Source organism: Xiphophorus maculatus, chromosome 11, assembly GCF_002775205.1.
Source record: "Xiphophorus maculatus strain JP 163 A chromosome 11, X_maculatus-5.0-male, whole genome shotgun sequence".
Lineage (NCBI taxonomy): Eukaryota > Metazoa > Chordata > Actinopteri > Cyprinodontiformes > Poeciliidae > Xiphophorus > Xiphophorus maculatus.
In genome coordinates this window covers 14,763,655-14,835,743 of record NC_036453.1, presented here as the reverse complement: position 1 = coordinate 14,835,743, position 72,089 = coordinate 14,763,655, and the positions used below count along the sequence as shown (strand labels likewise).

Sequence of the window (72,089 nt, the reverse complement as noted above, 5' to 3'; positions counted from 1 at the left end):
ACATGCCTGACAACGGATGTCGAGGTCAGTCTGGCATTCGTTAGAAAAAGACTGGACGTTATTATTTCACAACAAAATAAAAGACCTACGGTGAAATCTGGAGTACGGACACAACCACAACGGAAAAAACAAAAATATCCCAACAGTCCACTGCAAGACCCTGTTAACACTGAAGAAAAACCTTGGTTGTTAAAGAAAGTCTCAATGTTTACTATTGCATAGGTCTGTCACAACCAGTGGCTCAAAAGCGGGTATGCAGTGTGTGCAACGCATAGGGGGCGCTGCACTAGACGGGGCGCACAAATGTGGGGAATTTTTTTTTTTCTAGTCAGCATTTTATGTACTTAACAGCTGTTTGTGTATGAAATGATCAATAACAGAGGAACAGCACTGATCAGGCGGCCCTCCCCTCCTGCCAGCCGCTCTCCCCTCCCATGTAGCTCGAGCAGCGGCCCTTGGAGAATGAGCTGAGGCGCGTTTTTTTTTTTTTCTTTTAAATTTGAATTGTAGTAATGCGCTCGACTACAGGGAGCTAAAGATGGGGCGGCAGAAAAAAACACCAGGGCACAAAACAGAAAACGGAAGAGGGGGAGGAATAAAGATGTTAGAGAGACGAAGAAAAGCTTTTCAAAGTGGTTGAAAGACAGAAGGTAAGTAATGTCCTTGTATCAACAAGAGAGTTGTAAATATTCAGGTTAGCTTAAGCTAGGCTAAAATGACAGGCGGTTGTTGTTGTCCAATACGGGACGCGATTTATTCCGTATTGCTATAAATGTCTGATAGACACACCTATCACACACATCTCGACAATAAGTGTAATAATAATGACCAAAACAAAACAGAGGAAATATTAGGGTCAGCTAAATTGTCGTTTCGGGACCTAAATACGAACCTCCTCCTCGCCTCCCCACGAACTGACGCTGTTGTCATGGTTACCTAGAGACGGTTGCTACGCAGGCGCGGTGAGCTGCTACCAACCCGCGTCATTTTAAAATGTCCACCCGATAAAAACACCGTCCTTAGAAGCAAAACCTCTGACAAAAACACAGACGGTAGTAGGAAGACACACATTCCAGGCTAAACAACCAGAGTGAAGTTTAATAGGGGCATTAAAAAATGTGTCGGCGATATTCAGTGGCGCACAGTGGGTTGTTTGATATCAGACAGAATGGGTCAGGAGAGGAACCGCAGACCCGTCAGAACCTAAAGAACCAGACATCAGTCTCTTCATCCCTCAGTCATTTCCTGAGACCTAAAAATAATATAAATGGCGATTTAAAGAACAAATCATACAAATAGATTAATAGTAAATAAATAAATATTGTGAAGAGAAACCGTTTATTTTTTTCAACATTAAAAACGTTTGTTAGGATTGTGTAGGAACATTTTTTGATATCTTTTATAAATACAGTGTTTTGTGGTTAATATTATTTCACCATTTTATTAATGTGGGTTGCCAGTTTGGATCAGGCTTCCTATCAAGCTATAAGAATGATAGAAAACATGCTAACAAAAAGCCTCAGACCTGCAGCCCACAGGCGGTTCTAGACACAGGCTAACAGAAGTGGCTCTTTGGCTCAAATATATATTAAATTATGACATGCGATGACATGTTCGCATACACCTCAGAAAGTATGTAGTTGTGCCCCTGGTCACAACAACAAATGTTACAGGACAATAAATTGTCCCAGAAGTTATTGTGATAAACGGTAATATTGTTGTACAATGGCAATGGTATAACAATGCAAGAACAGATTCTCATTTGTCAATAAACTTTAAATTCTAATGAAGATTCAACACTGGAACTGGAAGACCTTTAAAATAACCAAAATAAATAAAACAACAGAAACAACAAATAAAAAGGATTATTAAGTCTCTATAAACTAAATTATCCTTCAAAAAAAGATCTGGTTGAGACCAAAACTCCAGACTGAAAACTTTCATCATCCATATTTAGGCAGAAATAGAAAGAATTTGTTACTTTTATTTAGTATTTTTTCACTGTGTGCCATATGTATTTGTTCTTTCTCAGTAATACAAGTGTTGATTTTTAGACTTCTAGAGTATTCTCAGGAATATTACCGTTATCTTGATACCTGAACCAGTCAAATACACCTTGTAGTGTAGTGTAGTGTCCGGCTCCAGTCGGCCAGCTGCACGTCCAACAGCTGGCGGCAGAACCGCAAGCCGGAGGCCTGTGACAGCAGCAGGGCCAGGCGGTGGTCGCCTAAACACACACATCACCATGGTTACACACACTCATTTGCCAAACACTGTTTATAGCTCCAGTTTAAATTCACTATCAGGTTCTGCTGGTCTCCATCAGAACCCGAGGTTCTGTCCGCTCCTCTCACCTTCCCTCTGGGCGAGTTGGCACGCCTCGCTGACGCGGCGGCCCGTCAGGTAGCTGAACAGTTTAAATTATAGGTTTAAATGATTTTATCACCAGATTAAATGAGAAAATCTGATCCATGTGTGAGTGAGGAAGAGGAGGAATGTGGAGCGGCGCAGGCTGCTCTACCTTGGCCTGCACCAAGAACTACCTTGTTGCTGAAATGTGCCATAAAACAGGGTTTATACAGGAATCCTAGACTTGAATTTACTACTTATTTTTACTATAGCTACAATATTTTTACTCCATCCATCCATTTTCTTCCACTTTATCCAGGGTTGGGTCGTGGGGGTAGCAGTTTAAAAAGGGTGGCCCAGACTTCCCTCTCCCCAGCCACTTGTTCCAACTCCTCCAGGGGGGAATCCCAACTGTAACCCAGTGTTAAAAACACAAGTAAATAATTAATAGATGTTGATTTAATGTCTTCTTCTACAAGATTAAAAAGTATAAATAGATTTCATGTCTTATTATACAGTAAGAGTTAAAAAGTAATAAAGTTAAAAAAATAAGTTAATAAATATGTTCATAAATATAGATAAAAAGTTCTAAAAATCTTTAAAAACTTTGACATAATGCTTTTAGTGGTTGCTTTTAGTGACGGATTAAACAACCAATAGCTGGCACAGTGTGATTTCACATCAGCCAATAAGGTTGATTGTCCCGCCTCTTTAACTGATGTGCTGAGATTTTGCTCAGACTGCGTCAGACACGCTTGAGAACTCAGCGCTAACGGTTGTTTCCGCTAATAGCCTGGAGATCTTGTCAAATTTGACAGACTCTTGGAAATCGGTAAGAAAAAACAACGTTAAAATAGATTCGCAAAATATATCATTCAAAATAGTAAATCCGTTTTTATTAAATCTCAGAAAGCTTCCCTTGTGAGCGGCTGAAGCCCGGAAAAATCCCCTTGTAGCGTCGTGTAGCATCGGTGAGCCAACTGCCAAGCACGCGCTTGGCAGTTGGCTCAGTAAATTCGCTGAAATTTGGATAAAATACCGAGTAACTGATCAAATGTAATAAAAATAAAATTGTATTGTAATATTTTTTATTATTATTATTGTGTATGTTGTATTTTATCTATGTAGTTGCACTTATTTTTCTATTAGCACATGTTCTAATATTTCAACGGTGCTAATTCATGGTTCATGGTGCTGTAATGTGCTTTTCTGTTAGCATTGCTTGGGAACTTTCGGTTCTGAGTAGGTCAGAGCTAATGTGAGCTTCTAATCCACATTCTGATGTTAAATATAGTGTTATAGATGCACTTCATTGGCCCATATATATATATATATATATGTGTGTGTGTGTATATATATATATATATATCTGTGTGTGTCTGTGTATTACCACATATAAGCTAATTTCTTTAGTTTTACTGATGTGTTGGTAATATTGAACTCTAATAACTTGAATATTGTTGTACAACATGGAAAAAACTTGAGAAATGATTAAATATATCTTTGAATTGTAGCTTAAGCTTTATTGATATTAGCATCCTGTATTTTAAGATGCTTTACTTTGGCCTTGTTCCAGGTCAAGATCATCCTCTCCAGAACTTGGATGGCGAGCCCCAGCCCAGAGGACCGAGTGAACTGGTAGATGGTGACCCGACTGGTCACTAGCCGTGAGACATTGAATGAACATTTGACAGACACATAGAAAAGACCAAACAATCATTGAAAGAACATTTGACAGACACATAGAAAAGAATGGGTTATTTCTTTTATTTTATTTTTTCATGTTGGTGGGATTGAGGAGGTCTTCGACGTATTCTGCACACCGGCCCACAACGTCCCAAGTTGAGGTCAGCAGCACACCATCCCCACTATAAACAGTGATGGTGCTGTACTGCTTGCCCCTCCTTAGATGCCAGATGGTGCACCAGAATCGCCTCGAAGCTGTGCGGAAGTCTTTCTCCATGGCCTCTCCAAAGTCCTCTCACACCCAGATTTTTGCCTCAGTAACCACCTGAGCCGCATGCCACTTCACCCACTGGTACCCATCAGCTGCTTCCGGAGTCCCACAGGCCACAAAGGCTTGATAGGACTTCTTCTTCAGCCTGACAGCATCCCTCACCGAAGGTGTCCACCAACGGGTTAGAGGGTTGCCACCGCGACAGGCACTGACAACCTTGTGGCCAAAGCTCCGATAAGCCGCCTTGACAATGGAGGCATGGAACATGGCCCACTCAGACTCAATGTCCGGCTTCCTCCCCCACCACCGGAGCTGACTTATCACCAGGTAGTGGTCAGTGGACAGCTCTGCACCTCTCTTCACCCGAGTGTCCAAGACATACGGCCGCAGGTCCAATGAAACGACAACAAAGTCGATCATCAAACTGGGGCCTAGGGCGTCCTGGTGCCAAGTGCACATATGGACACCCTTAAGGCTGAACATGGTGTTCGTTATGGACAATCCGTGACGAGCACAGAAGTCCAACAACAGAACACCACTCGAGTTCAGATCGGGAGGCGGGGGTGAGCGTTCCTCTCAACCACGCCCCTCCAGGTCTCACTGTCATTGCCCACGTGAGCGTTGAAGTCCCCCAGCAGAACAAGAGAGTCCCCAGGAGGGCCACTCCATCAGTTGAAACACCTTTCCAAAACCAGTCGCTCTCATCATCCTGAGGGAATTGAGAGACAACTATGTCCGACTTCTTCCCAGGAAAGTAATAGTCCAATTATCTTCTCCATACCCGCTCACTCTCCGGAAGGTTGAAAGCCTCGTGAAAAGCTCCTCTTTTTGTGCTGTGGTATCAGCCGCCACTTTCTTCTCGTCTGGCTCAGGAAGGTGTTTCTGAGCTCCCTCAGCTGCAGGTCAGTGGGTAAATTAGTCCAGAAGTTGTAGGGGGCGTCAAACCGTTGCTGCAGCTTCGAGCACCTTTCAAAGATCAAGTCAATGATGAAAAACTTGATCCCTACAGAAACACCTATGATAAAGCCCAGCAGCTGGTATGGAAACACGCATGAGAAGATAAAAACCAGCCAAAGTCCCACGTAGATCTTTACAGTGAGCTCTGGCCGGACCCACATGCACAGATTTTTTATCTTCTCAAGGATGTCGGCCATGTTTCTAAAAAGCTTCTGAGTTTTCTGAGCAGAATCGAAAGCCAAGTGGAACATCTGTAAGATATTTGGGTTGCCTTTTAGATGTTCCCCGGCTCACACACGTCGGGTATGATGCTCCTCCAGCCTTTGGAAGTTAGATAATTTATGGAAAGGTGGAGAATCATGAGGAGCACGATGGAGGGAACGGTCCAGCTATACCACACTGTGCACATGTAGATACAGAAAAAACAGAAAGTCATGTGCACAGAGCGTCAGCTGGATAAAGCAGACAAGTTTCTAAAAAAGTGTGCCACAGGTCTGAAGTCTCGTTCAAGGCGTCTCATGTTCTTTGTCATCTTTATGGGGCTTAGTGGGTCCTCCCTCTCCACAATCGCCTTTGGGTGGAAATGGAGTTTTTCCTTAAAAGCTCTAAGGCAATCGCGGATCTTCATTTTTTCTGCTGTTGCTCCTGGTCTCTATGAAAAGTGTGTGGGCTCAATGTTGGAGCGCAACACATTAAATCTTTAGAACTTCTTTGATCTATTGTGATTGGGTGGAAACGGAAGTTTTCCATGAAAACTCCGAAATGATTGTGAAGCCAATTCAGGAAGTTCTGGGACACACTTTGGTCCGCTATCTTCTCCTTAGCCGACATCACCACTTTTGCAAGGTCCCAATGAAACGAGAGCGTTGAGGGAAAAAGCGCCTCTCTCTGGCACAGAGAAGAGCATTAGAAATGCTCCTTCGGGCCGTGCTCCATCGGGCCCTTGCCGTGGCAATCCATCTGCTCCACCAGGTGTTTCTGGGCTCCCTCAGCTGCAGGTCGATGGGTAAATTAGCCCAGAAGTTGTAGGGGGTGTTAAACCGCTGCCGCAGCTTCGGGAACCTTTCAAAGATCAAGTCAATGATGAAAAACTTGATCCCTACAGAAACACCTATGATAAAGCCCAGCAGCTGGTATGGAAACACGCATGAGAAGATAAAAACCAGCCAAAGTCCCACGTAGCTCTTTACAGTGAGCTCTGGCCGGACCCACATGCACAGATTTTTTATCTTCTCAAGGATGTCGGCCATGTTTCCAAAAAGCTTCTGAGTTTTCTGAGCAGAATCGAAAGCCAAGTGGAACATCTGTAAGATATTTGGGTTGCCTTTTAGATGTTCCCCGGCTCACACACGTCGGGTATGATGCTCCTCGGGATCCTCCAGCCTTTGGAAGTTAGATAATTTATGGAAAGGTGGAGAATCATGAGGAGCACGATGGAGGGAATGGTCCAGCTATACCACACTGTGCACATGTAGATACAGAAAAAACAGAAAGTCATGTGCACAGAGCGCCAGCTGGATAAAGCAGACAAGTTTCTAAAAAAGTGTGCCACAGGTCTGAAGTCTCGTTCAAGGCGTCTCATGTTCTTTGTCATCTTTATGGGGCTTAGTGGGTCCTCCCTCTCCACAATCGCCTTTGGGTGGAAATGGAGTTTTTCCTTAAAAGCTCTAAGGCGATCGCGGATCTTCATTTTTTCTGCTGTTGCTCCTGGTCTCTATGAAAAGTGTGTGGGCTCAATGTTGGAGCGCAACACATTAAATCTTTAGAACTTCTTTGATCTATTGTGATTGGGTGGAAACGGAAGTTTTCCATGAAAACTCCGAAATGATTGTGAAGCCAATTCAGGAAGTTCTGGGACACACTTTGGTCCGCTATCTTCTCCTTAGCTGACATCACCACTTTTGCAAGGTCCCAATGAAACGAGAGCGTTGAGGGAAAAAGCGCCTCTCTCTGGCACAGAGAAGAGCATTAGAAATGCTCCTTCGGGCCGTGCTCCATCGGGCCCTTGCCGTGGCAATCCATCTGCTCCACCAGGTGTTTCTTGGCTCCCTAAGCTGCAGGTCGGTGGGTAAACTAGCCCAGAAGTTGTAGGGGGTGTTAAACCGCTGCCGCAGCTTCGGGAACCTTTCAAAGATCAAGTCAATGATGAAAAACTTGATCCCTACAGAAACACCTATGATAAAGCCCAGCAGCTGGTATGGAAACACGCATGAGAAGATCAAAACCAGCCAAAGTCCCACGTAGATCTTTACAGTGAGCTCTGGCCGGACCCACATGCACAGATTTTTTATCTTCTCAAGGATGTCGGCCATGTTTCCAAAAAGCTTCTGAGTTTTCTGAGCAGAATCGAAAGCCAAGTGGAACATCTGTAAGACCCTTGTGCCTTTTAGATGTTCCCCTGGCTCACACGTCGGGTATCTCTGGTCCAGAAATGTGAGCAGTGGGTCCAGGCAGAGGTTGAAAAGCAGAGGGGACATTGGGTCTCCCTGTTTCACTCCGACCTTTAGTGTAATTGACCGAGTACGCCCCCCGTGGGTGAGTACCCTGGAGCTGGCGTGCTTGTATGAGTTGCTGATCAGGTCGCAGATGCCAGCGTCAACCTTCCTCAGCTCCAGCACCTCACGAATGTGCTGGTGTGAGACTGAGTCAAACGCGCACGCCAGATTAATAAACACCACAGCGAGGGTCTCCTTGTGGCGAACCGCCCTCCGCACCACACCGTCAAGTAGCATCAGGTTACTACAGCCCTCACCCCTAGTAAAGCCCTTCTGTGACGAGTGGGCAGGGCAGGCTTCGCTCAGTCTGTCACAGAGAATTTTAGACAGGAGCCTCAGGATGGTGGAGCTAAGAGAGATGGGCCTCCAGTTTTCTACTCTACTCAGCTCCACCAGATCCGAGCTCTTAGGGACCAGAGTTGTACGGCTCCTCTTGAGGAGACACCTGGGTTGCCTTTTAGATGTTCCCCGGCTCACACACGTCGGGTATGATGCTCCTCGGGATCCTCCAGCCTTTGGAAGTTAGATAATTTATGGAAAGTTGGAGAATCAAGAGGAGCAGGATGGAGGAAATGGTCCAGCTATACCACACTGTGCACATGTAGACACAGAAAAAACAGAAAGTCATGTGCACAGAGCGCCAGCTGGATAAAGCAGACAGGTTTTTTAAAAAGTGTGCCACAGGTCTGAAGTCTCGTTCAAGGCGTCTCATGTTTTTTGTCATCTTCATGGGGCTTAGTGGGTCCTCCCTCTCCACAATCGCCTTCTGGTGGAAACGGAGTTTTTCCCTAAAAATTCTAAAGCGATTGTTAATCCTCATTTTGGCTGCTGTTGATCCTGGTCTCTATGAAAACTGTGTGGGCTTATGTTGCATAAGTGTTGCTTATGCTCAGGGTGCTTGGTCTCTACATGGCGAAGCAGTTTGAAGCTTCATTGCCTCATTAACGAGCTGGTCACCACATTATGCAGAGCGGGCTTGGAATGTGGGAATAACCTACCAGGGTAAATCTATTTTCCTGTCTCTTCTCTGGGTCTTTTCCACTTCGCAAAGAAACTTTCCAAAGACATCTGATCTGTTTCTTACTCATTTTGCTGCTTGTGGGCTCAATGTTGGCGCTCAAGACGTAACCGAGAGAATCCGGTTAAATGATTTTCAAAACAATAGATCCTCCAGACTCAAGTAATACATAAAACGGAAATATTTAATTATTTCTTGCCCGGGGGTTGGGCATCACTGTATTAAAGGATCTCTATTCCCCTTTCACGCTGGGGAATAGAGATTGGCAGTATTAAGAGGAAAAGTTGGGTTAAAGTCCCAGAGGAAATAAAAATTTAAAAATATATAAAATAAATAAATAAAAGAGGGGTGGGGTAGAGTCCCTCCCAGATGTTTGGGTTCGAGTCCCAAGCCGGGTTAAGAGAAACTAGAAAATTTCGGAAGAAATTTAGCCGGGGCCTGCCGAGGCGCGCCCGTGGGGTTTGGGCACGGCGTCGTCGCTACAAATCGGCATCGACGCTAAAGAACGCCGCGACGTAATCAGTGGCACGCGGAGAACCGCAAGAACGTTAAGCGAGGTGGACGTGCACCATTCGGTACGATTTAAAATGTTGTCAAGGCTTTTATTTTGGAAGTTTTGTTAAACTTCATTTCAAAGGGACAAACTAATCCCATGCGTAATAGTCCTTGGGTGAAAATAGTTATATAATGCTCAAAACACAAGTAGCTGATGTAAAAATATTCAAGGCTTTTATTTTGAAATTTTCAGTATGCTTCATTTTAAAGTTCCGAACTAATACCACGTGTAAGAGTGCTTTGGATGAAAAAGTCAAATAAAGCCAAAAAGAGCAATTACGTCATGTAAAAATATTCAAGGCTTTTATTTTGAAATTGATGAAAAAGTCAAATAAAGCCAAAAAGAGCAATTACATGATGTAAAAATATTCAAGGCTTTTATTTTTGGAAGTTTTGTTAAACTTCATTTCAAAGGGCCAAACTAATCCCATGTGTAATAGTCCTTGGGTTAAAATAGTTATATAATGCTCAAAACACAAGTAGCTGATGTAAAAATATTAAAGGCTTTTATTTTGAAATTTGCAGTATGCTTTATTTTAAAGTTCTGAACTAATACCACGTGTAAGAGTGCTTTGGATGAAAAAGTCAAATAAAGCCAAAAAGAGCAATTACGTCATGTAAAAATATGCAAGGCTTTTATTTTGAAATTTTCAGTATGCTTCATTACGTCATGTAAAAATATTCAAGGCTTTTATTTTGAAATTGATGAAAAAGTCAAATAAAGCCAAAAAGAGCAATTACATGATGTAAAAATATTCAAGGCTTTTATTTTGAAATTATTATGCTCCATTTTAAAGTTCCAAACTAATCCCATGTGTAACAGTGCTTTGTATGAAAAAGTCATATACGGCCAAAAAAAGCAATTACATGATGTAAAAATATGCAAGGCTTTTATTTTGAAATTTTCAGTATGCTTCATTTCAGAGGGCCAAACTAATACCACGTGTAACAGTGCTTTGGATGAAAAAGTCACATAAAGCCAAAAACAGCAATTAGCTGATGTAAAAATATTCAAGGCTTTTATTTTGAAATTATTATTATGCTCCATTTTAAAGTTCCGAACTAATCCCATGTGTAACATTGCTTTGGATGAAAAAGTCATATACGGCCAAAAAGAGCAATTACGTCATGTAAAATATTCAAGGCTTTTATTTTGAAATTTTCAATATGCTTAATTTTAAAGTTCCGAACTAATCCCATGTGTAACAGTGCTTTGGATGGAAAAGTAAAATAAAGCCAAAAAGAGCAATTACGTCATGTAAAAATATTCAGGGCTTTTATTTTGAAATTTTCAATATGCTTAATTTTAAAGTTCCAAACTAATCCCATGTGTAACAGTTACTGAGTTAAATCAGTTATATACAGCCCAAAGCAGCAAGTAGTTCTAAAGGCCAGTTCTCAGTCCTGATCTGTTTCAACTGAGGATAGATAGAACTACAGCGATGCGAATTTGTAGTCCTGACCACCAGCCAATAGCCTCTTGAGTTCCGTTGCCATGGTAAATAATGGTCTCAGCAGGTGTGAGCTGTGAGTCATACATGCTCAAACACACCATTGTGTGTTTGAGCCTACACGTTTTACTGAAAAAAAGCATTGGAAACAAATCCTTCGTGTTCGGGAACCGTAATACATATTCGAAAAGCGTTTCGAGCGTATGAGAGGTCAATGTGTCTTCTGCGATAGTCCCGAGATTCATATCTGTACCTCACTCAGAGCATTTACAGCGATGAGAGAAAGAAATGTTGTGCCCAGATCTGAAATTCTATTCAAATACATGGGAGAGAGCCTCAGACAGCCTCAGAAAATCCTGTCGCATGACTTTGCTCTGAAGCACCGTGACAGAAAACCGTACGGTCTAGATAAATTTCGAAAACATTTTACCGGAGCAGACAGGCGTATCAATGTCAGGACCGATTTTGATACTAATCGTGCGATATTTGTGGCCGTGATGGCGATTTCAAAAATGATTTGGGCTGAAAAAGTTGTCTTCATCTCTCACTCTAAGCAGCCAGAGACGCACTCTAACTTTAGGAAAAATGAGAAACTTTGGGTCGCTTAGAGGCAAATTGTGGACAAACCGTAACTGGTATCGACGAGCCGTCTTCACTTTCGAAGAGATCACAGACGTATCTACAAAATGAAATTTGAATGGCATTTCTAGGTGAAATTGTGACGACACAGAAAATCCTCAAAAATAGGGTATTTCTAGGATTTTTCCCATTGACTTATAATGGGTTTTTTTTCGTAGTTTTTTGCGAATTATGTCGCCACGTTAAGCCCAAATCCCACCAAAAGTAATAGCTGGAATGGCGTGAATTTTCTGCACGTTTTGATACCTCATTTGTAGGTGTGCACCCAGCGGTACGAGCCGCATTAACGGTTACGGAAGAAAAATAAAGAAGAAGAAAGAAACACTTTCTCCGACAATAGTAATAGGTTCCTGCCATTGCTTTGCATGGCAGGCCCCAAAAAAAGGAACCACAGGTTTCTAGGTTAGAGTCCTAGTGAAAGTCCTTATTGGTAAATAAGGCAAGTATTTTCTTGAGTTTTGGTTTTCTAAATTGAGGGAACTAAACCCTTAGAGAATCCTAAAGACCTTTATCGGAAATAAAGGCCCCTCTTAGAGCAGTAAGAGGCAGAGCGACCACAAAGCTGATTTGTTGGATTCTGCAAAGACGTTTGCAGTCTAAAGAGGATAAGCCACCCAATTCAAGAAGAATGGGTCTACGTGGTTCCAGAACACAATCTCCTCCTCTGGGTGAAATGTTTGACTGTATGATAATTAAATATGGAGAAAAAGTGTGTATGGTGTGGATGAATCGGTAAAAAGTGGTATTTTCCCTGTGGGTGGTTCATTGAAACTGACTGTTTTGAAAGGAGTACAAAGAGAAATTGAACATAAAGAAAGTACATTAAGAGAAAAAAACAGATGGAGACTAAGAGTTGTTGATCTTGAGAAAACATAAAGAATGTCTGGAATGCTGGATGAAAGAAAATGATCGTAGGGAAAGACAGAAAAATGCTAAACAAATGATTGGATGCAAGGATGATTCTGGGAAAATAGCGGGGCGACATGACAATGCTTCTGTTTCTACGATAAAATCTGAAAATGTTTTTGCTTCTGTGACTGCATCTTGTTGACATGTTTAGCAAATGGGTGGAAGCTTTACCATCAAAGCATGTGGACAGTCACACTGTAACTAAAGCTCTGCTGACTGAAATGATTCCACGATGGGGTATTCCTGACAGGATTAGCAGTGACAATGGCACACCCTTTGTTAATGCTGCATTATCTGAAGTGGGAACGTTTTAGCTAGCTAAATGCTGTGAGGAAACAGGTCTGTCATGGGTTAAAGCCCTACCAATCGTTTTGACTTATATGAGGATGCGAAGAAGAGCCAGGATTAACCTCAGTCCATTTGAAATCCTGTTTGGCCAACCTCCTAACTTGGGTTTACGGCCTCAGAGAAAGGTCCTTCCCTCCTTCCGTGATGATGCAAAGTTGTCTTACTGTCAAAACCTGTCGAATGCGATTTCTCAAGTTTTTCAGACAGTGAAAGACGCATTGCCATGTCCTGCCGAGACTCCACTACATGCCATCAAACCCGGTGATTGGGTCGTGGTGAAAGACTTTCCGAGGACGCATTGGAACTCCAAACGCTGGTAGGGACTGTTTCAAGTGCTGCTCGACACACTTACGACTGTTAAGGTTACAGAGCGGGCAACGTGGATTCACGCCAGCCAGTGTAAACGGGTACCGGAGCCTCCAGAGGACACTCATCCTGACGGGGAGGAATTTGTCCAGCAGTCGACAGAACAACAGACCAAGGAGAACGATACGCAACTTTCTGAATGAGGATAAATGACCTTACTGCTGCTGGTGTTAAGTGCTAGTAACCTCTGACACCCATCATTCGGGAAAAGAAAAGAGACGACACAAAGGAATACAGAAGGGACAAACGCATCAACGAACATTGGTTGTTTTGTACATCAAAAGGCTCCCCAACCAAAGAACTATTGCTGGTCCACTGGCGAGTGGTCGAAGTGGGGATTGAAGATTAAAATAAATATTAAAAGAGTTCCTGAGAGAAAGAAAGTTAAAGGGAGTTCATCATGACGGCGATCACACATTCATCTTGTTCCAATTGCAATTATTTGTGTTGGCTATTTTTAATTTTTTGTTGTTTGTTTGTATCACTCAGGTGGTGGGGTTTATTTCCCTCTGATAAGGTGGAAAATTTTCCTCTACATGAATTGCGAGATATTAAATGGCTGTCTACCGTTGATTTGCAACTTAAACATTCCACTCCTTACGCCTTGAATTTGTGGTACCACTATGCTAAGTATATTGCAGCACACTGGTTTCTATATTGAACAGGTCAAATTGCTATGTTTGCTCACACATGCCTTTAGCTGCCCACTCCCCATTGGTGATTCCACAGCCTTATCCAAACATCTCTGACTTGTTTCCAGACATTTTGAATTCTCCTCCACTTCCAGCTCTTAATGGTTCCACAAAGCTCTTTCAGGTCACCAACGCATTCTTTGAGGAACCTTTCATTGGCCCTGTTCACATTCCACCTGAAGTAGGATTTGACTGTTTTTTGAATTCCAAAGTTGAACTGATAGGTCACACTCCTACATTTATGGACAATATACCCCATTCATATTGCAAATCTGTACTTGTTCCTTGCGCTCCGTATGCTAACAATGCTTCTCTTAATTACTCTCGAGCTCCTCCAGGAACTATCTGTTCCCCTTATTACCAGGTGCCAGATGCCCTTGGCACTTTGCCCCGAATTGATATGGTCTGGCTCTGTGGATATTCCCTATACCTGGCTCTCCCAGCATATTGGGCTGGTAGGTGTGCCCCAGTTATAGCAAAGCATTCTTATGTTGTTGGCAGTATAGAAATTCATGAGCAACACCGACAAGTCCGCAGATCACCCATAGACCCGCATGACCCGATTTGGGGTTCAAATGTCCCAGAGGATGGCAAGTTGTGGACTCGGGGTCAGAGGCTGTTCTATCCTTCCTTCCTTAGGTATTGGTAAAGTTATGCTTCGTGTGGAGACTTTGAGTTACAGGTTTGAGTCATTTGTTAATGATGGTTGGTCTTGGAGCGGCTAAAGTCGAATTAACTGCGTTAAGCCTAATGGCTCTTCAAAATAGAATGGTTCTAGATCAACTAACAGCTTCTACAGGGGGTTGTGTGATGGTGGGTGCTTCTTCTTGTACTTTTATTCCAGCTGATGATGAAGATGGTGGTGCTGTTGCTCATGCACTGTCTAACCTGACAGCTCTAAAGAACGCTCTTAATGATGACCATGCTTCTCCATCCGATTGGTTCTCGTGATTTTCAGGTAACGGTTGTAGACAACTCCTAATAAAACTTCTCACACCTGTGTTTATTGTATTGGGGATATTAGTGATCTTATCTTGCTATGTGAGTCCCCTACTTAAAAGGATAGTAGAAAATGTCATTAACGTTCATCTCCTGAAGTACACTTTCCTTACTCACAAAACCGATCAGTTCCGTAACCCTACCTACCTGAGTGATGGTTCTGATGACTTGGACTTTTTGTCCTCCAGTGATGCGGAGGTTAATGTGTAATGTTTGGCTTTTTTGTCTTTAAATAGTTAATCATTGATATTTTCAAGCTAGTATCCTAGCTTAGCTTTCCTATCCTGCTTTGCACATTACAGAAATGTCTATGTTTCACAAAAACAAATGCCTGTCCTTTCTGCATGTTCTGAATATGCATTTTATATTTTGATTTTACATTTCATTTGATCTGGAAATATGTTAGTTTTTTTTCTTTTTAGTTTTTTCCTTTTAAGGTTTAGTTGGAGTTTCCTTGTTAAGAATTGTTGTGGCATTGGTTTTAAATTGCTCAAAGAAATATATGTGATTCAGTACAAATTGTATTTCTAGCTACTTATAGGGAAGGTTTTCTATTAAGCTTTTTGGTTCTTTTTACTACTTGACTTTATTATTTCTTGTTTGTTTTTTTAAACTTTTGGTTTTAGCTTTTGTGTAAAAAAAATTTTGTGTGTTTTTTGATTTTTTCATGTCTTCAATCATTGGTGTGATTCCTCCACAATTTTCCTGGACAAACATATACAGGATCGTCTCCCTGGCAAGGAGGGGTTGCAGGATAACTTTTCCTACCTGACAGTCATATTGTTACAGGGTTCAATAAGTGAATGCCGGTTGGTTTTTCGTATCTTGCGTTTATGTTTTTGTTTTTTTTTCTTTTTCTCACATCTTCCAGGATAGTGTTTGTTATATCTTTTAGCCAAAGAGGGAAATGATGATTAATATTAAATATTATATTTACTTATAATCAAAAGGGGGGGAAATGATGTGGAAAAATTACAATAAGGTCACACCTGCTAGTTGTATGGCTTTATGTCAGTGGTTCTTAACCTGGGTTCGATCGAACCCCAGGGGTTCGATGAGTCGGTCTCAGGGGTTCGGCGGAGCCTCTGCCGTGGAGATAAAGACTCACTTGTGTAAAGTCGTGATGATGCGCCCCGCTTGGCCATCACTTACTGCAGAGGATCATGTTATATTGCTCAGCCAATCGGTGCTGCGGGGAATTTAGTGCGCGAAGTATCAGCAGCTGTCGTAGTTGTACGTCGCGTGGTTTCTTTCTTAATATTTTAATCCATACTAAATATGTCGAGCAAAAAAAGAAGAAAATGAACAGACTTTGCTCTGAAGATGCACTTGCCAAGGTGAAGCCACGCCTCTCTGAACTGGTCTCCCAAAGACAACAGCAGAAGTCACACTGATTTGCAGGTATGTCATTTGTGCAATGCTTTATTCTGGCCCCAAAAAAGTATTTTGTGTATTCAAAATGACAAAAAACAAATTAAATTTAAAATAAAAAATAATTAAGTTATTAAAATTTTTTGAATTCTTTGAAAAAATCCAAATTTATTTTTAATTAGTAAAGTAGTGAAAAAATTATTTTGGGGGCTGAAATTCTTTTATGGGGCCGAAATATTTTTTGCGGGCCAGAATAAAGTAAGACTGTAACTTGCTGTGAGTTCATGGTTTTGTTCTTTGAGCAAAGATGACGTTCATGCACGGCTCATTTTGTGCACCAGCAAAAAAACATATACCTATGTCTTGAATTTGGAAAAAAATTATTTTATTTATCACTAAAGAAGGGTTCGGTGACTGCGCATATGAAACTGATGGGTTCGGTATCTCAAAAAAGGTTAAGAACCACTGCTTTATGTTTATTCTAAGTTCCTGAATAGTCCCACCAAGATAAAGCTATTTGGGTTACATGTACAAGGTTGGACACCGTTTTTCTCAGCTGCATGGGAACCAGTCTGTTTCCCATGCTGTGGATCCCTTTTGTATAAAACCCGTGTGTTGTCTCTGCCTGGCAGAGTTTTCCGTTCAGACTTGCTCCATTATTGACTGTCCTACAAGCTCTCTGACTTGTGCGCAATTCATGAATAAACCTGATTGAGTGATTTTACCTGACCAGTGCTTGGAAATCGATTTTTCCACAACAGTCCTAAAATACAAAGGTCTCGTTGGAGCCATGAGTTAAGTTTGGATTTATGTTCTTTAATCTTGTTTTCAATAGTTAAGGTTGATTCTTGGTTTTTGGTTATAACAGTTCCCAAGTATTTCATTTCAGATTTAATTGGAATGCTAGATATTTCTTTTAGGGGAGTGTCGTGAATGGCTATAAGCTCACATTTTTTAAAATTTAGCATTGGTCCTGAAGCCTCTGAAAAAAGTTTAATTTTATCAATTACAATTGGAACTTGCTTGTGATTTTTTAAGAAAACGGTGGTGTCGTCTGCTAACTGGCTAATGATTAATTCTGTACCGAAAACGTCTCATTTCTCAATGTCTGCACAGTTTGTAAGATAGCTTGCTAACATTTCTGCAACCAAATTAAAGAGATATGGGGAAAATGGGACACCCTGGAGGAATTCCAACATTAATGTTAAATCTAGCTGTGGTGTCCTTAGGTAGTATTACACAACTATTAATGTTTTGATATAGACCTCTAATTAAGTTAATAAAGTTTGCTCCAAAACCTAAATGTTCAAGAACTGAGAATAAGAATTGGTGTTCCACCGAGTCAAAGGCTTTATGAAAGTCAAGGAAAAGAATAAAGCCATCATCTTTGATCATGTCCCTATATTCTATCAGGTCCTTTTCCAGTCTAATATGGTTGTGGATTGATCTTCCTTTTAAGAAGCAAGACTGTGATTCTGCAATAATGTTTGAGATTCCCGATCGGAGACGCATGGTAAATATGGTTGTTAGTAATTTATAATCGAAATTTCTGAGTGTAATAGGTCTTCTATTCTCAATAAATCTAGGGTCCTTGGGGACCGGACTCTTCCACCGTGGAGGCCGAAGCGGGTCGGCTGCCGCCGGGGAACCGCGGGACAGAGGAGAGTCCACGCGCTGAGGGAAGATGCCGGAGGTGAAGCGGGCCTGAAGAAGACCCCCGACTGCAGAGAGAGGAAGGTCAGAAACCAGCAGGAAACATGTCAGAAAATAGAAACAGATATAAAACCGTGTAGCCAACTTCCTGTTTTCAAGGAGATCAGCTCCTGTAAACAACAGCACAGTTAGCTCCTTTTACAGGAATGTGGAGCCATTTTACCTATTTAGCCCTTACAGGTTTTTGCAGAAATTTAAGTCAGTAGATCCCAGGATTTTTCACACTAATAACTGGGTTTTATTATCAGCCTGGCGGGCCTCCAGGCTTTACTAAACCCCCGCCAGGCTACGCTTAGTTTACAGTGGAAACAGATTAAGCCAGATTTATTGTTGAAGTACCATCCCGTCCCTTAACTTGTCCTGCTTCATCTTAACGTTTCTACCAGGCGGGTTAAAGCTGCTGCTGACAGGATCTGGGCTGGAGGTTCACGACTGTAAATAGAAGTTATTGCAGAACCTCAAGTGTTAAAGGAAGATTCGGCCCATTTAGAGTTCATGAAATAAACATCAGAGAAAATATTGTAGCAATAATTAGAACTGCAGCAAAAAGGCAAACATGCCACAATGAAATGAATCAAAATGTCTCCTAAGCATCGGCGGACTGACAGGAGCCACAGGGGGATTCCAGGTAGATTCCAGGTAGATTCCAGGTAGACTCCAGAGATGCGCATCACAGCAGCTGTTCCTCCAGGGCCGGCCCAAGGTAATATGGGGCCTTAGACAGAACCCTCTGGAACCCGTCCTACTAAGAACCTCAGCATCACTAACATGTTTAAATATCGATCAGGTGAATCTGTGAGAAGGAGACCAGGTTTATTGGCCCAGTGTAAAATCAATCACTGATTATTGGTTATTTGCTGTGATGCATTTGTGAACAAACCCAATTCAAACACAAAGATTACACCATATTGTAGCCATGGTAACACAACAATCAAACTATCAAGATGATTCTTTAAACTTTTACAAAGTAAACGTCCTAATTAAATCCTACATGTACTATTTATTTTTCTCAGCTGAATGCATTAAATAAAATGTAATAACATTGTCATTCTCTATAAATGATGCTACAGGTTTAGATCTACAGTCTGTGTTACAATTAAACCATTTCTAGGGGCCCCTGAGTGTCTGGAGGCCCCTGAATGGCCCCTACCAGCAGCTATTGAGTTTTCTTTGCCGTGATATCCCAGTCTTATAATTCTAGATCTAGAAATCTAACATCAAACTATTATATAGAGTTAACCCCTTTGAGCTTTTTGATCTATAAATCAGTCTGCAGCCAGGTTGTTCTAGAGGTTAAATAGATATTATTAGGACTTAATTAGTAAAATGGCAGCAAATTTTCTTATTTCATAACTTCATAACCTTTGACCTTCTCTCCTCTGGTCTGTTTAACAGCTACAGTCTCAGATCAGCTCAGATCTCCAGGACTGTCAGCAGCAGAAACAGAAACTTTATACCTGTTGGGGAAAATATAGACTAGATTTGCTTTGCATTTCCCCACATGATGGCAATGATACAGTAGGAACCAATTAGATTCTTGATTAATATGGGTTGTTGCTATGTTGTTGTACGGAGTTTTTGTTCAATGTGCCCCTTTTTTAAATTTGAGCCCCGGCCCCTCCATAGGTCTCTGCACAGCCCTGACCCGGAGCAACAGAACCACCAACATTGAAACACCAAAATGATGAAACATCCATCAGTCAGACAGAAAATCCTGATTTACAATCAATCAATCAATTGAGTAATAAATCAACAAATTTATGGTTAATAACAACATTTATTCTAACATGATTGGACTGCAGTGAACATTAAACTCGTCCCAGCAGGCAGGTCAGGATTTTGTTTCTGTTTACCCAGCAGGTAAATCACCTGACTGGAATAAACCTGAAAACATCCAGATTTTTATTAATATGTCAGATAAAAAAATGCAAAAAAATCTAAATTATTACATCTTAATTATTCTGAAGCCACCTGGTGGAGAAAAGCTCCGATCAAAACAAACAATACTAGTAATAATAATAATAACAATAATAATAATAATCAATGATAAAAAATGTGAATTTGATTCTTCCGGTTTAAATTATTTTATCACCAGATTAAATGAGACAATCTGATCAATGTGTGAGTGAGGAAGAGGAGGAGTGAGGAAGGCGCAGGCTGCTCTACCTGGGCCTGCGGCGCCACGATCTGATTGGATGCTGGGAGAGACCAGTGTGTTCAAGTTGTGCTAAAAGCAGTTAGCCTATCAGAAAGCTATGCTAGCCTAAAATAGCCTCAATGCTAAACATGTAGCAGCTAATGCTAATGTTAGCATTTATAATCACATTTCTACAGAAGTTCCATGAAATTGTGAAGATAAAAGGATAGAAAAACATTTTGAACCTGAAGAACAGATTAAAAATGATAAATATCTTTGTTATTTATTTCTATGACTTGTGATGTAAAGCAACAAGAACTGCTGTTGCTGAAATGTGCCGTAAAACAGGCTTTATACAGGAATCCTAGACTTGAATTTACTACCTATGTTTACTATCACTGCAATATTTTTACTCCATCCATCCATCCATCCATCCATCCATCCATCCATCCATCCATCCATCCATCCATCCATCCATCCATCCATCGTTGGTAGGTTGGGTTGGAGGTAGGATCTTAAAAAGGGAGGACCAGACTTCCCTCTCCCCAGCCACTTGTTCCAGTTCCTCCAGGGGAATCCCGAGGCGTTCCCAGGCCAGCCGAGAGACATAGTCCCTCCAGCGTGTCCTGGGTCTTCCCCGGGGCCTCCTCCTGGTGGAACGTGCCCGGAACACCTCACCAGGGAGGCGTCCAGGAGGCATCCTGACCAGATGCCCAAGCCACCTCAACTGGCTCCTCTCGATGTGAAGGAGCAGCGGCTCTACTCTGAGTCCCTCCCGGATGACTGAGCTTCTCACCCTATCTCTAAGGGAGAGCCCAGACAACCTACGGAGAAAACCCATTTCGGCCGCTTGTATCTGTGATCTCGTTCTATCGGTCATGACCCAAAGCTCATGACCATAGATGAGGGTGGGAACGTAGATCGACCGGTAAATCGAGAGCTTCGCTTTTTCACTCAGCTCTCTCTTCACCACGACAGACCGGTACAGCGCCCGCTTGACGGCAGACGCTGTGCCAATCCGCTTGTCGATCTCCAGCTCCCTTCTTCTCCCTCAATCGTGAACAAGATCTCGAGATACTTGAACTCCTCCACTTGGGGCAGGACACTCCCTACTCCCATCCCTCCACCCCCGACCCGGAGAAGGCACTCTACCCTTTTTTGGCTGAAGACCATGGACTCGGATTTGGAGGCACTGATCCTCATCCCAGCCGCTTCACACTCGGCTGCAAACCGCTCCAGCGAGAGCTGCAGATCACGACATGATGAAGCCAACAGGACCACATCATCCACAAAAAGCAGAGACGTGATCCTAAGGCCACCAAAAAGGATCCCCTCAACACCTTGGCTGGTCCAGTGTTGCACGACCAGGACGAAAACCACATTGCTCTTCCTGAATCCGAGGTTCAACTATCCGATAGAACCTCCTCTCCAAGACCCCTGAATAGACCTTGCCAGGGAGGTTTAAGAGTGTGACACTCCTGTAATTGGAGCACACCCTCCGGTCCCCCTTTTTGAACAGGGGGACCACCACCCCAATCTGCCAATCCAGGGGACCTGGCCCCGATGTCCATGCAATATTGCAGAGTCGCGTCAGCCAACACAACCCTACAACATTCAGAGCCTTAAGGAACTCCGGACGAATCTCATCCACCCCCGGGGCCCTGCCACCGAGGAGCTTTTTAAGCACCTCGGCGACCTCGTCCCCGGAGACTGAAGAGCCCAACCCAGAGTCCCCAGGCTCAGCTTCCTCAATGGAAGGCCCTCCGATTTTCCGCCTCCTGGTGCTCCCTCGTCACCTCCAGGTGGTCCCAGGGCTCCCTCGTCGCCTCCAGGTGGTTCCAGGGCTCCCTCGACGACTCCAGGTGGTCCCAGGGCTCCCTCGACGCCTCCAGGTGGTCCCAGGGCTCCCTCGACGACTCCAGGTGGTCCCAGGGCTCCCTCGACGACTCCAGGTGGTCCCAGGGCTCCCTCGTCGCCTCCAGGTGGTCCCAGAGCTCCCTCGTCGCCTCCAGGTGGTCCCAGAGCTCCCTCGTCGCCTCCAGGTGGTCCCAGAGCTCCCTTGTCGCCTCCAGGTGGTCCCAGGGCTCCCTCGTCGCCTCCAGGTGGTCCCAGAGCTCCCTCGTCGCCTCCAGGTGGTCCCAGGGCTCCCTTGACGCCTCCAGGTGGTCCCAGGGCTCCCTCGTCGCCTCCAGGTGGTCCGGCCCCTGCGCCGACATTGTCCGCCGGACCGGCCTTCAGGGATTCGTCTCCTGCACCACCAACGTTGCCCCCTTGCTGGATGGATGGATAGTTTTGGCCCCACTTGGAGAACATTCAATCCCCATGAAGACAGAAGAGCCAAGGCTGGGTTCCCGAAGCTGCGGCAGCGGTTTGACACCCCCTATACCTTCTGGGCTAATTTACCCACCGACCTGCAGCTTAGGAAGCCCAGAAACACCATCCTGAGCAGATGGATTACCACAGCAAGGGGCAGCCATCTTGCTGTGGTAATCCACATTTTAGAAAACAAAAGAAATGTTTTAATCACTCCTTAGCAGAATATAGAGACCAATTAACTAAAGTCGTGATTTTAGACTGTGGCAGGAAGCCGGAGTACCCGGAGAGAAACCTGCAAACAGGAAACTACTTTTTGAAGAGAGGGGGCAAAGGTCAACTAGACAAGCCAAATCAACCAACAGTCATTTTGTTGGACTCTGGGATGAAGCCGGAGAGAACCCACTAATGCACTTGGGGAAAATGCAAACCCCATAAAGACAGAAGAACCCAGGCAGGAACTCAGACCCAGGCAAATGTCTTATTCAAAGAAAAGAAAAGAAAAGAAATCACACCTAAGCAAAATTTAGAAACCAATTAACTAAACAGTCTCAATTTCAGACTGTGGCAGGAAGCCGGAGCACCCGGAGAGAAACCTGCAAACAGGAAACCTGTCAAATCTTTTTACCTTTCAATCTAATAATTTAATTTAACTGAACACATCAGGATAAGTGTTCAGTCCCAGTCAGATTTCTCCAGCCTCAAATGGTCAATTATGATTTGTTCTGGGATTTTTTTATCTTCCGAATTTGTTATTTTTAGCTCCTCTCCAAAAGATCCTTGATCATGTTGAAGAGGAGGGGCTGGAGAAACTGTAACGTCAGGTGTGATTTCATTTCTTACCTTTTCCCAAAGACATCCGCCGGTTCTTCCTTGCCGTTGAAACGCCTTTCCAAAACTAGTTGCTGCCGTCGTCCAGACAGACCCGGGACACACTTTTGTCCGCTACCTTCTCCTAACCCGACATCGCCACTTTTGGAAGGTCCCAATGAATCGAGAGGGTTTCCTCCAGCGTTGAGGGAGAAAACGCCTCTCTCTGGCACCGAGAAGAGCATTAGAAATGCTCCTTCGGGCCGTGCTCCATCGGGCCCTTGCCGTGGCAATCCATCTGCTCCACCAGGTGTTTCTGGGCTCCCTCAGCTGCAGGTCGGTGGGTAAACTAGCCCAGAAGTTGTAGGGGGTGTTAAACCGCTGCCGCAGCTTCGGGAACCTTTCAAAGATAAAGTCAATGATGAAAATCTTGATCCCTACAGAAACACCTAGGATAAAACCCAGCAGCTGGTATGGCAACACGCATGAGAAGATCAAAACCAGCCAGAGTCCCACGTAGATCTTTACTGTGAGCTCTGGCCGGACCCAAATGCACAGATTTTTGATCTTCTCAAGCGTGTCGGCCATGTTTCCAAAAAGCTCCTGGGTTTTCTGAGCAGAATTGAAAGCCAAGTGAACCATCTGTAAGACATTTGTGCCTTTCAGATGTTCCCCTGGCTCACACATGTCGGGTATGATGCTCCCCGGGATCCTCCAGCCTTTGGTAATTAAATAATTTATGGAAAGTTGGAGAATCCCGAGGAGCACGATGGAGGAAAATGTCCAGCTAAACCACACTGTGCACATGTACAGACAGAAAAAACAGGCTGTCATGTACACAGAGTGCCAGCTGGACAAAGCAGACAGGTTTTTAGAAAGGTGTGCCACAGGTCTGAAGTCTCGTTCAAGGCGTCTCATGTTCTTTGTGATCTTTATGGGGCTTAGTGGGTCCTCCCTCTCCACGATCGCCTTTGGGTGGAAACTAAGTTTTTCCCTAAACGCTCTAAGGCGATCGCGGATCTTCATTTTGGCTGCCGTAGTTCCTGGTCTCTCTGAAAACTCTGTGGTCTCAATGTTGGAGGCAACACATTAAATCTTTAGAACTTCTTTGATCTATTGTGATGTACATGATGTCATCTATGACCTCATCAGTGAGCTCACTGGACTTCTGGGGCAAGGTCTTGCTTCTGATCGTTGCTATGGAAACGATCAGAACAGTTCTGAATGAGTCAAGCTGAAATAATGACTAAATACTTAAATATTAAGTAATATTTTTTATTTAACATGAAGAGATTAACAGTAGATTTCTACAAATTAGAATTTTTGCGTTTGTGGTTTTCCGTACCTGCTGTGGTATAAGTGGTTGTGTATTCCAACCCTGACTGGTTTCGATGGAGTAGGTGGGTGTGGCGGCGTGGCGAAGTGACCTGTACCACCATTGCCATATGTTTGGCTCTAGATTCCACATGTTTCGACTGAGCTGCACCAAACTTACTGGGATGGATCCTTATCCAGCCCCAGACAGGAATCCATAAGAATCCTTGGTGGGCGTGGCCTAATTTATCTACAGCGCCCTCTAGAAGCTTTTAAAACATCAGCTCCAAGCCATGCTTCAACCCAGACGTATGAAACTTGGTACACATGTGTATCTGGTCAGGACCTACAAAAACGTCTCTTGGAGCCATGGTCCAAACTCAACAGGAAGACGGTCATTTTGGATCAAAGCCGCCATTTCCTCTTTTTTATAGACGTCTCATCTGATCGAACTCGTCCTACAGCTTTTGAGATACGGACTTCAGAATCACTCAGCATAACCTTGAGGCACTGAAGGTCAAACAGTTATCACAGGATTTTTCATGTGGGCGTGGCTTAGTGTCAAAGTCTGACTATTTGCCATAAAACATCAAGGTGCAATAACTTCCACATACAAAGTCAGAGCTGCATCAGACTTTCTATGTCTCATTATAGACCAGCCCTCATCACATTCACATGGTTACCTGATGACATAACCTGCGCCCCTCCCACTTCCAACAGGAAGTCACCTGTTTTTTTCTGCTGGATTTCTTACTTTTACACTTTGATTCACATATAAGTGACATAAATGACATGATGATGAAGTCTCTCAGAAAATACTGAAATTATTGTTTGATCCCTACTTCTTCACTGTGTGTATGATCAAATGGGATCATCTAACTCTTCATAACAACACATCATGTCTATCAAACCCTACAGGAAGTTCTTGCTAATCTTTCACTACTAAACAGGAAGTGACAAAAACTCATCTCCTGGATGTCAGATATCAGCCATCACATTTTTACACAACATGTGCTCCTTTACCCAATAACAACACTTTTGATAAGCAACTATCGACTCACAGTCGACAATAAACGTTTTGATTCATATTCAATTGCCCTGATTAAATGATTTTTTCCTGTGCCAGACCACCTGTAACAAAAATGTGCAGTGGTTAAGGATTTATTCCATTAAGCTTGGCTAAACAATACTGCCTGATTTAATTAAAAACAAAAACAGAGAACTGTTTTTCATTCACAGATCTAATCAATGCAAGGCTTTCAGTTCTTCTAATTTATTTTTCTCAAATAATGAAACGTCTTTACACTGCAGACTTAAATCAGGGATTTGTTCCTGATCACTGTTTTCTATTTGTCTTCCTTTTTGTAATACCACACACTCCAAGCGTTCCAGTTCAACCTCAGAACACCATTCAGCCCATCGTCTTCCAGCATTACATCACCAGTAACATTGTCCACAGATTCCAACTCAAACTCACTCCTACTTAAATCTACAACAGACTTTACTGAATGTTTTGTTCCATCAACAAATCCAAACAAACCAGTTCTGTAAAACTCACCAAAGGTTGCACAACTTGAAGGCTTAAGTTCACTATCAAAGCGATAAGGTAGAAATAACTGCATTATGCTTTGGTAAAACTTTTCTGGCTCTTTTGTTTCAGAGAAACGCGCATATCGAACAGCTGCTGGTTTTGTCCAAATTCTTTTTGCAATAAACCCAAAGTCATTACTCAACTTTATTGCATTTCTACATTTCTCATTTTTTGTCAAAACGCTATAATCTGAAGCCAACTTAACCAGGCACATATTATTAAACACATTATCATTCGGCCTATTCTTATAGCGGTCAACTATACCAGTCATCCACATGTCTTTTGGGGTAAGACCCTGTGATGTAGCTTTTGTCTCAAAACAGAAATGGGAAAACTCATTTTCACAATATTATCACCAGTTGGAATAAAAATAACGCTCCGAGAAAACTCCTTTAAATGCATGTTGGTGAGTCTATACACTGCTTCCTGAACACAAACATCACGGTTATGCAAATAGACTCTATCAAATCTCTTTAAAGCTTCTTTAGCACAAACATTTCCTTCTTTGGCTGCTTCTCTTTTTGTCCATTTCCTAGAAGAAAACCAATTTCACGTTAAATTTTTGACATGTAAGATACAATATGAACACAACATGCATATATATCAACACGATATTGGATATCAATATTTGCATTCCAAGCTTTTAACAGCGGTCTACTATATGGATTAATCCAGATTTCTTTAATTTGCCTTTTGAACACCATTCCTACTAAATCGTTTAAATTCTGATTCAAATACATCTTGATTTATGCACAAGCCTTCAAACATTTCTTCCACCGTGCTATATGGACAGTTCTCACCCTAACCCTCCTGATTTTTATTTTATAAAGACACTAATATTTATTACAATACAGAGACATAAGAGTCGTCTTCTCTTATGAACAACACCACCAAACCAAAACAATAAGAACAGATCCAATAAAATTAATAAATTACAAACTTTAAAACGATTGTTTCCTTAAAATAAGTATCACTGCTGTAGCATTTTACACACTGCATCCCTGTTTCTTTCAAAGTTCAGCTTATTAATAACACTTCCCAATAATTTATAATCTGTTACAATTTCAACTTGAAAAGTCATGAATGATTGTGCGGGTAATGCTGTTGGATTGGGATTTACAAAAGTCAGTGAACATATTTTTAGTTTTGGATACATTAGTGTAAATGTGGATCAAGTCTGTATTTTCTGTGACTGTGAAACAGGGAAATGTTCAATCTGCACTGACTGGTTTTCATGTTTTGGTTTCTCTGCTGAATTCACCTGATACAGTAGGACCTGTTCCTGTGGCCTTAAGGAGGAAATGTTCTGTTTCTGTGTTTCTCATCAGTCGCCTGACATCAAGGTTTCCTTGTTGGTTCAGTCTGCGTTTGTTCGGCTTCATATCTACACCAGAAAGTTTCCACAGTCCCACAGTTTTACACAATCAGTTTTGGTTGCTCTTCGTTACTTTTGTTGTTTTTTTTAAATCTACACAAATACCTCACAATGATGAAACTAAAAATGATTGTAGACACATTTGTAAGTTTATGAAAATGTAAAAGTATTCATTGTGGCAGTCAATATTTCCCTGATGATCCTTCAGTTGTTTTGCTGCCACTTGTGATGAATTCAGCAGACTGAACAGGATGTGGAGTGAAAGCCTTGTGTCTACAGAAAGTATCTCAGCTGATGAAGAGGTTTCAAGGGTCCATAGAGTAGATAGATTTACTGATTTTTTAAAAACACACTGGAGGACATTTCTGATTGGAACATCAATGATTAAAACACCTAAAGCAGACAAACGCAAGAGGACACTGTCCACCAACACCAGGGACGGGCTGGTTTTATACATGCCTGACAACGGAGGTCAGTCTGGCATTCGTTAGAAAAAGACTGGACGTTATTATTTCACAACAAAATAAAAGACCTACGGTGAAATCTGGAGTACGGACACAACCACAACGGAAAAAACAAAAATATCCCAACAGTCCACTGCAAGACCCTGTTAACACTGAAGAAAAACCTTGGTTGTTAAAGAAAAGTCTCAATGTTTACTATTGCATAGGTCTGTCACAACCAGTGGCTCAAAAAGCGGGTATGCAGTGTGTGCAACGCATAGGGGGCGCTGCACTAGACGGGGCGCAAAAACGATGTGGGGAATTTTTTTTTCTAGTCAGCATTTTATGTACTTAACAGCAGTTTGTGTATGAAATGATCAATAACAGAGGAACAGCACTGATCAGGCGGCCCTCCCCTCCTGCCAGCCGCTCTCCCCTCCCATGTAGCTCGAGCAGCGGCCCTTCGAGAACGAGCTGAGGCGCGTTTTTTTTTTTCTTTTAAATTTGAATTGTAGTAATGCTCTCGACTACAGGGAGCTAAAGATGGGGCGGTAGATAAAACACCAGGGCACAAAACAGAAAACGGAAGAGGGGGAGGAATAAAGATGTTGGAGAGACGAAGAAAAGCTTTTCAAAGTAGTTGAAAGACAGAAGGTAAGTAATGTCCTTGTATCAACAAGAGAGTTGTAAATATTCAGGTTAGCTTAAGCTAGGCTAAAATGACAGGCGGTTGTTGTTGTCCAATACGGGACGCGATTTATTCCGTATTGCTATAAATGTCTGATAGACACACCTATCACACACATCTCGACAATAAGTGTAATAATAACGACCAAAACAAAACAGAGGAAATATTAAGGTCAGCTAAATTGTCGTTTCGGGACCTAAATTCGAACCTCCTCCTCGCCTCCCCACGAACTGACGCTGTTGTCATGGTTACCTAGAGACGGTTGCTACGCAGGCGCGGTGAGCTGCTACCAACCCGCGTCTTTTTAAAATGTCCACCCGATAAAACACCGTCCTTAGAAGCAAAACCTCTGACAAAAACACAGACGGTAGTAGGAAGACACACATTCCAGGCTAAACAACCAGAGTGAAGTTTAATAGGGGCATTAAAAAATGTGTCGGCGATATTCAGTGGCGCACAGTGGGTTGTTTGATATCAGACAGAATGGGTCAGGAGAGGAACCGCAGACCCGTCAGAACCTAAAGAACCAGACATCAGTCTCTTCATCCCTCAGTCATTTCCTGAGACCTAAAAATAATATAAATGGCGATTTAAAGAACAAATCATACAAATAGATTAATAGTAAATAAATAAATATTGTGAAGAGAAACCGTTTATTTTTTTCAACATTAAAAACGTTTGTTAGGATTGTGTAGGAACATTTTTTGATATCTTTTATAAATACAGTGTTTTGTGGTTAATATTATTTCACCATTTTATTAATGTGGGTTGCCAGTTTGGATCAGGCTTCCTATCAAGCTATAAGAACGATAGAAAACATGCTAACAAAAAGCCTCAGACCTGCAGCCCACAGGCGGTTCTAGACACAGTCTAACAGAAGTGGCTCTTTGGCTCAAATATATATTAAATTATGACATGCGATGACATGTTCGCATACACCTCAGAAAGTATGTAGTTGTGCCCCTGGTCACAACAACAAATGTTACAAGACAATAAATTGTCCCAGAAGTTATTGTGATAAACGGTAATATTGTTGTACAATGGCAATGGTATAACAATGCAAGAACAGATTCTCATTTGTCAATAAACTTTAAATTCTAATGAAGATTCAACGCTGGAACTGGAAGACCTTTTAAATAACCAAAATAAATAAAACAACAGAAACAACAAATAAAAAGGATTATTAAGTCTCTATAAACTAAATTATCCTTCAAAAAAAGATCTGGTTGAGACCAAAACTCCAGACTGAAAACTTTCATCATCCATATTTAGGCAGAAATAGAAAAACAATAAATCAGGCAAATGGAAATTATTAAGTTTGTTTTAACTGATCATACAATTAATTGATTCATTGCTTTTTGCAACATGGCACTTATTTCATGACGCTTGTTTTACATTTACATTGTTATAACCTTCTGTAAGTCTGAATCAGTTCAGTCTTTCTGGTAAATCCCGTTCTAATGTAAAATATGACAGATTATTGGATTAAGGACATTTCTAGCATACTACATGCAAACCGAGCAAATTTGTTATTTCAGAAGAGTTTATCAAACTGGTTGCCCTTTGTATCACTCTTTACCCATAAAACATAAATTCAGTTCTACCTTTGCCGTTTCGTGGTCATCATCCATGTTGGAGTAAATATTTCCACTCAGGTACTGTAATCTGTTGTTCTTGTGTCACACTGATGTGATTTCTCACCATTTTCAAATTTTCTGTCTCCATGGATACCGCCTCTATACTCAAACGACTTTCTTTGTTAGCTGGAGCTTTCCGGTCGTTTACGCAAATGGTTTCAGCTCGTTAAGGATTGGTGAATGATGTTGCTATGGGATTTTGTAATCAACCTGTTTCTATTGGCTGTTAGATGTGTCAATCACCCAAATCAACCAATGGGCTGCAGAAAATCTCCCTTGTATATTTGGTTTTCTGACTCGATGCTTCTATAACCAGAGCGCCCAGGACTGTGCTTTTTAGTACTAATTCACTATTATATTGTTTACAAAAAAAAAATCACTGTTATTAATTGCAAATAATATTTATAGCAAGATATAGGTTGGGGAAAAAATAAATGTAAAAAAAGAGAGAAATTTGTATAATTGGTGCCAAAATGTCTAAAAATGGCACATTTGGAATGTTTGCCTGGAATTTTATCAACCAATACCTTTCTAAAATGTCTATGGTTCAGGTTTTTGGAATGAAATTTGGTCCAGTAATTGGTCAGAACCTGCATTGTGAATTGCTAGAGGTTCTATGTTTCCACTGCATGCTTTTAAAGAAAATCCACATTACGTAATGTATTCTATTAGAATTTATTATTTTTATTTAGTATTTTTTCACTGTGTGCCATATGTATTTGTTCTTTCTCAGTAATACAAGTGTTGATTTTTAGACTTCTAGAGTATTCTCAGGAATATTACCGTTATCTTGATACCTGAACCAGTCAAATACACCTTGTAGTGTAGTGTAGTGTCCGGCTCCAGTCGGCCAGCTGCACGTCCAACAGCTGGCGGCAGAACCGCAAGCCGGAGGCCTGTGACAGCAGCAGGGCCAGGCGGTGGTCGCCTAAACACACACATCACCATGGTTACACACACTCATTTGCCAAACACTGTTTATAGCTCCAGTTTAAATTCACTATCAGGTTCTGCCGGTCTCCATCAGAACCCGAGGTTCTGTCCGCTCCTCTCACCTTCCCTCTGGGCGAGTTGGCACGCCTCGCTGACGCGGCGGCCCGTCAGGTAGCTGAACAGTTTAAATTATAGGTTTAAATGATTTTATCACCAGATTAAATGAGAAAATCTGATCCATGTGTGAGTGAGGAAGAGGAGGAATGTGGAGCGGCGCAGGCTGCTCTACCTGGGCCTGCACCAAGAACTACCTTGTTGCTGAAATGTGCCATAAAACAGGGTTTATACAGGAATCCTAGACTTGAATTTACTACTTATTTTTACTATAGCTACAATATTTTTACTCCATCCATCCATTTTCTTCCACTTTATCCAGGGTTGGGTCGTGGGGGTGGCAGTTTAAAAAGGGTGGCCCAGACTTCCCTCTCCCCAGCCACTTGTTCCAACTCCTCCAGGGGGGAAACCCAACTGTAACCCAGTGTTAAAAACAAAAGTAAATAATTAATAGATGTTGATTTAATGTCTTCTTCTACAAGATTAAAAAGTATAAATAGATTTCATGTCTTATTATACAGTAAGAGTTAAAAGTAATAAAGTTAAAAAAATAAGTTAATAAATATGTTCATAAATATAGATAAAAAGTTCTAAAAATCTTTAAAAACTTTGACATATGCTTTTAGTGATTGCTTTTAGTGACAGATTAAACAACCAATAGCTGGCACAGTGTGATTTCACATCAGCCAATAAGGTTGATTGTCCCGCCTCTTTAACTGATGTGCTGAGATTTTGCTCAGACTGCGTCAGACACGCTTGAGAACTCAGCGCTAACGGTTGTTTCCGCTAATAGCCTGGAGATCTTGTCAAATTTGACAGACTCTTGGAAATCGGTAAGAAAAAACAACGTTAAAATAGATTCGCAAAATATATCATTCAAAATAGTAAATCCGTTTTTATTAAATCTCAGAAAGCTTCCCTTGTGAGCGGCTGAAGCCCGGAAAAATCCCCTTGTAGCGTCGTGTAGCATCGGTGAGCCAACTGCCAAGCACGCGCTTGGCAGTTGGCTCAGTAAATTCGCTGAAAATTGGATAAAATACCGAGTAACTGATCAAATGTAATAAAAATAAAATTGTATTGTAAGATTTTTTATTATTATTATTGTGTATGTTGTATTTTATCTATGTAGTTGCACTTATTTTTCTATTAGCACATGTTCTAATATTTCAACGGTGCTAATTCATGGTTCATGGTGCTGTAATGTGCTTTTCTGTTAGCATTGCTTGGGAACTTTCTGTTCTGAGTAGGTCAGAGCTAATGTGAGCTTCTAATCCACATTCTGATGTTAAATATAGTGTTATAGATGTACTTCATTGGCCCATATATATATATATATGTGTGTGTGTGTGTATATATATATATATCTGTGTGTGTGTGTGTGTTACCACATATAAGCTAATTTCTTTAGTTTTACTGATGTTTTGGTAATATTGAACTCTAATAACTTGAATATTGTTGTACAACATGGAAAAAACTTGAGAAATGATGAAATATCTCTTTGAATTGTAGCTTAAGCTTTATTGATATTAGCATCCTGTATTTTAAGATGCTTTACTTTGGCCTTGTTCCAGGTCAAGATCATCCTCTCCAGAACTTGGATGGCGAGCCCCAGCCCAGAGGACCGAGTGAACTGGTAGATGGTGACCCGACTGGTCACTAGCCGTGAGACATTGAATGAACATTTGACAGACACATTGAAAAGACCAAACAAGCATTGAAAGAACATTTGACAGACACATAGAAAAGAATGGGTTATTTTTTTTTATTTTATTTTTACATGTTGGTGGGATTGAGGAGGTCTTTGACGTATTCTGCACATCGGCCCACAACGTCCCAAGTTGAGGTCAGCAGCACACCATCCCCACTATAAACAGTGATGGTGCTGTACTGCTTGCCCCTCCTTAGATGCCGGATGGTGCACCAGAATCGCCTCGAAGCTGTGCGGAAGTCTTTCTCCATGGCCTCTCCAAAGTCCTCTCACACCCAGGTTTTTGCCTCAGTAACCACCTGAGCCGCATGCCACTTCACCCACTGGTACCCATCAGCTGCTTCCGGAGTCCCACAGGCCACAAAGGCTTGATAGGACTTCTTCTTCAGCCTGACAGCATCCCTCACCGAAGGTGTCCACCAATGGGTTAGAGGGTTGCCACCGCGACAGGCACTGACAACCTTGTGGCCATAGCTCCGATAAGCCGCCTTGACAATGGAGGCATGGAACATGGCCCACTCAGACTCAATGTTCCCCATCTCCCCCGGAACTTGTTCAAAGTTCTGCCGGAGATGGGAGTTAAAGCTCCGTCTCACAGGGGATTCTGCCAGACATTCCCAGCAGACCCTCACAACACGTTTGGGCCTGCCAGGTCTGACCGGCTTCCTCCCCCACCACCGGAGCCGACTTATCACCAGGTAGTGGTCAGTGGACAGCTCTGCACCTCTCTTCACCCGAGTGTCCAAGACATACGGCCGCAGGTCCAATGAAACGACAACAAAGTCGATCATCAAACTGGGGCCTAGGGCGTCCTGGTGCCAAGTGCACATATGGACACCCTTAAGCCTGAACATGGTGTTTGTTATGGACAATCCGTGACGAGCACAGAAGTCCAACAACAGAACACCACTCGAGTTCAGATCGGGAGGCGGGGGTGAGCGTTCCTCTCAACCACGCCCCTCCAGGTCTCACTGTCATTGCCCACGTGAGCGTTGAAGTCCCCCAGCAGAACCAGAGAGTCCCCAGGAGGGCCACTCCATCAGTTGAAACACCTTTCCAAAACCAGTCGCTCTCATCATCCTGAGGGAATTGAGAGACAACTATGTCCGACTTCTTCCCAGGAAAGTAATAGTCCAATTATCTTCTCCATACCCGCTCACTCTCCGGAAGGTTGAAAGCCTCGTGAAAAGCTCCTCTCTTTGTGCTGTGGTATCAGCCGCCACTTTCTTCTCGTCTGGCTCAGGAAGGTGTTTCTGAGCTCCCTCAGCTGCAGGTCAGTGGGTAAATTAGTCCAGAAGTTGTAGGGGGCGTCAAAACCGTTGCTGCAGCAGCTTCGAGCACCTTTCAAAGATCAAGTCAATGATGAAAAACTTGATCGCTACAGAAACACCTATGATGAAGCCCAGCAGCTGGTATGGAAACACGCATGAGAAGATAAAAACCAGCCAAAGTCCCACGTAGCTCTTTACAGTGAGCTCTGGCCGGACCCACATGCACAGATTTTTTATCTTCTCAAGGATGTCGGCCATGTTTCCAAAAAGCTTCTGAGTTTTCTGAGCAGAATCGAAAGCCAAGTGGAACATCTGTAAGATATTTGGGTTGCCTTTTAGATGTTCCCCTGGCTCACACACGTCGGGTATGATGCTCCTCGGGATCCTCCAGCCTTTGGAAGTTAGATAATTTATGGAAAGGTGGAGAATCACGAGGAGCAGGATGGAGGGAATGGTCCAGCTATACCACACTGTGCACATGTAGACACAGAAAAAACAGAAAGTCATGTGCACAGAGCGCCAGCTGGATAAAGTAAGACAAGTTTCTAAAAAAGTGTGCCACAGGTCTGAAGTCTCGTTCAAGGCGTCTCATGTTCTTTGTGATCTTTATGGGGCTTAGTGGGTCCTCCCTCTCCACAATCGCCTTTGGGTGGAAATGGAGTTTTTCCTTAAAAGCTCTAAGGCGATCGCGGATCTTCATTTTTTCTGCTGTTGCTCCTGGTCCCTATGAAAAGTGTGTGGGCTCAATGTTGAAACACCTTTCCAAAACCAATTGCTGCCGTCGTCCTGACAGACCTGGGACACACTTTGGTCCGCTATCTTCTCCTTAGCCGACATCGCCACTTTTGCAAGGTCCCAATGAAACGAGAGCGTTGAGGGAAAAAGCGCCTCTCTCTGGCACAGAGAAAAGCATTAGAAATGCTCCTTCGGGCCGAGCTCCATCGTAGCAATCCATCTGCTCCACCAGGTGTTTCTGAGCTCCCTCAGCTGCAGGTCGGTGGGTAAATTAGCCCAGAAGTTGTAGGGGGTGTTAAACCGCTGCCGCAGCTTCGGGAACCTTTCAAAGATCAAGTCAATGATGAAAAACTTGATCCCTACAGAAACACCTATGATAAAGCCCAGCAGCTGGTATGGCAACACACATGAGAAGATCAAAACCAGCCAAAGTCCCACGTAGATCTTTACAGTGAGCTCTGGCCGGACCCAAATGCACAGATTTTTTATCTTCTCAAGGATGTCGGCCATGTTTCCAAAAAGCTTCTGAGTTTTCTGAGCAGAATCGAAAGCCAAGTGGAACATCTGTAAGACACTTGTGCCTTTTAGATGTTCTCCTGGCTCACACGTCGGGTATCTCTGGTCCAGAAATGTGAGCAGTGGGTCCAGGCAGAGGTTGAAAAGCAGAGGGGACATTGGGTCTCCCTGTTTCACTCCGACCTTTAGTGTAATTGACCGAGTACGCCCCCTGTGGGTGAGTACCCTGGAGCTGGCGTGCTTGTATGAGTTGCTGATCAGGTCGCAGATGCCAGCGTCAACCTTCCTCAGCTCCAGCACCTCACGAATGTGCTGGTGTGAGACTGAGTCAAACGCGCGCGCCAGATTAATAAACACCACAGCGAGGGTCTCCTTGTGGCGAACCGCCCTCCGCACCACACCGTCAAGTAGCATCAGGTTACTACAGCCCTCGCCCCTAGTAAAGCCCTTCTGTGACGAGTGGGCAGGGCAGGCTTCGCTCAGTCTGTCACAGAGAATTTTAGACAGGAGCCTCAGGATGGTGGAGCTAAGAGAGATGGGCCTCCAGTTTTCTACTCTACTCAGCTCCACCAGATCCGAGCTCTTAGGGACCAGAGTTGTACGGCTCCTCTTGAGGAGACACCTGGGTTGCCTTTTAGATGTTCCCCTGGCTCACACGTCGGGTATGATGCTCCTCGGGATCCTCCAGCCTTTGGAAGTTAGATAATTTATGGAAAGTTGGAGAATCAAGAGGAGCAGGATGGAGGAAATGGTCCAGCTATACCACACTGTGCACATGTAGACACAGAAAAAACAGAAAGTCATGTGCACAGAGCGCCAGCTGGATAAAGCAGACAGGTTTTTTAAAAAGTGTGCCACAGGTCTGAAGTCTCGTTCAAGGCGTCTCATGTTTTTTGTCATCTTCATGGGGCTTAGTGGGTCCTCCTTCTCCACAATCGCCTTCTGGTGGAAACTGAGTTTTTCCCTAAAAATTCTAAAGCGATTGTTAATCCTCATTTCGGCTGCTGTTGATCCTGGTCTCTATGAAAACTGTGTGGGCTTAAGTGTTGCTTATGCTCAGGGTGCTTGGTCTCTACATGGCGAAGCAGTTTGAAGCTTCATTGCCTCATTAACGAGCTGGTCACCACATTATGCAGAGCGGGCTTGGAATGTGGGAATAACCTACCAGGGTAAATCTATTTTCCTGTCTCTTCTCTGGGTCTTTTCCACTTCGCTAAGAAACTTTCCAAAGACATCTGATCTGTTTCTTACTCATTTTGCTGCTTGTGGGCTCAATGTTGGCGCGCAAGACGTAACCGAGAGAATCCGGTTAAATGATTTTCAAAACAATAGATCCTCCAGACTCAAGTAATACATAAAACGGAAATATTTAATTATTTCTTGCCCGGGGGTTGGGCATCACTGTATTAAAGGATCTCTATTCACCTTTCACGCTGGGGAATAGAGATTGGCAGTATTAAGAGGAAATGTTGGGTTAAAGTCCCAGAGGAAATAAAAATTAAAAAATATATAAAATAAATAAATAAAAGAGGGGTGGGGTAGAGTCCCTCCCAGATGTTTGGGTTCGAGTCCCAAGCTGGGTTAAGAGAAAAAAAAGGAACCACAGGTTTCTAGGTTAGAGTCCTAGTGAAAGTCCTTATTGGTAAATAAGGCAAGTATTTTCTTGAGTTTTGGTTTTCTAAATTGAGGGAACTAAACCCTTAGAGAATCCTAAAGACCTTTATCGGAAATAAAGGCCCCTCTTAGAGCAGTAAGAGGCAGAGCGACCACAAAGCTGATTTGTTGGATTCTGCAAAGACGTTTGCAGTCTAAAGAGGATAAGCCACCCAATTCAAGAAGAATGGGTCTACGTGGTTCCAGAACGCAATCTCCTCCTCCGGGTGAAATGTTTGACTGTATGATAATTAAATATGGAGAAAAAAAGTGTGTATGCTGTGGATGAATCGGTAAAAAGTGGTATTTTCCCTATGGGTGGTTCATTGAAACTGACTGTTTTGAAAGGAGTACAAAGAGAAATTGAACATAAAGAAAGTACATTAAGAGAAAAAAACAGATGGAGACTAAGAGTTGTTGATCTTGAGAAAACATAAAGAATGTCTGGAATGCTGGATGAAAGAAAATGATCGTAGGGAAAGACAGAAAAATGCTAAACAAATGATACGATGCAAGGATGATTCTGGGAAAATAGCGGGGCGACATGACAATGCTTCTGTTTCTACGATAAAATCTGAAAATGTTTTAGCTTCTGTGACTGCATCTTGTTGACATGTTTAGCAAGTGGGTGGAAGCTTTACCATCAAAGCATGTGGACAGTCACACCGTAACTAAAGCTCTGCTGACTGAAATGATTCCACGATGGGGTATTCCTGACAGGATTAGCAGTGACAATGGCACACCCTTTGTTAATGCTGCATTATCTGAAGTGGGAACGTTTTAGCTAGCTAAATGCTGTGAGGAAACAGGTCTGTCATGGGTTAAAGCCCTACCAATCGTTTTGACTTATATGAGGATGCGAAGAAGAGCCAGGATTAACCTCAGTCCATTTGAAATCCTGTTTGGCCAACCTCCTAACTTGGGTTTACGGCCTCAGAGAAAGGTCCTTCCTTCCTTCCATGATGATGCAAAGTTGTCTTACTGTCAAAACCTGTTGAATGCGATTTCTCAAGTTTTTCAGACAGTGAAAGACGCATTGCCATGTCCTGCCGAGACTCCACTACATGCCATCAAGCCCGGTGATTGGGTCGTGGTGAAAGACTTTCGGAGGACGCATTGGAACTCCAAACGCTGGTAGGGACTGTTTCAAGTGCTGCTCGACACACTTACGACTGTTAAGGTTACAGAGCGGGCAACGTGGATTCACGCCAGCCAGTGTAAACGGGTACCGGAGCCTCCAGAGGACACTCATCCTGACGGGGAGGAATTCGTCCAGCAGTCGACAGAACAACAGACCAAGGAGAACGATACGCAACTTTCTGAATGAGGATAAATGACCTTACTGCTGCTGGTGTTAAGTGCTAGTAACCTCTGACACCCATCATTCGGGAAAAGAAAAGAGACGACACAAAGGAATACAGAAGGGACAAACACATCAACGAACATTGGTTGTTTTGTACATCAAAAGGCTCCCCAACCAAAGAACTATTGCTGGTCCACTGGCGAGTGGTCGAAGTGGGGATTGAAGATTAAAATAAATATTAAAAGAGTTCCTGAGAGAAAGAAAGTTAAAGGGAGTTCATCATGACGGCGATCACACATTCATCTTGTTCCAATTGCAATTATTTGTGTTGGCTATTTTTAATTTTTTGTTGTTTGTTTGTATCACTCAGGTGGTGGGGTTTATTTCCCTCTGATAAGGTGGAAAATTTTCCTCTACATGAATTGCGAGATATTAAATGGCTGTCTACCGTTGATTTGCAACTTAAACATTCCACTCCTTACGCCTTGAATTTGTGGTACCACTATGCTAAGTATATTGCAGCACACTGGTTTCTATATTGAACAGGTCAAATTGCTATGTTTGCTCACACATGCCTTTAGCTGCCCACTCCCCATTGGTGATTCCACAGCCTTATCCAAACATCTCTGACTTGTTTCCAGACATTTTGAATTCTCCTCCACTTCCAGCTCTTAATGGTTCCACAGGCTTCACAAAGCTCTCTGAGGAGCATTCTTTGAGGAACCTTTCATTGGCCCTGTTCACATTCCACCTGAAGTAGGATTTGACTGTTTTTTGAATTCCAAAGTTGAACTGATAGGTCACACTCCTACATTTACGGACAATATACCCCATTCATATTGCAAATCTGTACTTGTTCCTTGCGCTCCGTATGCTAACAATGCTTCTCTTAATTACTCTCGAGCTCCTCCAGGAACTATCTGTTCCCCTTATTACCAGGTGCCAGATGCCCTTGGCACTTTGCCCCGAATTGATATGTTCTGGCGCTGTGGATATTCCCTATACCTGGCTCTCCCAGCATATTGGGCTGGTAGGTGTGCCCCAGTTATAGCAAAGCATTCTTATGTTGTTGGCAGTATAGAAATTCATGAGCAACACCGACAGGTCCGCAGATCACCCATAGACACGCATGACCCGATTTGGGGTTCAAATGTCCCAGAGGATGGCAAGTTGTGGACTCGGGGTCAGAGGCTGTTCTATCCTTCCTTCCTTAGGTATTGGTAAAGTTATGCTTCGTGTGGAGACTTTGAGTTACAGGTTTGAGTCATTTGTTAATGATGGTTGGTCTTGGAGCGGCTAAAGTCGAATTAACTGCGTTAAGCCTAATGGCTCTTCAAAATAGAATGGTTCTAGATCAACTAACAGCTTCTACAGGGGGGTTGTGTGATGGTGGGTGCTTCTTCTTGTACTTTTATTCCAGCTGATGATGAAGATGGTGGTGCTGTTGCTCATGCACTGTCTAACCTGACAGCTCTAAAGAACGCTCTTAATGATGACCATGCTTCTCCATCCGATTGGTTGTCGTGATTTTCAGGTAACGGTTGGAGACAACTCCTAATAAAACTTCTCACACCTGTGTTTATTGTATTGGGGATATTAGTGATCTTATCTTGCTATGTGATTCCCCTACTTAAAAGGATAGTAGAAAATGTCATTAACGTTCATCTCCTGAAGTACACTTTCCTTACTCACAAAACCGATCAGTTCCGTAACCCTACCTACCTGAGTGATGGTTCTGATGACTTGGACTTTTTGTCCTCCAGTGATGCGGAGGTTAATGTGTAATGTTTGGCTTTTTTGTCTTTAAATAGTTAATCATTGATATTTTCAAGCTAGTATCCTAGCTTAGCTTTCCTATCCTGCTTTGCACATTACAGAAATGTCTATGTTTCACAAAAACAAATGCCTGTCCTTTCTGCATGTTCTGAATATGCATTTTATATTTTGATTTTACATTTCATTTGATCTGGAAATATGTTAGTTTTTTTTCTTTTTAGTTTTTTCCTTTTAAGGTTTAGTTGGAGTTTCCTTGTTAAGAATTGTTGTGGCATTGGTTTTAAATTGCTCAAAGAAATATATGTGATTCAGTACAAATTGTATTTCTAGCTACTTATAGGGAAGGTTTTCTATTAAGCTTTTTGGTTCTTTTTACTACTTGACTTTATTATTTCTTGTTTGTTTTTTTAAACTTTTGGTTTTAGCTTTTGTGTAAAAAAAATTTTGTGTGTTTTTTGATTTTTTCATGTCTTCAATCATTGGTGTGATTCCTCCACAATTTTCCTGGACAAACATATACAGGATCGTCTCCCTGGCAAGGAGGGGTTGCAGGATAACTTTTCCTACCTGACAGTCATATTGTTACAGGGTTCAATAAGTGAATGCCGGTTGGTTTTTCGTATCTTGCGTTTATGTTTTTGTTTTTTTTTTCTTTTTCTCACATCTTCCAGGATAGTGTTTGTTATATCTTTTAGCCAAAGAGGGAAATGATGATTAATATTAAATATTATATTTACTTATAATCAAAAGGGGGGGAAATGATGTGGAAAAATTACAATAAGGTCACACCTGCTAGTTGTATGGCTTTATGTCAGTGGTTCTTAACCTGGGTTCGATCGAACCCCAGGGGTTCGATGAGTCGGTCTCAGGGGTTCGGCGGAGCCTCTGCCGTGGAGATAAAGACACACTTGTGTAAAGTCGTGATGATGCGCCCCGCTTGGCCATCACTTACTGCAGAGGATCATGTTATATTGCTCAGCCAATCGGTGCTGCGGGGAATTTAGTGCGCGAAGTATCAGCAGCTGTCGTAGTTGTACGTCGCGTGGTTTCTTTCTTAATATTTTAATCCATACTAAATATGTCGAGCAAAAAAAGAAGAAAATGAACAGACTTTGCTCTGAAGATGCACTTGCCAAGGTGAAGCCACGCCTCTCTGAACTGGTCTCCCAAAGACAACAGCAGAAGTCACACTGATTTGCAGGTATGTCATTTGTGCAATGCTTTATTCTGGCCCCAAAAAAAGTATTTTGTGTATTCAAAATGACAAAAAACAAATTAAATTTAAAATAAAAAATAATTAAGTTATTAAAATTTTTTGAATTCTTTGAAAAAATCCAAATTTATTTTTAATTAGTAAAGTAGTGAAAAAATTATTTTGGGGGCTGAAATTCTTTTATGGGGCCGAAATATTTTTTGCGGGCCAGAATAAAGTAAGACTGTAACTTGCTGTGAGTTCATGGTTTTGTTCTTTGAGCAAAGATGACGTTCATGCACGGCTCATTTTGTGCACCAGCAAAAAAACATATACCTATGTCTTGAATTTGGAAAAAAATTATTTTATTTATCACTAAAGAAGGGTTCGGTGACTGCGCATATGAAACTGATGGGTTCGGTATCTCAAAAAGGTTAAGAACCACTGCTTTATGTTTATTCTAAGTTCCTGAATAGTCCCACCAAGATAAAGCTATTTGGGTTACATGTACAAGGTTGGACACCGTTTTTCTCAGCTGCATGGGAACCAGTCTGTTTCCCATGCTGTGGATCCCTTTTGTATAAAACCCGTGTGTTGTCTCTGCCTGGCAGAGTTTTCCGTTCAGACTTGCTCCATTATTGACTGTCCTACAAGCTCTCTGACTTGTGCGCAATTCATGAATAAACCTGATTGAGTGATTTTACCTGACCAGTGCTTGGAAATCGATTTTTCCACAACAGTCCTAAAATACAAAGGTCTCGTTGGAGCCATGAGTTAAGTTTGGATTTATGTTCTTTAATCTTGTTTCAATAGTTAAGGTTGATTCTTGGTTTTTGGTTATAACAGTTCCCAAGTATTTCATTTCAGATTTAATTGGAATGCTAGATATTTCTTTTAGGGGAGTGTCGTGAATGGCTATAAGCTCACATTTTTTAAAATTTAGCATTGGTCCTGAAGCCTCTGAAAAAAGTTTAATTTTATCAATTACAATTGGAACTTGCTTGTGATTTTTTAAGAAAACGGTGGTGTCGTCTGCTAACTGGCTAATGATTAATTCTGTACCGAAAACGTCTCATTTCTCAATGTCTGCACAGTTTGTAAGATAGCTTGCTAACATTTCTGCAACCAAATTAAAGAGATATGGGGAAAATGGGACACCCTGGAGGAATTCCAACATTAATGTTAAATCTAGCTGTGGTGTCCTTAGGTAGTATTACACAACTATTAATGTTTTGATATAGACCTCTAATTAAGTTAATAAAGTTTGCTCCAAAACCTAAATGTTCAAGAACTGAGAATAAGAATTGGTGTTCCACCGAGTCAAAGGCTTTATGAAAGTCAAGGAAAAGAATAAAGCCATCATCTTTGATCATGTCCCTATATTCTATCAGGTCCTTTTCCAGTCTAATATGGTTGTGGATTGATCTTCCTTTTAAGAAGCAAGACTGTGATTCTGCAATAATGTTTGAGATTCCCGATCGGAGACGCATGGTAAATATGGTTGTTAGTAATTTATAATCGAAATTTCTGAGTGTAATAGGTCTTCTATTCTCAATAAATCTAGGGTCCTTGGGGACCGGACTCTTCCACCGTGGAGGCCGAAGCGGGTCGGCTGCCGCCGGGGAACCGCGGGACAGAGGAGAGTCCACGCGCTGAGGGAAGATGCCGGAGGTGAAGCGGGCCTGAAGAAGGCCCCCGACTGCAGAGAGAGGAAGGTCAGAAACCAGCAGGAAACATGTCAGAAAATAGAAACAGATATAAAACCGTGTAGCCAACTTCCTGTTTTCAAGGAGATCAGCTCCTGTAAACAACAGCACAGTTAGCTCCTTTTACAGGAATGTGGAGCCATTTTACCTATTTAGCCCTTACAGGTTTTTGCAGAAATTTAAGTCAGTAGATCCCAGGATTTTTCACACTAATAACTGGGTTTTATTATCAGCCTGGCGGGCCTCCAGGCTTTACTAAACCCCCGCCAGGCTACGCTTAGTTTACAGTGGAAACAGATTAAGCCAGATTTATTGTTGAAGTACCATCCCGTCCCTTAACTTGTCCTGCTTCATCTTAACGTTTCTACCAGGCGGGTTAAAGCTGCTGCTGACAGGATCTGGGCTGGAGGTTCACGACTGTAAATAGAAGTTATTGCAGAACCTCAAGTGTTAAAGGAAGATTCGGCCCATTTAGAGTTCATGAAATAAACATCAGAGAAAATATTGTAGCAATAATTAGAACTGCAGCAAAAAGGCAAACATGCCACAATGAAATGAATCAAAATGTCTCCTAAGCATCGGCGGACTGACAGGAGCCACAGGGGGATTCCAGGTAGATTCCAGGTAGATTCCAGGTAGACTCCAGAGATGCGCATCACAGCAGCTGTTCCTCCAGGGCCGGCCCAAGGTAATATGGGGCCTTAGACAGAACCCTCTGGAACCCGTCCTACTAAGAACCTCAGCATCACTAACATGTTTAAATATCGATCAGGTGAATCTGTGAGAAGGAGACCAGGTTTATTGGCCCAGTGTAAAATCAATCACTGATTATTGGTTATTTGCTGTGATGCATTTGTGAACAAACCCAATTCAAACACAAAGATTACACCATATTGTAGCCATGGTAACACAACAATCAAACTATCAAGATGATTCTTTAAACTTTTACAAAGTAAACGTCCTAATTAAATCCTACATGTACTATTTATTTTTCTCAGCTGAATGCATTAAATAAAATGTAATAACATTGTCATTCTCTATAAATGATGCTACAGGTTTAGATCTACAGTCTGTGTTACAATTAAACCATTTCTAGGGGCCCCTGAGTGTCTGGAGGCCCCTGAATGGCCCCTACCAGCAGCTATTGAGTTTTCTTTGCCGTGATATCCCAGTCTTATAATTCTAGATCTAGAAATCTAACATCAAACTATTATATAGAGTTAACCCCTTTGAGCTTTTTGATCTATAAATCAGTCTGCAGCCAGGTTGTTCTAGAGGTTAAATAGATATTATTAGGACTTAATTAGTAAAATGGCAGCAAATTTTCTTATTTCATAACTTCATAACCTTTGACCTTCTCTCCTCTGGTCTGTTTAACAGCTACAGTCTCAGATCAGCTCAGATCTCCAGGACTGTCAGCAGCAGAAACAGAAACTTTATACCTGTTGGGGAAAATATAGACTAGATTTGCTTTGCATTTCCCCACATGATGGCAATGATACAGTAGGAACCAATTAGATTCTTGATTAATATGGGTTGTTGCTATGTTGTTGTACGGAGTTTTTGTTCAATGTGCCCCTTTTTTAAATTTGAGCCCCGGCCCCTCCATAGGTCTCTGCACAGCCCTGACCCGGAGCAACAGAACCACCAACATTGAAACACCAAAATGATGAAACATCCATCAGTCAGACAGAAAATCCTGATTTACAATCAATCAATCAATTGAGTAATAAATCAACAAATTTATGGTTAATAACAACATTTATTCTAACATGATTGGACTGCAGTGAACATTAAACTCGTCCCAGCAGGCAGGTCAGGATTTTGTTTCTGTTTACCCAGCAGGTAAATCACCTGACTGGAATAAACCTGAAAACATCCAGATTTTTATTAATATGTCAGATAAAAAAATGCAAAAAAATCTAAATTATTACATCTTAATTATTCTGAAGCCACCTGGTGGAGAAAAGCTCCGATCAAAACAAACAATACTAGTAATAATAATAATAACAATAATAATAATAATCAATGATAAAAATGTGAATTTGATTCTTCCGGTTTAAATTATTTTATCACCAGATTAAATGAGACAATCTGATCAATGTGTGAGTGAGGAAGAGGAGGAGTGAGGAAGGCGCAGGCTGCTCTACCTGGGCCTGCGGCGCCACGATCTGATTGGATGCTGGGAGAGACCAGTGTGTTCAAGTTGTGCTAAAAGCAGTTAGCCTATCAGAAAGCTATGCTAGCCTAAAATAGCCTCAATGCTAAACATGTAGCAGCTAATGCTAATGTTAGCATTTATAATCACATTTCTACAGAAGTTCCATGAAATTGTGAAGATAAAAGGATAGAAAAACATTTTGAACCTGAAGAACAGATTAAAAATGATAAATATCTTTGTTATTTATTTCTATGACTTGTGATGTAAAGCAACAAGAACTGCTGTTGCTGAAATGTGCCGTAAAACAGGCTTTATACAGGAATCCTAGACTTGAATTTACTACCTATGTTTACTATCACTGCAATATTTTTACTCCATCCATCCATCCATCCATCCATCCATCCATCCATCCATCCATCCATCCATCCATCCATCCATCCATCCATCCATCCATCCATCCATCCATCCATCGTTGGTAGGTTGGGTTGGAGGTAGGATCTTAAAAAGGGAGGACCAGACTTCCCTCTCCCCAGCCACTTGTTCCAGTTCCTCCAGGGGAATCCCGAGGCGTTCCCAGGCCAGCCGAGAGACATAGTCCCTCCAGCGTGTCCTGGGTCTTCCCCGGGGCCTCCTCCTGGTGGAACGTGCCCGGAACACCTCACCAGGGAGGCGTCCAGGAGGCATCCTGACCAGATGCCCAAGCCACCTCAACTGGCTCCTCTCGATGTGAAGGAGCAGCGGCTCTACTCTGAGTCCCTCCCGGATGACTGAGCTTCTCACCCTATCTCTAAGGGAGAGCCCAGACAACCTACGGAGAAAACCCATTTCGGCCGCTTGTATCTGTGATCTCGTTCTATCGGTCATGACCCAAAGCTCATGACCATAGATGAGGGTGGGAACGTAGATCGACCGGTAAATCGAGAGCTTCGCTTTTTCACTCAGCTCTCTCTTCACCACGACAGACCGGTACAGCGCCCGCTTGACGGCAGACGCTGTGCCAATCCGCTTGTCGATCTCCAGCTCCCTTCTTCTCCCTCAATCGTGAACAAGATCTCGAGATACTTGAACTCCTCCACTTGGGGCAGGACACTCCCTACTCCCATCCCTCCACCCCCGACCCGGAGAAGGCACTCTACCCTTTTTTGGCTGAAGACCATGGACTCGGATTTGGAGGCACTGATCCTCATCCCAGCCGCTTCACACTCGGCTGCAAACCGCTCCAGCGAGAGCTGCAGATCACGACATGATGAAGCCAACAGGACCACATCATCCACAAAAAGCAGAGACGTGATCCTAAGGCCACCAAAAAGGATCCCCTCAACACCTTGGCTGGTCCAGTGTTGCACGACCAGGACGAAAACCACATTGCTCTTCCTGAATCCGAGGTTCAACTATCCGATAGAACCTCCTCTCCAAGACCCCTGAATAGACCTTGCCAGGGAGGTTTAAGAGTGTGACACTCCTGTAATTGGAGCACACCCTCCGGTCCCCCTTTTTGAACAGGGGGACCACCACCCCAATCTGCCAATCCAGGGGACCTGGCCCCGATGTCCATGCAATATTGCAGAGTCGCGTCAGCCAACACAACCCTACAACATTCAGAGCCTTAAGGAACTCCGGACGAATCTCATCCACCCCCGGGGCCCTGCCACCGAGGAGCTTTTTAAGCACCTCGGCGACCTCGTCCCCGGAGACTGAAGAGCCCAACCCAGAGTCCCCAGGCTCAGCTTCCTCAATGGAAGGCCCTCCGATTTTCCGCCTCCTGGTGCTCCCTCGTCACCTCCAGGTGGTCCCAGGGCTCCCTCGTCGCCTCCAGGTGGTTCCAGGGCTCCCTCGACGACTCCAGGTGGTCCCAGGGCTCCCTCGACGCCTCCAGGTGGTCCCAGGGCTCCCTCGACGACTCCAGGTGGTCCCAGGGCTCCCTCGACGACTCCAGGTGGTCCCAGGGCTCCCTCGTCGCCTCCAGGTGGTCCCAGAGCTCCCTCGTCGCCTCCAGGTGGTCCCAGAGCTCCCTCGTCGCCTCCAGGTGGTCCCAGAGCTCCCTTGTCGCCTCCAGGTGGTCCCAGGGCTCCCTCGTCGCCTCCAGGTGGTCCCAGAGCTCCCTCGTCGCCTCCAGGTGGTCCCAGGGCTCCCTTGACGCCTCCAGGTGGTCCCAGGGCTCCCTCGTCGCCTCCAGGTGGTCCGGCCCCTGCGCCGACATTGTCCGCCGGACCGGCCTTCAGGGATTCGTCTCCTGCACCACCAACGTTGCCCCCTTGCTGGATGGATGGATAGTTTTGGCCCCACTTGGAGAACATTCAATCCCCATGAAGACAGAAGAGCCAAGGCTGGGTTCCCGAAGCTGCGGCAGCGGTTTGACACCCCCTATACCTTCTGGGCTAATTTACCCACCGACCTGCAGCTTAGGAAGCCCAGAAACACCATCCTGAGCAGATGGATTACCACAGCAAGGGGCAGCCATCTTGCTGTGGTAATCCACATTTTAGAAAACAAAAGAAATGTTTTAATCACTCCTTAGCAGAATATAGAGACCAATTAACTAAAGTCGTGATTTTAGACTGTGGCAGGAAGCCGGAGTACCCGGAGAGAAACCTGCAAACAGGAAACTACTTTTTGAAGAGAGGGGGCAAAGGTCAACTAGACAAGCCAAATCAACCAACAGTCATTTTGTTGGACTCTGGGATGAAGCCGGAGAGAACCCACTAATGCACTTGGGGAAAATGCAAACCCCATAAAGACAGAAGAACCCAGGCAGGAACTCAGACCCAGGCAAATGTCTTATTCAAAGAAAAGAAAAGAAAAGAAATCACACCTAAGCAAAATTTAGAAACCAATTAACTAAACAGTCTCAATTTCAGACTGTGGCAGGAAGCCGGAGCACCCGGAGAGAAACCTGCAAACAGGAAACCTGTCAAATCTTTTTACCTTTCAATCTAATAATTTAATTTAACTGAACACATCAGGATAAGTGTTCAGTCCCAGTCAGATTTCTCCAGCCTCAAATGGTCAATTATGATTTGTTCTGGGATTTTTTTATCTTCCGAATTTGTTATTTTTAGCTCCTCTCCAAAAGATCCTTGATCATGTTGAAGAGGAGGGGCTGGAGAAACTGTAACGTCAGGTGTGATTTCATTTCTTACCTTTTCCCAAAGACATCCGCCGGTTCTTCCTTGCCGTTGAAACGCCTTTCCAAAACTAGTTGCTGCCGTCGTCCAGACAGACCCGGGACACACTTTTGTCCGCTACCTTCTCCTAACCCGACATCGCCACTTTTGGAAGGTCCCAATGAATCGAGAGGGTTTCCTCCAGCGTTGAGGGAGAAAACGCCTCTCTCTGGCACCGAGAAGAGCATTAGAAATGCTCCTTCGGGCCGTGCTCCATCGGGCCCTTGCCGTGGCAATCCATCTGCTCCACCAGGTGTTTCTGGGCTCCCTCAGCTGCAGGTCGGTGGGTAAACTAGCCCAGAAGTTGTAGGGGGTGTTAAACCGCTGCCGCAGCTTCGGGAACCTTTCAAAGATAAAGTCAATGATGAAAATCTTGATCCCTACAGAAACACCTAGGATAAAACCCAGCAGCTGGTATGGCAACACGCATGAGAAGATCAAAACCAGCCAGAGTCCCACGTAGATCTTTACTGTGAGCTCTGGCCGGACCCAAATGCACAGATTTTTGATCTTCTCAAGCGTGTCGGCCATGTTTCCAAAAAGCTCCTGGGTTTTCTGAGCAGAATTGAAAGCCAAGTGAACCATCTGTAAGACATTTGTGCCTTTCAGATGTTCCCCTGGCTCACACATGTCGGGTATGATGCTCCCCGGGATCCTCCAGCCTTTGGTAATTAAATAATTTATGGAAAGTTGGAGAATCCCGAGGAGCACGATGGAGGAAAATGTCCAGCTAAACCACACTGTGCACATGTACAGACAGAAAAAAACAGGCTGTCATGTACACAGAGTGCCAGCTGGACAAAGCAGACAGGTTTTTAGAAAGGTGTGCCACAGGTCTGAAGTCTCGTTCAAGGCGTCTCATGTTCTTTGTGATCTTTATGGGGCTTAGTGGGTCCTCCCTCTCCACGATCGCCTTTGGGTGGAAACTAAGTTTTTCCCTAAACGCTCTAAGGCGATCGCGGATCTTCATTTTGGCTGCCGTAGTTCCTGGTCTCTCTGAAAACTCTGTGGTCTCAATGTTGGAGGCAACACATTAAATCTTTAGAACTTCTTTGATCTATTGTGATGTACATGATGTCATCTATGACCTCATCAGTGAGCTCACTGGACTTCTGGGGCAAGGTCTTGCTTCTGATCGTTGCTATGGAAACGATCAGAACAGTTCTGAATGAGTCAAGCTGAAATAATGACTAAATACTTAAATATTAAGTAATATTTTTTATTTAACATGAAGAGATTAACAGTAGATTTCTACAAATTAGAATTTTTGCGTTTGTGGTTTTCCGTACCTGCTGTGGTATAAGTGGTTGTGTATTCCAACCCTGACTGGTTTCGATGGAGTAGGTGGGTGTGGCGGCGTGGCGAAGTGACCTGTACCACCATTGCCATATGTTTGGCTCTAGATTCCACATGTTTCGACTGAGCTGCACCAAACTTACTGGGATGGATCCTTATCCAGCCCCAGACAGGAATCCATAAGAATCCTTGGTGGGCGTGGCCTAATTTATCTACAGCGCCCTCTAGAAGCTTTTAAAACATCAGCTCCAAGCCATGCTTCAACCCAGACGTATGAAACTTGGTACACATGTGTATCTGGTCAGGACCTACAAAAACGTCTCTTGGAGCCATGGTCCAAACTCAACAGGAAGACGGTCATTTTGGATCAAAGCCGCCATTTCCTCTTTTTTATAGACGTCTCATCTGATCGAACTCGTCCTACAGCTTTTGAGATACGGACTTCAGAATCACTCAGCATAACCTTGAGGCACTGAAGGTCAAACAGTTATCACAGGATTTTTCATGTGGGCGTGGCTTAGTGTCAAAGTCTGACTATTTGCCATAAAACATCAAGGTGCAATAACTTCCACATACAAAGTCAGAGCTGCATCAGACTTTCTATGTCTCATTATAGACCAGCCCTCATCACATTCACATGGTTACCTGATGACATAACCTGCGCCCCTCCCACTTCCAACAGGAAGTCACCTGTTTTTTTCTGCTGGATTTCTTACTTTTACACTTTGATTCACATATAAGTGACATAAATGACATGATGATGAAGTCTCTCAGAAAATACTGAAATTATTGTTTGATCCCTACTTCTTCACTGTGTGTATGATCAAATGGGATCATCTAACTCTTCATAACAACACATCATGTCTATCAAACCCTACAGGAAGTTCTTGCTAATCTTTCACTACTAAACAGGAAGTGACAAAAAACTCATCTCCTGGATGTCAGATATCAGCCATCACATTTTTACACAACATGTGCTCCTTTACCCAATAACAACACTTTTGATAAGCAACTATCGACTCACAGTCGACAATAAACGTTTTGATTCATATTCAATTGCCCTGATTAAATGATTTTTTCCTGTGCCAGACCACCTGTAACAAAAATGTGCAGTGGTTAAGGATTTATTCCATTAAGCTTGGCTAAACAATACTGCCTGATTTAATTAAAAACAAAAACAGAGAACTGTTTTTCATTCACAGATCTAATCAATGCAAGGCTTTCAGTTCTTCTAATTTATTTTTCTCAAATAATGAAACGTCTTTACACTGCAGACTTAAATCAGGGATTTGTTCCTGATCACTGTTTTCTATTTGTCTTCCTTTTTGTAATACCACACACTCCAAGCGTTCCAGTTCAACCTCAGAACACCATTCAGCCCATCGTCTTCCAGCATTACATCACCAGTAACATTGTCCACAGATTCCAACTCAAACTCACTCCTACTTAAATCTACAACAGACTTTACTGAATGTTTTGTTCCATCAACAAATCCAAACAAACCAGTTCTGTAAAACTCACCAAAGGTTGCACAACTTGAAGGCTTAAGTTCACTATCAAAGCGATAAGGTAGAAATAACTGCATTATGCTTTGGTAAAACTTTTCTGGCTCTTTTGTTTCAGAGAAACGCGCATATCGAACAGCTGCTGGTTTTGTCCAAATTCTTTTTGCAATAAACCCAAAGTCATTACTCAACTTTATTGCATTTCTACATTTCTCATTTTTTGTCAAAACGCTATAATCTGAAGCCAACTTAACCAGGCACATATTATTAAACACATTATCATTCGGCCTATTCTTATAGCGGTCAACTATACCAGTCATCCACATGTCTTTTGGGGTAAGACCCTGTGATGTAGCTTTTGTCTCAAAACAGAAATGGGAAAACTCATTTTCACAATATTATCACCAGTTGGAATAAAAATAACGCTCCGAGAAAACTCCTTTAAATGCATGTTGGTGAGTCTATACACTGCTTCCTGAACACAAACATCACGGTTATGCAAATAGACTCTATCAAATCTCTTTAAAGCTTCTTTAGCACAAACATTTCCTTCTTTGGCTGCTTCTCTTTTGTCCATTTCCTAGAAGAAAACCAATTTCACGTTAAATTTTTGACATGTAAGATACAATATGAACACAACATGCATATATATCAACACGATATTGGATATCAATATTTGCATTCCAAGCTTTTAACAGCGGTCTACTATATGGATTAATCCAGATTTCTTTAATTTGCCTTTTGAACACCATTCCTACTAAATCGTTTAAATTCTGATTCAAATACATCTTGATTTATGCACAAGCCTTCAAACATTTCTTCCACCGTGCTATATGGACAGTTCTCACCCTAACCCTCCTGATTTTTATTTTATAAAGACACTAATATTTATTACAATACAGAGACATAAGAGTCGTCTTCTCTTATGAACAACACCACCAAACCAAAACAATAAGAACAGATCCAATAAAATTAATAAATTACAAACTTTAAAACGATTGTTTCCTTAAAATAAGTATCACTGCTGTAGCATTTTACACACTGCATCCCTGTTTCTTTCAAAGTTCAGCTTATTAATAACACTTCCCAATAATTTATAATCTGTTACAATTTCAACTTGAAAAGTCATGAATGATTGTGCGGGTAATGCTGTTGGATTGGGATTTACAAAAGTCAGTGAACATATTTTTAGTTTTGGATACATTAGTGTAAATGTGGATCAAGTCTGTATTTTCTGTGACTGTGAAACAGGGAAATGTTCAATCTGCACTGACTGGTTTTCATGTTTTGGTTTCTCTGCTGAATTCACCTGATACAGTAGGACCTGTTCCTGTGGCCTTAAGGAGGAAATGTTCTGTTTCTGTGTTTCTCATCAGTCGCCTGACATCAAGGTTTCCTTGTTGGTTCAGTCTGCGTTTGTTCGGCTTCATATCTACACCAGAAAGTTTCCACAGTCCCACAGTTTTACACAATCAGTTTTGGTTGCTCTTCGTTACTTTTGTTGTTTTTTTTAAATCTACACAAATACCTCACAATGATGAAACTAAAAATGATTGTAGACACATTTGTAAGTTTATGAAAATGTAAAAGTATTCATTGTGGCAGTCAATATTTCCCTGATGATCCTTCAGTTGTTTTGCTGCCACTTGTGATGAATTCAGCAGACTGAACAGGATGTGGAGTGAAAGCCTTGTGTCTACAGAAAGTATCTCAGCTGATGAAGAGGTTTCAAGGGTCCATAGAGTAGATAGATTTACTGATTTTTTAAAAACACACTGGAGGACATTTCTGATTGGAACATCAATGATTAAAACACCTAAAGCAGACAAACGCAAGAGGACACTGTCCACCAACACCAGGGACGGGCTGGTTTTATACATGCCTGACAACGGAGGTCAGTCTGGCATTCGTTAGAAAAAGACTGGACGTTATTATTTCACAACAAAATAAAAGACCTACGGTGAAATCTGGAGTACGGACACAACCACAACGGAAAAAACAAAAATATCCCAACAGTCCACTGCAAGACCCTGTTAACACTGAAGAAAAACCTTGGTTGTTAAAGAAAAGTCTCAATGTTTACTATTGCATAGGTCTGTCACAACCAGTGGCTCAAAAAGCGGGTATGCAGTGTGTGCAACGCATAGGGGGCGCTGCACTAGACGGGGCGCAAAAACGATGTGGGGAATTTTTTTTTCTAGTCAGCATTTTATGTACTTAACAGCAGTTTGTGTATGAAATGATCAATAACAGAGGAACAGCACTGATCAGGCGGCCCTCCCCTCCTGCCAGCCGCTCTCCCCTCCCATGTAGCTCGAGCAGCGGCCCTTCGAGAACGAGCTGAGGCGCGTTTTTTTTTTTCTTTTAAATTTGAATTGTAGTAATGCTCTCGACTACAGGGAGCTAAAGATGGGGCGGTAGATAAAACACCAGGGCACAAAACAGAAAACGGAAGAGGGGGAGGAATAAAGATGTTGGAGAGACGAAGAAAAGCTTTTCAAAGTAGTTGAAAGACAGAAGGTAAGTAATGTCCTTGTATCAACAAGAGAGTTGTAAATATTCAGGTTAGCTTAAGCTAGGCTAAAATGACAGGCGGTTGTTGTTGTCCAATACGGGACGCGATTTATTCCGTATTGCTATAAATGTCTGATAGACACACCTATCACACACATCTCGACAATAAGTGTAATAATAACGACCAAAACAAAACAGAGGAAATATTAAGGTCAGCTAAATTGTCGTTTCGGGACCTAAATTCGAACCTCCTCCTCGCCTCCCCACGAACTGACGCTGTTGTCATGGTTACCTAGAGACGGTTGCTACGCAGGCGCGGTGAGCTGCTACCAACCCGCGTCTTTTTAAAATGTCCACCCGATAAAACACCGTCCTTAGAAGCAAAACCTCTGACAAAAACACAGACGGTAGTAGGAAGACACACATTCCAGGCTAAACAACCAGAGTGAAGTTTAATAGGGGCATTAAAAAATGTGTCGGCGATATTCAGTGGCGCACAGTGGGTTGTTTGATATCAGACAGAATGGGTCAGGAGAGGAACCGCAGACCCGTCAGAACCTAAAGAACCAGACATCAGTCTCTTCATCCCTCAGTCATTTCCTGAGACCTAAAAATAATATAAATGGCGATTTAAAGAACAAATCATACAAATAGATTAATAGTAAATAAATAAATATTGTGAAGAGAAACCGTTTATTTTTTTCAACATTAAAAACGTTTGTTAGGATTGTGTAGGAACATTTTTTGATATCTTTTATAAATACAGTGTTTTGTGGTTAATATTATTTCACCATTTTATTAATGTGGGTTGCCAGTTTGGATCAGGCTTCCTATCAAGCTATAAGAACTGATAGAAAACATGCTAACAAAAAGCCTCAGACCTGCAGCCCACAGGCGGTTCTAGACACAGTCTAACAGAAGTGGCTCTTTGGCTCAAATATATATTAAATTATGACATGCGATGACATGTTCGCATACACCTCAGAAAGTATGTAGTTGTGCCCCTGGTCACAACAACAAATGTTACAAGACAATAAATTGTCCCAGAAGTTATTGTGATAAACGGTAATATTGTTGTACAATGGCAATGGTATAACAATGCAAGAACAGATTCTCATTTGTCAATAAACTTTAAATTCTAATGAAGATTCAACGCTGGAACTGGAAGACCTTTTAAATAACCAAAATAAATAAAACAACAGAAACAACAAATAAAAAGGATTATTAAGTCTCTATAAACTAAATTATCCTTCAAAAAAAGATCTGGTTGAGACCAAAACTCCAGACTGAAAACTTTCATCATCCATATTTAGGCAGAAATAGAAAAACAATAAATCAGGCAAATGGAAATTATTAAGTTTGTTTTAACTGATCATACAATTAATTGATTCATTGCTTTTTGCAACATGGCACTTATTTCATGACGCTTGTTTTACATTTACATTGTTATAACCTTCTGTAAGTCTGAATCAGTTCAGTCTTTCTGGTAAATCCCGTTCTAATGTAAAATATGACAGATTATTGGATTAAGGACATTTCTAGCATACTACATGCAAACCGAGCAAATTTGTTATTTCAGAAGAGTTTATCAAACTGGTTGCCCTTTGTATCACTCTTTACCCATAAAACATAAATTCAGTTCTACCTTTGCCGTTTCGTGGTCATCATCCATGTTGGAGTAAATATTTCCACTCAGGTACTGTAATCTGTTGTTCTTGTGTCACACTGATGTGATTTCTCACCATTTTCAAATTTTCTGTCTCCATGGATACCGCCTCTATACTCAAACGACTTTCTTTGTTAGCTGGAGCTTTCCGGTCGTTTACGCAAATGGTTTCAGCTCGTTAAGGATTGGTGAATGATGTTGCTATGGGATTTTGTAATCAACCTGTTTCTATTGGCTGTTAGATGTGTCAATCACCCAAATCAACCAATGGGCTGCAGAAAATCTCCCTTGTATATTTGGTTTTCTGACTCGATGCTTCTATAACCAGAGCGCCCAGGACTGTGCTTTTTAGTACTAATTCACTATTATATTGTTTACAAAAAAAAAATCACTGTTATTAATTGCAAATAATATTTATAGCAAGATATAGGTTGGGGAAAAAATAAATGTAAAAAAAGAGAGAAATTTGTATAATTGGTGCCAAAATGTCTAAAAATGGCACATTTGGAATGTTTGCCTGGAATTTTATCAACCAATACCTTTCTAAAATGTCTATGGTTCAGGTTTTTGGAATGAAATTTGGTCCAGTAATTGGTCAGAACCTGCATTGTGAATTGCTAGAGGTTCTATGTTTCCACTGCATGCTTTTAAAGAAAATCCACATTACGTAATGTATTCTATTAGAATTTATTATTTTTATTTAGTATTTTTTCACTGTGTGCCATATGTATTTGTTCTTTCTCAGTAATACAAGTGTTGATTTTTAGACTTCTAGAGTATTCTCAGGAATATTACCGTTATCTTGATACCTGAACCAGTCAAATACACCTTGTAGTGTAGTGTAGTGTCCGGCTCCAGTCGGCCAGCTGCACGTCCAACAGCTGGCGGCAGAACCGCAAGCCGGAGGCCTGTGACAGCAGCAGGGCCAGGCGGTGGTCGCCTAAACACACACATCACCATGGTTACACACACTCATTTGCCAAACACTGTTTATAGCTCCAGTTTAAATTCACTATCAGGTTCTGCCGGTCTCCATCAGAACCCGAGGTTCTGTCCGCTCCTCTCACCTTCCCTCTGGGCGAGTTGGCACGCCTCGCTGACGCGGCGGCCCGTCAGGTAGCTGAACAGTTTAAATTATAGGTTTAAATGATTTTATCACCAGATTAAATGAGAAAATCTGATCCATGTGTGAGTGAGGAAGAGGAGGAATGTGGAGCGGCGCAGGCTGCTCTACCTGGGCCTGCACCAAGAACTACCTTGTTGCTGAAATGTGCCATAAAACAGGGTTTATACAGGAATCCTAGACTTGAATTTACTACTTATTTTTACTATAGCTACAATATTTTTACTCCATCCATCCATTTTCTTCCACTTTATCCAGGGTTGGGTCGTGGGGGTAGCAGTTTAAAAAGGGTGGCCCAGACTTCCCTCTCCCCAGCCACTTGTTCCAACTCCTCCAGGGGGGAAACCCAACTGTAACCCAGTGTTAAAACAAAAGTAAATAATTAATAGATGTTGATTTAATGTCTTCTTCTACAAGATTAAAAAGTATAAATAGATTTCATGTCTTATTATACAGTAAGAGTTAAAAGTAATAAAGTTAAAAAAATAAGTTAATAAATATGTTCATAAATATAGATAAAAAGTTCTAAAAATCTTTAAAAACTTTGACATATGCTTTTAGTGATTGCTTTTAGTGACAGATTAAACAACCAATAGCTGGCACAGTGTGATTTCACATCAGCCAATAAGGTTGATTGTCCCGCCTCTTTAACTGATGTGCTGAGATTTTGCTCAGACTGCGTCAGACACGCTTGAGAACTCAGCGCTAACGGTTGTTTCCGCTAATAGCCTGGAGATCTTGTCAAATTTGACAGACTCTTGGAAATCGGTAAGAAAAAACAACGTTAAAATAGATTCGCAAAATATATCATTCAAAATAGTAAATCCGTTTTTATTAAATCTCAGAAAGCTTCCCTTGTGAGCGGCTGAAGCCCGGAAAAATCCCCTTGTAGCGTCGTGTAGCATCGGTGAGCCAACTGCCAAGCACGCGCTTGGCAGTTGGCTCAGTAAATTCGCTGAAAATTGGATAAAATACCGAGTAACTGATCAAATGTAATAAAAATAAAATTGTATTGTAAGATTTTTTATTATTATTATTGTGTATGTTGTATTTTATCTATGTAGTTGCACTTATTTTTCTATTAGCACATGTTCTAATATTTCAACGGTGCTAATTCATGGTTCATGGTGCTGTAATGTGCTTTTCTGTTAGCATTGCTTGGGAACTTTCTGTTCTGAGTAGGTCAGAGCTAATGTGAGCTTCTAATCCACATTCTGATGTTAAATATAGTGTTATAGATGTACTTCATTGGCCCATATATATATATATATATGTGTGTGTGTGTGTATATATATATATATCTGTGTGTGTGTGTGTGTTACCACATATAAGCTAATTTCTTTAGTTTTACTGATGTTTTGGTAATATTGAACTCTAATAACTTGAATATTGTTGTACAACATGGAAAAAACTTGAGAAATGATGAAATATCTCTTTGAATTGTAGCTTAAGCTTTATTGATATTAGCATCCTGTATTTTAAGATGCTTTACTTTGGCCTTGTTCCAGGTCAAGATCATCCTCTCCAGAACTTGGATGGCGAGCCCCAGCCCAGAGGACCGAGTGAACTGGTAGATGGTGACCCGACTGGTCACTAGCCGTGAGACATTGAATGAACATTTGACAGACACATTGAAAAGACCAAACAAGCATTGAAAGAACATTTGACAGACACATAGAAAAGAATGGGTTATTTTTTTTTATTTTATTTTTACATGTTGGTGGGATTGAGGAGGTCTTTGACGTATTCTGCACATCGGCCCACAACGTCCCAAGTTGAGGTCAGCAGCACACCATCCCCACTATAAACAGTGATGGTGCTGTACTGCTTGCCCCTCCTTAGATGCCGGATGGTGCACCAGAATCGCCTCGAAGCTGTGCGGAAGTCTTTCTCCATGGCCTCTCCAAAGTCCTCTCACACCCAGGTTTTTGCCTCAGTAACCACCTGAGCCGCATGCCACTTCACCCACTGGTACCCATCAGCTGCTTCCGGAGTCCCACAGGCCACAAAGGCTTGATAGGACTTCTTCTTCAGCCTGACAGCATCCCTCACCGAAGGTGTCCACCAATGGGTTAGAGGGTTGCCACCGCGACAGGCACTGACAACCTTGTGGCCATAGCTCCGATAAGCCGCCTTGACAATGGAGGCATGGAACATGGCCCACTCAGACTCAATGTTCCCCATCTCCCCCGGAACTTGTTCAAAGTTCTGCCGGAGATGGGAGTTAAAGCTCCGTCTCACAGGGGATTCTGCCAGACATTCCCAGCAGACCCTCACAACACGTTTGGGCCTGCCAGGTCTGACCGGCTTCCTCCCCCACCACCGGAGCCGACTTATCACCAGGTAGTGGTCAGTGGACAGCTCTGCACCTCTCTTCACCCGAGTGTCCAAGACATACGGCCGCAGGTCCAATGAAACGACAACAAAGTCGATCATCAAACTGGGGCCTAGGGCGTCCTGGTGCCAAGTGCACATATGGACACCCTTAAGCCTGAACATGGTGTTTGTTATGGACAATCCGTGACGAGCACAGAAGTCCAACAACAGAACACCACTCGAGTTCAGATCGGGAGGCGGGGGTGAGCGTTCCTCTCAACCACGCCCCTCCAGGTCTCACTGTCATTGCCCACGTGAGCGTTGAAGTCCCCCAGCAGAACCAGAGAGTCCCCAGGAGGGCCACTCCATCAGTTGAAACACCTTTCCAAAACCAGTCGCTCTCATCATCCTGAGGGAATTGAGAGACAACTATGTCCGACTTCTTCCCAGGAAAGTAATAGTCCAATTATCTTCTCCATACCCGCTCACTCTCCGGAAGGTTGAAAGCCTCGTGAAAAGCTCCTCTCTTTGTGCTGTGGTATCAGCCGCCACTTTCTTCTCGTCTGGCTCAGGAAGGTGTTTCTGAGCTCCCTCAGCTGCAGGTCAGTGGGTAAATTAGTCCAGAAGTTGTAGGGGGCGTCAAACCGTTGCTGCAGCAGCTTCGAGCACCTTTCAAAGATCAAGTCAATGATGAAAAACTTGATCGCTACAGAAACACCTATGATGAAGCCCAGCAGCTGGTATGGAAACACGCATGAGAAGATAAAAACCAGCCAAAGTCCCACGTAGCTCTTTACAGTGAGCTCTGGCCGGACCCACATGCACAGATTTTTTATCTTCTCAAGGATGTCGGCCATGTTTCCAAAAAGCTTCTGAGTTTTCTGAGCAGAATCGAAAGCCAAGTGGAACATCTGTAAGATATTTGGGTTGCCTTTTAGATGTTCCCCTGGCTCACACACGTCGGGTATGATGCTCCTCGGGATCCTCCAGCCTTTGGAAGTTAGATAATTTATGGAAAGGTGGAGAATCACGAGGAGCAGGATGGAGGGAATGGTCCAGCTATACCACACTGTGCACATGTAGACACAGAAAAAACAGAAAGTCATGTGCACAGAGCGCCAGCTGGATAAAGTAAGACAAGTTTCTAAAAAAGTGTGCCACAGGTCTGAAGTCTCGTTCAAGGCGTCTCATGTTCTTTGTGATCTTTATGGGGCTTAGTGGGTCCTCCCTCTCCACAATCGCCTTTGGGTGGAAATGGAGTTTTTCCTTAAAAGCTCTAAGGCGATCGCGGATCTTCATTTTTTCTGCTGTTGCTCCTGGTCCCTATGAAAAGTGTGTGGGCTCAATGTTGAAACACCTTTCCAAAACCAATTGCTGCCGTCGTCCTGACAGACCTGGGACACACTTTGGTCCGCTATCTTCTCCTTAGCCGACATCGCCACTTTTGCAAGGTCCCAATGAAACGAGAGCGTTGAGGGAAAAAGCGCCTCTCTCTGGCACAGAGAAAAGCATTAGAAATGCTCCTTCGGGCCGAGCTCCATCGTAGCAATCCATCTGCTCCACCAGGTGTTTCTGAGCTCCCTCAGCTGCAGGTCGGTGGGTAAATTAGCCCAGAAGTTGTAGGGGGTGTTAAACCGCTGCCGCAGCTTCGGGAACCTTTCAAAGATCAAGTCAATGATGAAAAACTTGATCCCTACAGAAACACCTATGATAAAGCCCAGCAGCTGGTATGGCAACACACATGAGAAGATCAAAACCAGCCAAAGTCCCACGTAGATCTTTACAGTGAGCTCTGGCCGGACCCAAATGCACAGATTTTTTATCTTCTCAAGGATGTCGGCCATGTTTCCAAAAAGCTTCTGAGTTTTCTGAGCAGAATCGAAAGCCAAGTGGAACATCTGTAAGACACTTGTGCCTTTTAGATGTTCTCCTGGCTCACACGTCGGGTATCTCTGGTCCAGAAATGTGAGCAGTGGGTCCAGGCAGAGGTTGAAAAGCAGAGGGGACATTGGGTCTCCCTGTTTCACTCCGACCTTTAGTGTAATTGACCGAGTACGCCCCCTGTGGGTGAGTACCCTGGAGCTGGCGTGCTTGTATGAGTTGCTGATCAGGTCGCAGATGCCAGCGTCAACCTTCCTCAGCTCCAGCACCTCACGAATGTGCTGGTGTGAGACTGAGTCAAACGCGCGCGCCAGATTAATAAACACCACAGCGAGGGTCTCCTTGTGGCGAACCGCCCTCCGCACCACACCGTCAAGTAGCATCAGGTTACTACAGCCCTCGCCCCTAGTAAAGCCCTTCTGTGACGAGTGGGCAGGGCAGGCTTCGCTCAGTCTGTCACAGAGAATTTTAGACAGGAGCCTCAGGATGGTGGAGCTAAGAGAGATGGGCCTCCAGTTTTCTACTCTACTCAGCTCCACCAGATCCGAGCTCTTAGGGACCAGAGTTGTACGGCTCCTCTTGAGGAGACACCTGGGTTGCCTTTTAGATGTTCCCCTGGCTCACACGTCGGGTATGATGCTCCTCGGGATCCTCCAGCCTTTGGAAGTTAGATAATTTATGGAAAGTTGGAGAATCAAGAGGAGCAGGATGGAGGAAATGGTCCAGCTATACCACACTGTGCACATGTAGACACAGAAAAAACAGAAAGTCATGTGCACAGAGCGCCAGCTGGATAAAGCAGACAGGTTTTTTAAAAAGTGTGCCACAGGTCTGAAGTCTCGTTCAAGGCGTCTCATGTTTTTTGTCATCTTCATGGGGCTTAGTGGGTCCTCCTTCTCCACAATCGCCTTCTGGTGGAAACTGAGTTTTTCCCTAAAAATTCTAAAGCGATTGTTAATCCTCATTTCGGCTGCTGTTGATCCTGGTCTCTATGAAAACTGTGTGGGCTTAAGTGTTGCTTATGCTCAGGGTGCTTGGTCTCTACATGGCGAAGCAGTTTGAAGCTTCATTGCCTCATTAACGAGCTGGTCACCACATTATGCAGAGCGGGCTTGGAATGTGGGAATAACCTACCAGGGTAAATCTATTTTCCTGTCTCTTCTCTGGGTCTTTTCCACTTCGCTAAGAAACTTTCCAAAGACATCTGATCTGTTTCTTACTCATTTTGCTGCTTGTGGGCTCAATGTTGGCGCGCAAGACGTAACCGAGAGAATCCGGTTAAATGATTTTCAAAACAATAGATCCTCCAGACTCAAGTAATACATAAAACGGAAATATTTAATTATTTCTTGCCCGGGGGTTGGGCATCACTGTATTAAAGGATCTCTATTCACCTTTCACGCTGGGGAATAGAGATTGGCAGTATTAAGAGGAAATGTTGGGTTAAAGTCCCAGAGGAAATAAAAATTAAAAAATATATAAAATAAATAAATAAAAGAGGGGTGGGGTAGAGTCCCTCCCAGATGTTTGGGTTCGAGTCCCAAGCTGGGTTAAGAGAAAAAAAAGGAACCACAGGTTTCTAGGTTAGAGTCCTAGTGAAAGTCCTTATTGGTAAATAAGGCAAGTATTTTCTTGAGTTTTGGTTTTCTAAATTGAGGGAACTAAACCCTTAGAGAATCCTAAAGACCTTTATCGGAAATAAAGGCCCCTCTTAGAGCAGTAAGAGGCAGAGCGACCACAAAGCTGATTTGTTGGATTCTGCAAAGACGTTTGCAGTCTAAAGAGGATAAGCCACCCAATTCAAGAAGAATGGGTCTACGTGGTTCCAGAACGCAATCTCCTCCTCCGGGTGAAATGTTTGACTGTATGATAATTAAATATGGAGAAAAAAAGTGTGTATGCTGTGGATGAATCGGTAAAAAGTGGTATTTTCCCTATGGGTGGTTCATTGAAACTGACTGTTTTGAAAGGAGTACAAAGAGAAATTGAACATAAAGAAAGTACATTAAGAGAAAAAAACAGATGGAGACTAAGAGTTGTTGATCTTGAGAAAACATAAAGAATGTCTGGAATGCTGGATGAAAGAAAATGATCGTAGGGAAAGACAGAAAAATGCTAAACAAATGATACGATGCAAGGATGATTCTGGGAAAATAGCGGGGCGACATGACAATGCTTCTGTTTCTACGATAAAATCTGAAAATGTTTTAGCTTCTGTGACTGCATCTTGTTGACATGTTTAGCAAGTGGGTGGAAGCTTTACCATCAAAGCATGTGGACAGTCACACCGTAACTAAAGCTCTGCTGACTGAAATGATTCCACGATGGGGTATTCCTGACAGGATTAGCAGTGACAATGGCACACCCTTTGTTAATGCTGCATTATCTGAAGTGGGAACGTTTTAGCTAGCTAAATGCTGTGAGGAAACAGGTCTGTCATGGGTTAAAGCCCTACCAATCGTTTTGACTTATATGAGGATGCGAAGAAGAGCCAGGATTAACCTCAGTCCATTTGAAATCCTGTTTGGCCAACCTCCTAACTTGGGTTTACGGCCTCAGAGAAAGGTCCTTCCTTCCTTCCATGATGATGCAAAGTTGTCTTACTGTCAAAACCTGTTGAATGCGATTTCTCAAGTTTTTCAGACAGTGAAAGACGCATTGCCATGTCCTGCCGAGACTCCACTACATGCCATCAAGCCCGGTGATTGGGTCGTGGTGAAAGACTTTCGGAGGACGCATTGGAACTCCAAACGCTGGTAGGGACTGTTTCAAGTGCTGCTCGACACACTTACGACTGTTAAGGTTACAGAGCGGGCAACGTGGATTCACGCCAGCCAGTGTAAACGGGTACCGGAGCCTCCAGAGGACACTCATCCTGACGGGGAGGAATTCGTCCAGCAGTCGACAGAACAACAGACCAAGGAGAACGATACGCAACTTTCTGAATGAGGATAAATGACCTTACTGCTGCTGGTGTTAAGTGCTAGTAACCTCTGACACCCATCATTCGGGAAAAGAAAAGAGACGACACAAAGGAATACAGAAGGGACAAACACATCAACGAACATTGGTTGTTTTGTACATCAAAAGGCTCCCCAACCAAAGAACTATTGCTGGTCCACTGGCGAGTGGTCGAAGTGGGGATTGAAGATTAAAATAAATATTAAAAGAGTTCCTGAGAGAAAGAAAGTTAAAGGGAGTTCATCATGACGGCGATCACACATTCATCTTGTTCCAATTGCAATTATTTGTGTTGGCTATTTTTAATTTTTTGTTGTTTGTTTGTATCACTCAGGTGGTGGGGTTTATTTCCCTCTGATAAGGTGGAAAATTTTCCTCTACATGAATTGCGAGATATTAAATGGCTGTCTACCGTTGATTTGCAACTTAAACATTCCACTCCTTACGCCTTGAATTTGTGGTACCACTATGCTAAGTATATTGCAGCACACTGGTTTCTATATTGAACAGGTCAAATTGCTATGTTTGCTCACACATGCCTTTAGCTGCCCACTCCCCATTGGTGATTCCACAGCCTTATCCAAACATCTCTGACTTGTTTCCAGACATTTTGAATTCTCCTCCACTTCCAGCTCTTAATGGTTCCACAGGCTTCACAAAGCTCTCTGAGGAGCATTCTTTGAGGAACCTTTCATTGGCCCTGTTCACATTCCACCTGAAGTAGGATTTGACTGTTTTTTGAATTCCAAAGTTGAACTGATAGGTCACACTCCTACATTTACGGACAATATACCCCATTCATATTGCAAATCTGTACTTGTTCCTTGCGCTCCGTATGCTAACAATGCTTCTCTTAATTACTCTCGAGCTCCTCCAGGAACTATCTGTTCCCCTTATTACCAGGTGCCAGATGCCCTTGGCACTTTGCCCCGAATTGATATGTTCTGGCGCTGTGGATATTCCCTATACCTGGCTCTCCCAGCATATTGGGCTGGTAGGTGTGCCCCAGTTATAGCAAAGCATTCTTATGTTGTTGGCAGTATAGAAATTCATGAGCAACACCGACAGGTCCGCAGATCACCCATAGACACGCATGACCCGATTTGGGGTTCAAATGTCCCAGAGGATGGCAAGTTGTGGACTCGGGGTCAGAGGCTGTTCTATCCTTCCTTCCTTAGGTATTGGTAAAGTTATGCTTCGTGTGGAGACTTTGAGTTACAGGTTTGAGTCATTTGTTAATGATGGTTGGTCTTGGAGCGGCTAAAGTCGAATTAACTGCGTTAAGCCTAATGGCTCTTCAAAATAGAATGGTTCTAGATCAACTAACAGCTTCTACAGGGGGGTTGTGTGATGGTGGGTGCTTCTTCTTGTACTTTTATTCCAGCTGATGATGAAGATGGTGGTGCTGTTGCTCATGCACTGTCTAACCTGACAGCTCTAAAGAACGCTCTTAATGATGACCATGCTTCTCCATCCGATTGGTTGTCGTGATTTTCAGGTAACGGTTGGAGACAACTCCTAATAAAACTTCTCACACCTGTGTTTATTGTATTGGGGATATTAGTGATCTTATCTTGCTATGTGATTCCCCTACTTAAAAGGATAGTAGAAAATGTCATTAACGTTCATCTCCTGAAGTACACTTTCCTTACTCACAAAACCGATCAGTTCCGTAACCCTACCTACCTGAGTGATGGTTCTGATGACTTGGACTTTTTGTCCTCCAGTGATGCGGAGGTTAATGTGTAATGTTTGGCTTTTTTGTCTTTAAATAGTTAATCATTGATATTTTCAAGCTAGTATCCTAGCTTAGCTTTCCTATCCTGCTTTGCACATTACAGAAATGTCTATGTTTCACAAAAACAAATGCCTGTCCTTTCTGCATGTTCTGAATATGCATTTTATATTTGATTTTACATTTCATTTGATCTGGAAATATGTTAGTTTTTTTTCTTTTAGTTTTTTCCTTTTAAGGTTTAGTTGGAGTTTCCTTGTTAAGAATTGTTGTGGCATTGGTTTTAAATTGCTCAAAGAAATATATGTGATTCAGTACAAATTGTATTTCTAGCTACTTATAGGGAAGGTTTTCTATTAAGCTTTTTGGTTCTTTTTACTACTTGACTTTATTATTTCTTGTTTGTTTTTTTAAACTTTTGGTTTTAGCTTTTGTGTAAAAAAAATTTTGTGTGTTTTTTGATTTTTTCATGTCTTCAATCATTGGTGTGATTCCTCCACAATTTTCCTGGACAAACATATACAGGATCGTCTCCCTGGCAAGGAGGGGTTGCAGGATAACTTTTCCTACCTGACAGTCATATTGTTACAGGGTTCAATAAGTGAATGCCGGTTGGTTTTTCGTATCTTGCGTTTATGTTTTTGTTTTTTTTTCTTTTTCTCACATCTTCCAGGATAGTGTTTGTTATATCTTTTAGCCAAAGAGGGAAATGATGATTAATATTAAATATTATATTTACTTATAATCAAAAGGGGGGGAAATGATGTGGAAAAATTACAATAAGGTCACACCTGCTAGTTGTATGGCTTTATGTCAGTGGTTCTTAACCTGGGTTCGATCGAACCCCAGGGGTTCGATGAGTCGGTCTCAGGGGTTCGGCGGAGCCTCTGCCGTGGAGATAAAGACACACTTGTGTAAAGTCGTGATGATGCGCCCCGCTTGGCCATCACTTACTGCAGAGGATCATGTTATATTGCTCAGCCAATCGGTGCTGCGGGGAATTTAGTGCGCGAAGTATCAGCAGCTGTCGTAGTTGTACGTCGCGTGGTTTCTTTCTTAATATTTTAATCCATACTAAATATGTCGAGCAAAAAAAGAAGAAAATGAACAGACTTTGCTCTGAAGATGCACTTGCCAAGGTGAAGCCACGCCTCTCTGAACTGGTCTCCCAAAGACAACAGCAGAAGTCACACTGATTTGCAGGTATGTCATTTGTGCAATGCTTTATTCTGGCCCCAAAAAAAGTATTTTGTGTATTCAAAATGACAAAAAACAAATTAAATTTAAAATAAAAAATAATTAAGTTATTAAAATTTTTTGAATTCTTTGAAAAAATCCAAATTTATTTTTAATTAGTAAAGTAGTGAAAAAATTATTTTGGGGGCTGAAATTCTTTTATGGGGCCGAAATATTTTTTGCGGGCCAGAATAAAGTAAGACTGTAACTTGCTGTGAGTTCATGGTTTTGTTCTTTGAGCAAAGATGACGTTCATGCACGGCTCATTTTGTGCACCAGCAAAAAAACATATACCTATGTCTTGAATTTGGAAAAAAATTATTTTATTTATCACTAAAGAAGGGTTCGGTGACTGCGCATATGAAACTGATGGGTTCGGTATCTCAAAAAAGGTTAAGAACCACTGCTTTATGTTTATTCTAAGTTCCTGAATAGTCCCACCAAGATAAAGCTATTTGGGTTACATGTACAAGGTTGGACACCGTTTTTCTCAGCTGCATGGGAACCAGTCTGTTTCCCATGCTGTGGATCCCTTTTGTATAAAACCCGTGTGTTGTCTCTGCCTGGCAGAGTTTTCCGTTCAGACTTGCTCCATTATTGACTGTCCTACAAGCTCTCTGACTTGTGCGCAATTCATGAATAAACCTGATTGAGTGATTTTACCTGACCAGTGCTTGGAAATCGATTTTTCCACAACAGTCCTAAAATACAAAGGTCTCGTTGGAGCCATGAGTTAAGTTTGGATTTATGTTCTTTAATCTTGTTTTCAATAGTTAAGGTTGATTCTTGGTTTTTGGTTATAACAGTTCCCAAGTATTTCATTTCAGATTTAATTGGAATGCTAGATATTTCTTTTAGGGGAGTGTCGTGAATGGCTATAAGCTCACATTTTTTAAAATTTAGCATTGGTCCTGAAGCCTCTGAAAAAAGTTTAATTTTATCAATTACAATTGGAACTTGCTTGTGATTTTTTAAGAAAACGGTGGTGTCGTCTGCTAACTGGCTAATGATTAATTCTGTACCGAAAACGTCTCATTTCTCAATGTCTGCACAGTTTGTAAGATAGCTTGCTAACATTTCTGCAACCAAATTAAAGAGATATGGGGAAAATGGGACACCCTGGAGGAATTCCAACATTAATGTTAAATCTAGCTGTGGTGTCCTTAGGTAGTATTACACAACTATTAATGTTTTGATATAGACCTCTAATTAAGTTAATAAAGTTTGCTCCAAAACCTAAATGTTCAAGAACTGAGAATAAGAATTGGTGTTCCACCGAGTCAAAGGCTTTATGAAAGTCAAGGAAAAGAATAAAGCCATCATCTTTGATCATGTCCCTATATTCTATCAGGTCCTTTTCCAGTCTAATATGGTTGTGGATTGATCTTCCTTTTAAGAAGCAAGACTGTGATTCTGCAATAATGTTTGAGATTCCCGATCGGAGACGCATGGTAAATATGGTTGTTAGTAATTTATAATCGAAATTTCTGAGTGTAATAGGTCTTCTATTCTCAATAAATCTAGGGTCCTTGGGGACCGGACTCTTCCACCGTGGAGGCCGAAGCGGGTCGGCTGCCGCCGGGGAACCGCGGGACAGAGGAGAGTCCACGCGCTGAGGGAAGATGCCGGAGGTGAAGCGGGCCTGAAGAAGGCCCCCGACTGCAGAGAGAGGAAGGTCAGAAACCAGCAGGAAACATGTCAGAAAATAGAAACAGATATAAAACCGTGTAGCCAACTTCCTGTTTTCAAGGAGATCAGCTCCTGTAAACAACAGCACAGTTAGCTCCTTTTACAGGAATGTGGAGCCATTTTACCTATTTAGCCCTTACAGGTTTTTGCAGAAATTTAAGTCAGTAGATCCCAGGATTTTTCACACTAATAACTGGGTTTTATTATCAGCCTGGCGGGCCTCCAGGCTTTACTAAACCCCCGCCAGGCTACGCTTAGTTTACAGTGGAAACAGATTAAGCCAGATTTATTGTTGAAGTACCATCCCGTCCCTTAACTTGTCCTGCTTCATCTTAACGTTTCTACCAGGCGGGTTAAAGCTGCTGCTGACAGGATCTGGGCTGGAGGTTCACGACTGTAAATAGAAGTTATTGCAGAACCTCAAGTGTTAAAGGAAGATTCGGCCCATTTAGAGTTCATGAAATAAACATCAGAGAAAATATTGTAGCAATAATTAGAACTGCAGCAAAAAGGCAAACATGCCACAATGAAATGAATCAAAATGTCTCCTAAGCATCGGCGGACTGACAGGAGCCACAGGGGGATTCCAGGTAGATTCCAGGTAGATTCCAGGTAGACTCCAGAGATGCGCATCACAGCAGCTGTTCCTCCAGGGCCGGCCCAAGGTAATATGGGGCCTTAGACAGAACCCTCTGGAACCCGTCCTACTAAGAACCTCAGCATCACTAACATGTTTAAATATCGATCAGGTGAATCTGTGAGAAGGAGACCAGGTTTATTGGCCCAGTGTAAAATCAATCACTGATTATTGGTTATTTGCTGTGATGCATTTGTGAACAAACCCAATTCAAACACAAAGATTACACCATATTGTAGCCATGGTAACACAACAATCAAACTATCAAGATGATTCTTTAAACTTTTACAAAGTAAACGTCCTAATTAAATCCTACATGTACTATTTATTTTTCTCAGCTGAATGCATTAAATAAAATGTAATAACATTGTCATTCTCTATAAATGATGCTACAGGTTTAGATCTACAGTCTGTGTTACAATTAAACCATTTCTAGGGGCCCCTGAGTGTCTGGAGGCCCCTGAATGGCCCCTACCAGCAGCTATTGAGTTTTCTTTGCCGTGATATCCCAGTCTTATAATTCTAGATCTAGAAATCTAACATCAAACTATTATATAGAGTTAACCCCTTTGAGCTTTTTGATCTATAAATCAGTCTGCAGCCAGGTTGTTCTAGAGGTTAAATAGATATTATTAGGACTTAATTAGTAAAATGGCAGCAAATTTTCTTATTTCATAACTTCATAACCTTTGACCTTCTCTCCTCTGGTCTGTTTAACAGCTACAGTCTCAGATCAGCTCAGATCTCCAGGACTGTCAGCAGCAGAAACAGAAACTTTATACCTGTTGGGGAAAATATAGACTAGATTTGCTTTGCATTTCCCCACATGATGGCAATGATACAGTAGGAACCAATTAGATTCTTGATTAATATGGGTTGTTGCTATGTTGTTGTACGGAGTTTTTGTTCAATGTGCCCCTTTTTTAAATTTGAGCCCCGGCCCCTCCATAGGTCTCTGCACAGCCCTGACCCGGAGCAACAGAACCACCAACATTGAAACACCAAAATGATGAAACATCCATCAGTCAGACAGAAAATCCTGATTTACAATCAATCAATCAATTGAGTAATAAATCAACAAATTTATGGTTAATAACAACATTTATTCTAACATGATTGGACTGCAGTGAACATTAAACTCGTCCCAGCAGGCAGGTCAGGATTTTGTTTCTGTTTACCCAGCAGGTAAATCACCTGACTGGAATAAACCTGAAAACATCCAGATTTTTATTAATATGTCAGATAAAAAAATGCAAAAAAATCTAAATTATTACATCTTAATTATTCTGAAGCCACCTGGTGGAGAAAAGCTCCGATCAAAACAAACAATACTAGTAATAATAATAATAACAATAATAATAATAATCAATGATAAAAAATGTGAATTTGATTCTTCCGGTTTAAATTATTTTATCACCAGATTAAATGAGACAATCTGATCAATGTGTGAGTGAGGAAGAGGAGGAGTGAGGAAGGCGCAGGCTGCTCTACCTGGGCCTGCGGCGCCACGATCTGATTGGATGCTGGGAGAGACCAGTGTGTTCAAGTTGTGCTAAAAGCAGTTAGCCTATCAGAAAGCTATGCTAGCCTAAAATAGCCTCAATGCTAAACATGTAGCAGCTAATGCTAATGTTAGCATTTATAATCACATTTCTACAGAAGTTCCATGAAATTGTGAAGATAAAAGGATAGAAAAACATTTTGAACCTGAAGAACAGATTAAAAATGATAAATATCTTTGTTATTTATTTCTATGACTTGTGATGTAAAGCAACAAGAACTGCTGTTGCTGAAATGTGCCGTAAAACAGGCTTTATACAGGAATCCTAGACTTGAATTTACTACCTATGTTTACTATCACTGCAATATTTTTACTCCATCCATCCATCCATCCATCCATCCATCCATCCATCCATCCATCCATCCATCCATCCATCCATCCATCCATCCATCCATCCATCCATCCATCCATCGTTGGTAGGTTGGGTTGGAGGTAGGATCTTAAAAAGGGAGGACCAGACTTCCCTCTCCCCAGCCACTTGTTCCAGTTCCTCCAGGGGAATCCCGAGGCGTTCCCAGGCCAGCCGAGAGACATAGTCCCTCCAGCGTGTCCTGGGTCTTCCCCGGGGCCTCCTCCTGGTGGAACGTGCCCGGAACACCTCACCAGGGAGGCGTCCAGGAGGCATCCTGACCAGATGCCCAAGCCACCTCAACTGGCTCCTCTCGATGTGAAGGAGCAGCGGCTCTACTCTGAGTCCCTCCCGGATGACTGAGCTTCTCACCCTATCTCTAAGGGAGAGCCCAGACAACCTACGGAGAAAACCCATTTCGGCCGCTTGTATCTGTGATCTCGTTCTATCGGTCATGACCCAAAGCTCATGACCATAGATGAGGGTGGGAACGTAGATCGACCGGTAAATCGAGAGCTTCGCTTTTTCACTCAGCTCTCTCTTCACCACGACAGACCGGTACAGCGCCCGCTTGACGGCAGACGCTGTGCCAATCCGCTTGTCGATCTCCAGCTCCCTTCTTCTCCCTCAATCGTGAACAAGATCTCGAGATACTTGAACTCCTCCACTTGGGGCAGGACACTCCCTACTCCCATCCCTCCACCCCCGACCCGGAGAAGGCACTCTACCCTTTTTTGGCTGAAGACCATGGACTCGGATTTGGAGGCACTGATCCTCATCCCAGCCGCTTCACACTCGGCTGCAAACCGCTCCAGCGAGAGCTGCAGATCACGACATGATGAAGCCAACAGGACCACATCATCCACAAAAAGCAGAGACGTGATCCTAAGGCCACCAAAAAGGATCCCCTCAACACCTTGGCTGGTCCAGTGTTGCACGACCAGGACGAAAACCACATTGCTCTTCCTGAATCCGAGGTTCAACTATCCGATAGAACCTCCTCTCCAAGACCCCTGAATAGACCTTGCCAGGGAGGTTTAAGAGTGTGACACTCCTGTAATTGGAGCACACCCTCCGGTCCCCCTTTTTGAACAGGGGGACCACCACCCCAATCTGCCAATCCAGGGGACCTGGCCCCGATGTCCATGCAATATTGCAGAGTCGCGTCAGCCAACACAACCCTACAACATTCAGAGCCTTAAGGAACTCCGGACGAATCTCATCCACCCCCGGGGCCCTGCCACCGAGGAGCTTTTTAAGC

The 72,089-nt window shown here is 42.6% G+C and overlaps 2 pseudogenes; both read right to left on the bottom strand.

The window, feature by feature from the left end:
- Positions 1-33,151: 33,151 nt before the first annotated feature.
- On the bottom strand, positions 33,152-34,990 carry LOC111610098 (annotated as a pseudogene).
- A 23,387-nt stretch (positions 34,991-58,377) lies between these two features.
- Positions 58,378-60,215, bottom strand: LOC111610097 (annotated as a pseudogene).
- Between the last annotated feature and the right edge of the window lie 11,874 nt (positions 60,216-72,089).